The sequence below is a fragment of the Panthera uncia genome (genome assembly GCF_023721935.1).
Source record: "Panthera uncia isolate 11264 chromosome A3 unlocalized genomic scaffold, Puncia_PCG_1.0 HiC_scaffold_11, whole genome shotgun sequence".
In the NCBI taxonomy this organism is placed as follows: domain Eukaryota; kingdom Metazoa; phylum Chordata; class Mammalia; order Carnivora; family Felidae; genus Panthera; species Panthera uncia.
The window spans coordinates 89,948,985-90,021,073 of record NW_026057578.1 but is presented as its reverse complement, the minus strand read 5'-3'; the positions used below and the strand labels follow the sequence as shown (position 1 = coordinate 90,021,073).

The following is a 72,089-nucleotide window of genomic DNA, read 5'->3' as shown; positions in this document are numbered from 1 at the left end:
TCATGTCTGGCTATCGAAGAAAAAAAAAATTACAAGGCATATCAGAAGGCAAAAATCACAATTTGAAGAGACAGAGCAAGCATCAGAACTAGACATGGCAGATGGGATGTTGTGTTTATGTTGTATTTATCAGAAGGGAAATTTAAAACAACTATGATTAATATGCTAAGGGCTATCATGGGTAAAATAGGAAACAAGAACAGAACGGCAATGCAAGCGGAGACAGAAATCCTAAGAAAGAACAAAAAGAAATGCTAGAGATCAAAAACACTGTAACAGAAATGAAGAACACATTTGATGGGCCTATTAATAGACTAGACATGGTTGAGGAAAGAATCTCTGAATTAGAGGATATATCAATAGAACTCTTGAGAACTGAAAAGCAAACAGAACAAAGACTAAAAAAAATAAATAAATAAAACCAGAACAGAGTATTCAAGGACTGGGAGCAACCTCAATATGTATAACACACATGTAACAGGAATCTCAGGAGAGAAAGAGAAAGGAACAGAAGAAATATTTGAAATAATAATGACTGAGGATTTCCCCTAATTAATGTCAGACACAAACCACAGATCCAGGAAGCTCAGGGAATACTGTTCCTGAGGACGGTATTCAGAAATAGGTTCAAAAATCAATGGCAAAAGTAAAACCAATGAATCACTGAAGTGGTAATCAGTCAAAAATTTATTTTGCATATATCAAAATCACTTAAACTAGTTAAACAAGGTATGAGGCTGAGGGGTATGTTGTTATAAAGCAACTTATATAATGAGAAAGCAGTAGCAGCAGTAACTGTTTATTCTTCACAATGATTGGTCATGATATTAGATATGATATTAGAATTCTCTTAAATAGGGAATTGGTCACCACCTCACATTGGTAACCACCTCATATCAACCTTGGAAAATATTTCAAGTTCTGCTTAGAATTTCCAGAGGCATAAATGAGAAATGACCCAGGTCAAGTTAGCCTTGCAAAATAAGCTAAATAAAGTTTAGCTTATATGACTACACTGGTTTTATCTGCTCAGGGAATTTTCAAAACTAGTCTCCATTTGTTTTTTTATTTTAACAATTCCCCCAGTCTGCTGACTGAGAGAATGACCAACCATTATGGCATGATTCTGTTACCACCCTTGACGTAGTCAAGGCTAAAGAATCGCACATTTGCTGTTTTTCATTAGTTGAATCATCAGTCTGGAGAGCCATGTGGTCACCGTCTTCATCTTTTGTATGGTTATTGTTGATTTCACCCATTTGTCTGATCCTGATGGATATCATTTAGCATGTGACTGGGTGCCAACAGGCATTTAAAACCTTTGAGAATACACAAGGCACTAGAGATGTTAATATGAGGACTATAAGGAGAACAGTAATAAAGGTTTAGAAAATTCCCTAGAGCAGAGATTCCCAGAGCCATGATTTAATCAGTTAAATAAATCATATGGGTTTCAATGGGTTTTCTTAAGTTATTTACATAGGCACAACATAATGTATTAACAATCACATATCCTCATAAGTACTTAGGACAGGATGAATATGAGGATGTTTTATTTCAAAAGACAGTGTTAAAGGTGAGTTTTCATCTAAATTAGGTCTCTGTATGATGTGAGCAATCCAGTAATTTAATGAGAGGCATTTCTATGTAAATAAAAGAAAAACAAAGGTTAATCATCTGAGCAAATTATAAATTCAGTTTCTGGGTTAAACTGATAAAATCTCTGGATGTCAGGTTTGAAGCATCTTCAGATGGAATGAAGTCAAGCAGTGGCAATCAAAGAGATTTTCCTTGTTTGCAGTGTGAATGTCTCTAGTGATCTTTCTGAGTGTCTGCAGGCAACAAGTACAAAGATGTCTTTGTTCACACATTAGCATCATGAGTATTTCATCAACATGGATGCAGAAACTCTCCACAAAATATTGGCACACTTAATCCAAAAAATTATAAAAAGAATTAAAGTAGGACTCATCCCTTGCATGCAAGATTGCTTCAAATTTCAAAAACAACTAAAAATATCCATCACATCACAAACTAAAAAAGAAAAGTCATAAGTTCATGTCAATAGATGCAGAAAAAGTATTTGACAAAATCTCACATCCATTCTTGATTTAAAAAAAAAAAAAAAACAACCCTGAATAAACTAGCAATAGATGTGAACGTTCTCAACTTGATAGAGATTATCTACAACCTAAGCTAACATACTTACTGGTGAGAAACTCAAAACCTTCCCACTAAGATCATGTACAAGGCAAGGAAATCTTATCTCATCACTCCTTTCAACATCAGACTGGAAATCCTTGCTAATTCAATAAGGCAAGAAGAAGAAATAAAAAAATAAACAGATTGTGGGGTTCCTGGGTGGCTCAGTCAGTTAAGCTTATAACTTCAGCTCAGGTCATGATCTCACAGTTCATGGGTTCGAGCCCCCGTGTCGGGCTCTGTGCTGATAGCTCAGAGCCTGGAGCCTGCTTCGGATTCTATTTCTCCCTCTGTCTCTGCCCCTGCCCTGCTGGCGCGGGCCCACGTGCACTCTCTCACTCTCTCTCTCTCAAAAATAAATAAACATTAAAAAAATTTTTTTAAGCTACTGGTGTCTTTGATCTCAAAAAGGAAGGGGATTTCCTTTTGAAAAATTTTATTTTTCTTTGTTCTAAGAAAGTTAAATATGCTTAAACCATGCCTTTAAAACTTGTCAGTCTCGGGGCACCTGGGTGGCTCAGTCGGTTGAGCCTCTGACTTGGCTCAGGTCTTGATCTCATGGTTTGTCAGTTTGAGCCCCACGTCGGGCTCTGTGATGACAGCTCGGAGCCTGGAGCCTGCTTTGGATTCTGTCTCCTTCTGTCTCTGCCCCTCCCCCACTTGTGCTCTGTCTCTCTCTGACTCTCAAAAATAAAATAAATGTAAAAAAAAATTTTTTAAGGTAAAAAAAGTAAACAGATTGGGAAAAAAAACCCAAAACTATCTCTGTTTGCAGATGAATTTTTTCTCTATGTAGAAAACCAAAAGGAGTGATAAAGAAAAAAAAAAAAAAAACAGAACTAGAACTAATAAGCAATTATAGCAAGGTTGCAGGATGAAAACTAAATTTTAACAATCAATTGCTTCCTTATACACCAAAACTGAACAAGTGGAATTATAAATTTAAAAACACAATATAATTTACCACCAAAAAAAAGGGAAATACTTAGGTCTAAATCTAACAAAATATATACAAGATCTATAGGAGGAAAACTATAAAAAATTACTGTAATGAATGAAATCAAAGAATAATTAAAGAAATGGAGAAATATTGCATGTTCATAGATAGGAAGACTCTATATTGACAAGATATCAGATCTCCCAAATTTGATCTATAGATTCAATGCAATTCCAAGCAAAATTCCAGCAAGTTATTTTGTGAATATTGAGAAACTGATTCTAAACTTTATGTGGAGAGGCAAAAGACCCAGAATAGCCAAGACAATATTGAGGGAGAAGAACAAAGTTGAAAGATTGACACTATTTCAAGACTTACCATAAAGCTACAGAAATCAAGACAGTGAGGTATTGGTAAAATAATAGACAAATAGATCAATGAGCATTATAGAGAGCCCAGAAATAGACACCTATAAATACAACCAACTAATCTTTGATAAAAGAACAAAGGCAATACAATGGAGCAAAGATAGTCTTCAAGATAGGGTGCCAGAACAACTGGATATCCGCATGCAAAACAAAACAAAACAAAACAAAACAAAAACAAACAAAACAAAACCAAAAACCATGACTCTAAAGATGAACCTTACATCCTTCACAAAAATTAACTCAAAATGGATCATAGACATAAATGTAAAACACAAAACTATAAAACTTCTAGAAGATGACATAGGAGAAAACCCAAATGACTTTGGGTATATGATGCCTTTTTAGAAATATTACCAAAGACATGATGCATGAAAGTAATAATTGATAAGTTGGACTTCATTAAAATTAAAAATTTCTTCTCTGTGAAAGACAATATCAGGAGAATTAAAAAACAAGCTACAGAAGGGGCCAAAATATTTACAAAAGACACCTCTGATAAAAGAACTGTTATCCAAAATACACAAAGAAATCTTAAAACTCAACAAGAAAATAAACTCAATTAAAAAATGGGCCCAAAACATTAACAGATATGTCATCAAAGAAGGAATACAGATGGCAAATAAGCATATGAAAAGAAGTCCCACATCAGCTGCCATCAAGGAAATGTAAACTGAAACACCCGTAAGATATTATTGCACACCTAACAGAATAGTCAAAATCCAGAACACAGACAACACCAAATACAGGCAAGGATGTGGTCAATATCAACTCCCATTCACTAGGGGAATGCAAAATAGTACAGTCAGTTTGGAAGAGGGTTTGGCAATTTCTTATAAAACTAAACATGTTCTTACCCTACAATCTAGTAATTAAACTCTTTGGTATTTACCCAGAAGAGATGAAAACTTCTTTTCCCACAAAAACTTACATGTGGATGTTTACAGACACTTTATTCATAATTACCCAAACTTGGAAGCAACTAAGATGTCTTTCAAATGTAGGTGAATGGATGAATAAACTGTGGTATGCTCAGACTGTGGAATATTATCCAATGTTAAAAAGAAATGAGCTACTAAGCCATAAGAAGATGTGGAGGAAGCTTAAATGCATATTACTAAGTGAAAGAAGCCAATCTGAAAAGCCTTCATACTGCTTATGATTCCAACTATATGACATTCTGGAATAGGCAAATTATGAACACAATAAAAAGATCAGTGGTTGCCAATGGTGGGTTGGGGGGAGGGAGATATGAATATGCAGAACACAGAGGTATGGTTTGGGGCAGTGAAAATACTCTGTATGGTATGATAAAGGTAGATATATAACATTATACATTTGTCCAAACCTATTATATGTACAATATCAAGAGTGAGTCCTTAGGTAAACTATGGACTTTGGGTAATTATGATGTGTCTATGTAGGTTCATTGTTGGTAAAAACATGTACCATTCTGGTGAGTGATATTGATAACAAGGGAGGATATGCATGTGTGAGGGTAAGAGTATGTGAAAAATCTCTATACCTTCCTCTCAATTTTTTTTTTCTTTTTTGGTGAACCTAAAACTTCTGTAAAAACATGAAGTCATTAAAAAATCATAGCATCTTGCATAATGAGAATGCTTCTCTGAATACTTAAACTATATTACTTTGGATAAATGGAACATTTCAGAGAACAGAGGAATTTGATAAAAAGAGAATTAACTTTTGTAAGTCTAAACAAAAAATGTTTTTCTCCTTTAAATATTAATCCAAATTCTACTTTTTGCTCCATGTGAAGATTTAACTTTTTCTTTTTTTTCTTTTTTGGTTATTTTGCTTTCTGTGCCAAGGGAAGAAAACGAAGAGAAAAGAACTAATACAGAGCCTCTCTCTTTTGACTTCTCTACCTTTCTAGAACACAAAATTGTAAGTTAATTGGGAGGCAGAATTAATGAGAACAGAATAAATGTATTTCAAATAGTTCTCTCAGTGAAAATATCACCTTGAGCATAAGTGTTGTTTTCTATTGTCAAAAGCAATTATTGCAAGCGATAATAATCTTTTGAACCTAATTTTTTCATGCATACTTCTGCCTTTTTTTCTTATTCATGACCATTTTTAAATTTTACTTTTAAAACACCAGAATGAACTGTATTCAAGTGCTAATATAATTTTGTATAATATAGGTACATCAAGTTATGAAATTATACTACATGTCCCAAATTCACTCTGTTCACATGCTTTAGAAAAACCACTTTAAAGTGTTTGTTGTTGTTGTTGTTGTTGTTTTGAGGCTTACTTTTACTTTTTTATAATATGTTTATTCCCATATAGCTTAGTTTTTTACAAATAAGTGATATCCATTGACACCATGTTATGAATGATGGGAAATCTATCATTTACACCAGATCCTTTCCTTTTCATTCTTCTCAAATTGTGTTATGTGTATATATATATACACACACACTCTGTATATATAATTGATTTTACATATATGTAAATCTCTGTTTCTTGATCCAACAACTTTAGACACTATTGTATTTTCCACTATGCATGATGAAGAAAGGCAGTATTAGATTTCCCTCCATAACTTTTCCTGTTCTTTCTCACTCTTAAAATCTCTTTCAAATAGATTTGATTTTTTTCTTTTGCCAAGTTTATATTTGTGTGTGTGTGTGTGTGTGTGTGTGTGTGTGTGTGTTTATAACCATAATTTTTGTCTGCTCTTCTTGATTTTAAAATTGAAAACGACTAGGCTATATTTTCAATCTTATGATAATGAAAATATTTTCACAAGACCAGGAAGTGTGAATGAATTCATAGATAAGATATTATCATCTTAAGTCACCAGCTTTCTGGAACTAAAAGGAGAACATTCCAAGCATCAAGACCAAATACAATCCTTTAAACGCTCAGAACTGGGGTGCCTGGGTGGCTCAATTGATTTAGCGTCTGACTTTGGCTCAGGTCATGATCTCATGGTTCACAACTTGAGCCCTGCATTGGGCTCTGTGCTGACAGCTCAGAGCCTGGAGCCTGCTTCAGATTCTGTGTATCCCTCTCTCTCTGCCCCTCCCCAACTCATGCTCTGTCTCTCTCTCAAAAATAAATAAACATTAAAAAAATACTTTAAATAAATAAATAAATTCTCAGAACCAAATCACATTTTCCTTGTCTCCTATTTAGACTGTGAGCTTTCTGTCATGTGTTTCTTCACCAAAAACATATACTTGAATACACTTGTCCTTTCTTATCTATAGGTTTTATTATGCTATTATTTGTTAAACAATTTATACATGGACATTTCCTCATAAGCCATCTACACAACTGTGATTTGGATTTCTTTCCTTTAGATTTTTTGCTGTTTTTGTTCTTTTCCTTGTTCCCTGGATTAACCCTACTTGTTCTTGAATTTTCTGACCTCTTCCTTAGTGGATTCCTTTTTAGTTTGGTTTTGCTGTGAGCTAACAATTATATAGTTCCTTTTATTTTTGTTTTTCCAGTAAGAATAAAGGGAGATAACATTTCTGTTAATTCTGAGTGTCTGACAATGTGTTTATTTTGCTCTTGCAATTTGAGGCTCTTGCAATTTTAAGGCTTTCACCCTTTGACTTCTTTTTAATTTTTGTTGTTGGTGGTGTTGTTTATTCATTTTTTTTTTTTTTGAGAGACAGAGAGAGAGAAATTCTGAAGCAGATTTCTGAAGCAGGCTCCAGGATCTGAGCTGTCAGCATAGAGCCTGATGCCAGGGTCATACCCATGAACTATGAGATTGTGACCTGAGCCAAAGTCAGACATTTAACCAACTGAGCCACCCAGGTGCCCCTCACCCCTTGACTTCTAATTCTTGTCCAATGTCATTCTGATCTTGTTTCTTTCTAGATAATTGGCTTTCTAACTTTGGAATATATATATTTTTTTATTTTTATACTACGTATTATCTTCTGAAAAATTTTCATGACATGTCTGGATATGTATATACAAATTCATCATTGGTGGCCCTCAGAGTCTTTTCTCAATTTCGGGAAATTTTATTTTCTCATTTCCTCAATTATTTTTCCCAGTTCACATAATCTTTTTCTAGAATTTATTTTGAAAAATGTTGATGTTATTTGGGTAATTCTCTCAATTTTTTTTTCTTTCTTAAAATGTTTTAAAAAATTCTTTCAATTGCAGTTAACATAAAATCTACCATTTTAACCATTTTTATGTGTACAGTTCTGTGGCATTAAGAACATTCACACTGTGCAGCCATCACCACCATCCACATCCAGAACTTCTTCATCTTCCCAAACTGAAACTCCACATCCATTAAATAATAACCCTCCATTGCCCACCTGCTGCCAGGCCCTGGCAACCACCATTCTAATTTCCATCTCCATGAATTTCACTATTCTAAGTATTAGTGAATTTGAATGTATCTAATAACATGGCCACAACATATTGAAACAATCCTCATTTTGCATGGCTTGCATATGCACAAATTTCAGTTACCATAGTTTAATTAAATAACACCATATTCCCAACATTGCAGTTCAAATTTCGGTTACCATGGCATATTAACTGTGAATAATTACATAAAGTACAAACTTTGCTTCTATAGCTCTTTAGTCCACAAATCACTACTTAAATAACAAATGCACATGATGATCAGTGACAAATCATATCACTTCTTGGAAAGTCTGTCTGCGATTGGTCATTGTGCATCTGTTTTTCAGTTTGTGTACAGAGAGCGAAGTGTGCAGTGTATTGCCTCCTTGTCCCCAAGTGATAAACCCAAGTGACATTTTACAAAAATACAGAATTAAAGGAAGAAATTGACCCACAAGGAAAAGGAGAGCAAAGAAATATAAAGTAATAAAGACTGGAAGTGATATAAGGATGGAATGTAAACGGAGTTATAGAAAAAAATAGCTGACCATGGGAATGTTGACGGTGCTCTGTTTGATTGCAGATATTCTGCTAGAGGAACTAGGTGAATGCAAATGTATTGATATAAATGGGAAACATGGTCATGATGGAAAAGAATGAAAACATCCCAGAGGAAGTGACGTTGGCAACAAAAATTCCCATTAAGAGAACCCTCAAAAATATTTAGAGATATTGAAAGTGCAAAGGATAAAATGTTAGAAACTCATCTAAGCTTAGAAAGGAGTATGATAATTCACCAGGACATAGAAAAGAGGTTTATTCTATATCACAAAACATACAGTGAAAAGAAGAAGGAAAACAGTGTTCACATCTCAATGCACTCCTAAATCATTTTCTTACAAAGATATAAAACTTTAATTAATCAATGTTTTTAATGTTTTAAGTTACACTGTACTACAGAAACATGAATGTTGTTTTTATGTCCATCCCCTTATACATTTATAATTTACAATAAGAGTTTTAATTAATGTTTTGACCAAATTGTCTAAAAGTCACAGAACAATCATCATTTATGATTGATTATTCAAATCATTTTGTGTTATTCAGCTTTCATGAATGCTTCTGTGAACCTGCATTATCATAAAAAGGGAGGGGTGCCACAAATACAAAATCAACATAATTAAAAGGGAAATCAGAAAAAAGTCACAATATCAGTGGGAGATTTTAGAATTTTACTCAGTAACAAATAGAACAAGACAACAAAATTAGGAAATATATAGATTTGAACTACTTATAGATATTGACAAACTGAACCTCATTGATTGGCAGATGTCTGTCTATCTATCTATCTATCTATCTATCTATCTATCCATCCTCTTTCCAACGTGAAGAATAGCACTCTATTCAAGCACTCTATTCGAGTTTGCATAGAACATTTACCAAAAGTGACTAAATGATGGCCCATATAGCAATTCTCAGTATATTTCAGATAATTTAAATGGTTTGGAGTATGATCTCTAGATAGAGTTGAATTCAACTAGCAATGAATAAGAAAAAGATGAAAAGGAAATCTTCAATTTTGGACACTTGAGCAATATACTTTTAGGGTTAAATCATAGCAAACTGAGTATCCCAAGAAGAATTAGAAAAAACTTTGGACTCTTTATCAAGGGAAATCCTACATATTGAAATGAGTGACATGCAGCTAAAGTCACGCTCAGAAGAAAATGTAAATCCGTATAAAGATTTATTTCAAAAGCTACATTTCAATAGAAGGTAGACTGAAAAATAAGTGCCCATTTCAAAACTTTAGAAGAAGGTTATCAAATTAAATACAAACACAGCAGAAGAAAACAAATAATAAAAATCAGGGCAGAATTTAATGGAAATGAAAATGAATATACTGTGTATGAGAAAAAGTCAGCAAAGAAAAAATAGTAGTCCTTTAAAAACTCCAATGTAAAACTCATGTCAAGTTCAATCAAGAAAAAAAAAAAAAGAGAGGGGTGCCTGAGTGGCTCGGTTTGTTGAGCTACCAGCTCTTAATTTCAGCTCAGGTCATGATCTCACTGTTTGTGGGATCAAGCTCCATGTTGGGCTCTCCACTAGCAGTACAGAGCCGCCTTCTCTCTCTCCTCTCTCTCTGCCTCTACCCATGCTGGCACACACGCGTGTGCACACACACACACTCCCTCTCTCTTTCTCTCTCTTTCTCTCTTTGTCTCTCAAAATAAATAAACATTTAAAAAAAGAGAAAAAACACAAATAACCAATATCAGAAACAAATGGAGATATCACTATAGATTCTACAAATATTAAAAAATCAAACAAAATGATATTACAAATTAGGCCAGTAAATCTAAAATTTTAAATTAAACGGACACAACTTAACCAATTTTGATATAATAAATAAAACACTAAAAATCTGTATAAGACTATATCTGTGGGGAATAAGGTTAGGAATTCCCTGAGCCTGCACTGATGCCTTAACAGGGCATAAAGAATTAGAAAGTCATAGGATGCTCACACCCAAGTTGGGGTAAACAAGATAAGGTAAATAGATATAGGGAGGGTGGGGCAAAGGCCCCAATATAGACAATATAGAAAAAAGGTATATGAGGTAAACAAGATTAGGTATTCAGTGTGGATACACCCCTCAATTTAGTACAATAGCAGAAAGCTGCTTTCACTGGAAAGGAGCAAATTAGGTAAACAGGTAAATAGGGCTATAGACTGCTGAGGGAAGAGGTTGCCCAGAGTGGAGCTAATTAGCAAAAGAAAGGTGCCTTGTTGACCCTGAGGTAGCCTGCTCTGTCTTTCTTTTCCCCTAGGCCAGTTTAGGTAAACAGAGGTGGTGCCTCAGGTCTGCTGTAAACAACCTTCCACCAGGGGCCAGGATTTTTGTTTTGTATTAACCCAAACCCCTAACTCCGCTTATCTTCAAAACCCCCTTTCCCTCACATCCATGAGTTAATGTTCACAGTTCCGTTGTCTCTTTGTGCACGTCCATCACCATGTTTGTAATCCTTCTGATCCTAATAAAAACAGAGCAAGGAGCCTTAATCGGAGCTCTTGTCTTCTCCCAGACATTAGCCATCTCTCACATTTTAATCCTGCCTGCAGCTTTCTTGCTGGACAAGAAAGAACTCCAGACCCAAAGTCTAGGACATATATGCACTTTAAAAACTTCATCTATATTTAGAAATTTTCTCAAAAAGAAAATTCAAGGCTTATATGGCTTCACTGAATTTCACATCATGATAGATAAAATACTGGGTTGCCTGGGTAGGTCAGTTGGTTAAGCGATTGACTCTTGATTTCAGCTCAGGTCATGATTTCATGGTCCTGAGATCAAGCCCTGCTTTGAGCCCAAGGTTCCCATGTGGGCTCCACGCTGAGCATGGAGCCTGCTTAAGATACCTTCTCTCCCTTTCTTCCTTCCCCTCCCCCACTTGCATGCACGTGCGCACTCTTTCTTTTAAAAAAAAAAAGGTATTATACGGGGGCCAGGGGCTTGGGGGGTGGGGTGCGCCTGGGTGGCTCAGTTGGTTGAGCCTCCAACTTCAGCATAGGTCATGATCCGGTTTGTAAGGGTTAAATAGTAGTGTAGGGCTAACGTGTAGCCTTGAGAAATAACAGCTTTGTTTTAACACTGTAGGTTAAGAGATAACAGCCTTGTCCTATCAGTCAAGGGAACAAAAGTTTAAGGAAAATCAACTGGATTAGTGTTTGATTGGATTGGGGCAAGGGCATGTCTGAACTGTTTCCACCCGCATCTGGGAACTATTTCCTTGTTCTGTTCCCAGGTGATGGTAAGACGATGTGGTCAGCTATAAAAACTCTGTACCCCGGCTGTTCGAGGCCGCACTCTGGTCAAGAGTGTCAGTCCCAATCGGTCAGCCTTGCCTCCCATTGCAATAAACTTTGTTGTGACTGTCACTGGTGCCTGTAGCATTCTGTTTCAGGAGTCATGTGGATGCAACAGGTTTGTAAGTTCGAGCCCTGCCTCAGGATCTGTGCTGACAGCTCAGAGCCTGGAGCCTGCTTCAAATTCTGTCTCTCTCTCTCTGCCCCCCCTCACTCACACTGTCTCTCTCTCCTTCAAAAATAAATAAACATTAAAAAAAAAAGATACAATACCAAATTAATTCCCACTCTGTCAGTGAACAAAAAAATAGTAAATATTTGCTAATTTCTTTTATAAATTCAATATAGTATTGATAATAAAACCTGACAGTTGTATAACAAAAAAGTAAAATTAAATACCAATTTATCTATTAACCATAGAAACAAAAACCCATTACAAGTCAAATCTAGTATATACAAAAAAATAGTTTGATTCCAAGACTAATTTAATATAATATCAATCAACACACCTCATCACATTCACAGAATAAAGGAGAAAGATCAGTTACTTCAGAAAAATCATCTGATAAAAGTAAACATGACTGTAAACAAAATTGTCAGAAATAATTTACTCAGAATAAAATTTTAACAAACTGAAGATAGAAGAGAAGCTCTTTAAAATGATGAAAACTATCTACAAATAAAACACAATATAATATTGATTAGGAAATGAGAAAAGACACAATGATGCTTGCTGTCACTACTTCTATTTAATATACTGGAAATTTTAATTTTATTAACGTTTACCATTTTATTTTAAAATGGATTTTTAATGCAAAAAGGTAAGAAAAGAAATTCATGGTATAAGGACTGAAAAAGAAATATTAAAAAAGCATTATTTGCAGGTAATATAATCATGTAATCTATATAAAAATCTATATAAAATAAAGAAAAATCTAGAAGAAAGTATTAGACAGTATTTTTAACAATATTACTATATTCAAGTAATTAGAATATAAAATTTAAAGCTTAATACAATTTTAAGTAGCATCAAAGATTTAAAAAATCTTTTTTTTTAATGTTTAAATGTTCAAATGTTTACATTCACTACGTGAAGAATTACAAAACATTATTGAGAGAAATTAAAGAACACATAAAGAAATGGAAGGATATAGTAATTTATGAACTGGACAATTTAATGTTATAAAAATGAAACTTATCTCCAAATTGATTTATACTTAATAAAATATTAATCACAATTCCAGCAAGATCTTGTTGTTGCTATTTGATTAATTTTTCTTCACCATTGTATAAAACAATAAACTAATAATAATATTTAAATGCAAAATTTTAAGAATAGTCAGGAAATTTTGGAAGAAAAATTGGATGGAAGAAAATCTCTATAATATGTATAACCAAAAGTGGACTATTATCCAGAATACTAAAAACAAAAAGCTACAGGCTCCTGGGTGGCTCAGTTGGTTATGTGTCTGACTTCAGCCCAGGTCACAATCTAAGGTTTGTGAGTTCAAGCCCCGAGGTGGGCTTTGTGATGACAGCTCAGAGTCTGGAGCCTGTTTTGGATTCTGTGTCTCCATCTCTCTCTGTCCCTCCCCTGCTTTCATGCACATGTGCACTCTCTCTTTTTTAAAAAAAATATATAATATGGGGGGGGCGCCTGGGTGGCTCAGTTGGTTGAGCCTCCGACTTTGGCTCAGGTCATGATCCGGTTTGTGAGTTCGAGCCCCACCTCAGGATCTGTGCTGACAGTTCAGCCCTAGAGCCTGCTTCAGATTCTGTGTGTGTGTGTGTGTGTGTGTGTGTGTGTGTGTCTGCCCCTCCCCCACTCACAGTCTGTGTCTCTCTCCTTCAAAAATAAACATTAAATTTTTTTTTAATTAAAAGAAATAAAAAGCTACAACTTTATAGGACAATCCCATAGGAAGATAAGCAAAATATTTGAACAGGAGTCCCACACAAGAATATATCCAAATGGACAAGAGTCAAATGAAAAGGTGCTCAATCTCATTAGTCATCAAGAAAATACAAATTAAAACCACATTGAGATATTATTAAACACATCTCACAATGGCTAAAATGGAAAAGATTGACAATTTAACATTGACAAAGACGTGGATTTACCAGAGTCTCGAATCATCCTGGAGAGGTTAAATTGGTAAAACCATTTTAGAAAATAGTTTGGTAGTTTTTACTAAGTTGATGGCATTCAGTCATTATAACCAAGCAATCCTGGCAAAATGACCCAAAAGTATACACATATATAATATTATTAATAGTAGCTTTGTTTATAATAGCCAGTTGCTAAAAACAACTGAAATCTACTAGTGGAAATAATTGAAGTGCTCATCAACTGTAAGATGCATAAATAAACTGCTATAGTATAAGAATTAGAACATTATATAGCAAGAAAAATGAATTAGCTATTACTATATTAAAAATAATGTAAAAAAATTGTATGCTTTCCTTCAAGTTCAAAACCAGAGGGTGCATATAAGGGTGTGGGGTTAGTTACTGGAAGTTAGCATAAGGGATGTTGCTGGAGTGTTGCAATTATTCTATTTTTTACCTGCATCATGGTTATATGAGTATATTTATTTTGCTGTAATTTTTTTGAGTTGTATACTTAAGATTAGTGCACTTTTTTATGTTTATGTTACGTTCAGACTAGTATTAACTGGCAGGTTAAACCTACCTCTCCACATCTCCAGTCTACTAGAATGAAAACTCATGAGGAAATTTATAAAATTCATGAAGATATTAAGAATAAGTTAAGCAAAATCTTAACATACATTAGACTTAGGTGCATAGAATTGTAATACCTATTTTATAATATTCTGTTGTTATGCTACCTCTCCTATTATCACAACTTATATTAATGCATATTAATTTTTCCTTTTTTTCTCTCATTTTGAGAGATTCTTATTAAGGAAGGAAGGTAAATATAAGTATTTACCTCCATCTAGGACACCAGTTACAACCATAATTCTCCTCTAACTCTGCATGTCATTTATATTGAGACTAAATCTGAATGACTTTCTATTACCTAATGAATGCGATCTTGCCATCTAAACTATATCTGTGTCTAATTTAACAACATTGCTTTTTTTTTTTTTTTCTTTAACTTTGAAAATTTGGTAAGCTCCCTCCTGTTCTGGACTTTCATGCTAGAACATGTGCTATTCTCTATCTGGAATGTTCCCCACTCCCTCTCTGCCCACCTGGGTACTTGTCAGCTTGCAGGTTTCAATGTGCATTTAACTTTTCTGTAATAGGATCTCTTTGTGTCCACATATCCTTAGAGAAAAGTTTCATATTAACGTGCACTCTCTTAAGCACTCCTTAAATGAAGACTAAGTTCTATTAATGATTTCCACAAACACAGGGAAAAGCAAAATGCCATGCTTTTAGTAGATGCTCAAATATTTATTGAATAAATGAATGTTAAGGAAGGATACCAATTGAGACAGTATTTAGATTAAGTAATAAAAACCAATGAATTGTGACTTAAGTAGGAGTTTACCATTGTCACATAAAAGAGTCTGGGGGTAAGCTGTGCTGTCAGTGGCTCAGTGTCTCAGCAATGCTCTCAGGGGTTTAGGTTTTTACTCTCTTTCCTCTCTATTATCCTATGCTTTATGGATTTTATTTCGCATGTATGCCCCTTTATATGAGATTTCAATAGGATGATGTCTGGCTACCACAGACCCAGACATCATTCTATTTCCACACCTGGATGGAGGGTGTATATAACTAGGAAGAAAAAGATTTTCTAGAAACTCCTGGTAAATGTCATTGTCTAGAACTGTGTCATATTATGACCGGTGGCTACAAAAGAGGATGAGAAACTCAGTATATCACCGTTCATACTGTTTAGTGAGAGATGGACAAGGGGTATAAGAACTGGGAATGACAACAAACCTTGTATTCTACCAAAGTCCAAACATAGATTTCCATATATCCACGTGGGCATATAGTAGAATTTTAAGTACTTATTGGTGGACTGATGGATTTTCAGCTTGTATATGAATATATACTCAAAATAGCATCAAACCTGCTAAATTTCCCTAAAGACAAGATCATCACCGGACAATATTCCAATCTTTTTCATATTCAGTCATGAATATGTCTGAAATAATAAACCATGCAAAAAGGATAACAAGTTTCTCTGAAAATAAAATAAAGGACAAAAGAGTAAAAGCACAGTATAGCAAATACATTACATGATTTCTGTCTGGCTTTCATCAAACTTGATAATTCCTTTTTGCTCTGGCACATGTATCATTCATTTTTCATTCTGCACAGACAAATTGAGCTATGGGACATTAGATAACAGCTATAATTTTAAATCATCTCACAGTTCACAACCTCAAGGGGTAATGTTATGACAGAATCAAATTAATCTAACTGATTTTTTTTTAAATAATAAAACAATTCACTCTTACCTTTGTCTATTGTCTTTGTCATGTACCCTTTGATACTGACAATATCCAGACACCAGAAATGTAGTCTTACATGGAGTTATGTCTATCATTGTGGAATTCAAGGTTAGACAAATCATTAAATAATTTGAGAAATTTCTGAATATTATGCCACAGGAATCCAATATGATTTCTTTTGACATTGGAAGACCTAATTCACTTAGAATCATTGTAACTAATGCATTAGTTTAATAATTCAAAATTACACTATTGAATGACTCACTAATTTTAGCCTTCTCATCATCACTTTTCCATAAAAATGGAGTATCAAAAAATCAAGTTTTTGTATAGAATAAATTCACTGCATAGATAGTTCTAGATTGCTAATGAGTAGTGACCTTGCCTACCTGAGCAGATATGACTATCTTTTCAACACACAAACAGTAAATCAAGGGAAAACAATGAAAATAGGTTTTTCAACTTTCCTCATTCTTTACGCAAGGCTTATTGAAGAAAAAATATATATAGGGTATACAGTCAATAAACAAAAAATCCATAATCCCACCAGTGGCAAGTAGGCAATCACAGATTGTGCTTTGTCACGAACATAATGCATTGAGTCCTTCCAAAACCATTTTCTTGTTCTGGATCTCTAACTATGTGTGATTAGATATAATTACGGAGTAGTTGTGTTTCTGTCTTTCTCCATTTATGGTCACAGGAAAAAAGCTGTTGACGTTGCTGTTCTGTGAAATTGTTTATGATCAGCAGAAGGACACGGCAGCTTAGTGGTGAGTGCCAGGCCAGCTTCCACTGTCATGGGAGCCCCCATTGTGGAGGTTGTCTGCCTCACTCCTTCAATCTCCATATTTCAGCTGTACTGAAATTCTTGCTGGCCTTTCTAGCATCAAGAGTTTATTTGATACCATCACCTCTGTCCTTGCTGCCATGCCCGCTGTGGATACAGACCTTCAGACCTTCACATGATTGCTGTCTCCCTACTCAATCTCAAGCAAATACCACTTCTTCAGAGATACTTTCAATGACTACCTTAGCTAAAGCAGCCCCCTCCTTAACCATTTCTAACTCAATACCACAGCGTATCTTCTCCATTACTCTTAATTCAGAATGTAGCCCTTTCCTTTTTTAAAATAAACATTGTAGGGTGCCTGGGTGGCTCAGTTATTTAAGCGTCCAACTCTTGATTTTGGCTCAGATCATGATCTCACGGTTTGTGGGTTTGAGCCCCACATCGGGCTCATGCTGCCAGTGCAGAGCCTGCTTGGAATTCTCTGTCTCTCCCTCTCCGTCTGTTCCACCTCCCGTAAGTACCCTTGAGTTCTCTCTCACTTTCTCTAAAAATAAATAAATTAATTAAAAAAAAACAAAACATAGGGGAAGAACCAAGATGGCAAAACAGCATGGAAGTTTTCTGTGCGTCTCGCATCCATGAAATACAGCCAGACCAACAATAAACCATCCTGCACACCTAGAAAACTGATCTGAGGATTAACACAATAATTTGCACATCCCAAACCACAGAATTCAGCAAGTACGCAGAGCAGCTCAGAGAGGGGAACTGGAGGAGAGAGAAGCCATGGAGGGCAGGGAGCTGCTTTGGTGGGGGGAGAGAGGATGGACATGGGGGGTAGGCAGGGGGAGAATTTGGGAAAAGCACCCCCCAAAAGCAGCTGGAGAGAAAGTGGAAAAGTGGAAACAGCCACAGGGACTGAACTAAAGAGGGAGAAAGGAGAAAGGACAGGGTTTAAATTCCATTAAGACTATAAACAGAGGGAGCACAGAGTCTGAAACTCCGCAGCTCAATACCTGGTGGTGCTCTGGTGGGAAAGGCGAGTCCCCAGGAGCAGAGTGGAGTCCGGAGTTCTTCAGGCTACACGGGGAGTCAGTTCTCCTGATGGAAGGACACCTGGTAGATGCTGTGTGGGTCCCCCAAAGGCACGGCCCCAGTGGACCCGGAAGAACAACCACATTTGCTGGTGCTAGAATAAGGTTGTTAAGGGTGAAGCCTGGTGCCAGATGTGTGTTGTGATTTTCCATAGTCCCTGAAACGCTGCTGCTACACTATTTTGCAAACCTTTCCGGGGTGGGCTGGCACCTGGCTATAGTCTCTGGGCATCAGCAGCAACACAGGTCCAGCAAACGTTCCTGGGTGTGGCCGGCACCCGGCCATTGCATGGTGAGACCCTCTGCAGAGGGGCAGAACGAGTCAAAGCCACAGTCCCTCAGAACTAAGGGGTCAGGAAAAACAGCTGCATCTGAAACAAAACTCAGGAGGGAGGTGCTGCCTGGAGCTTGGTCACAGGCTGTGTAAAAGCTGGGAGTGGACGGAAGCTGAAGACAAAGGACGGGTGTGCAATTGCTGATGGGGGAGAGCAGAGTTCCGATACTAGAGACTGGGTAGGTGGGTGACGCCATTTTCACCGCTCCCGTGCATGCGCATAGGCACCTACAAGCTCCACAACAATCCACCCCAGTCAGCTAAGCAGTGCCATATAGTGGAGAACAGAGCCATTACACTAAGCCTTCCCCCACTGGGCCAACTTTGCTCTTCAAGAACAGAAGTTTCTCCGCCTGCTTAGTTTATGGACTATAAAGTGCTTCATAGTTTGACTTCTAGGGGAAAACGAAGTAATTTCAGTAGTATTTCAGTCTGTTCACCAGGCCATCCATTCAATTTTCTTTCTTATATTTTTTTCTTCTTTCTTTTTTCTCTTTTTCATTTCTTTTCTTTTTCTTGAATACAGAAAGAGAAAAATTCATTTTTATTTTCAATTCTTATTAAAAATATTTTAATTTTTTTCTACTATACTTTCTATGTTTGTGTAAATTTTCTCAAATTCTATTTTACTTCCATCATTTCATTTTAGTCGACTTTAGTGTATTCATTTTTTCAAATTTCCAAACGATTTCCTTTGTTTTTTCTTTCCTTTTTTTTTCTATAATCTATCAAGCTCCTTTGAACACCAAGACCAAAACACACCTAGGATCTAGCATCATTTATTCGATTTTTTGTGTATACGTGTGAGTTTTTAATTTTTTAATTTTAATATTTTTCTAATTTTAATTTTTTTTTACCTCAATTCATTTTCTCTCTTCAAAATGATGAAATGAAGGAATTCACCCCAAAAGAAAGAGCAGGAAGAAACAACAGCCAGGGACTTAACCAACACACATACTAGCAATGTCTGAACCAGAATTTAGAATCATGATAATAACAATACTAGCTGGAGTCAAATATAGACTAGAATCCTTTCTACAGAGATAAAAGAAGTAAAAGCTAGACAGGATGAAATAAAAAATGCTATAACTGAGCTGCAATCTCAAATGGCGGCCACGGCGGCAAGGATGGATGAGGCAGAACAAAGAATCAATGATACAGGACAAACGTATGAAGAATAATAAAGCATAAAAAAAAAGAGGGAGATTAAGGCAAAAGAGCACGATTCAAGAATTAGAGAAATCAGTGACTCATTAAAAAGGCACAACATCAGAATCATAGGGGTCCCAGAAGAGGAAGAGAGAGAAATAGTGGTAGAAGGGTTATGTGAGCAAATCACAACAGAAAACTTTCCTAACCTGGGGAAAGACTCAGACATCAAAATTCAGGAAGCACAGAGGACTCCCATTAGAATCAACAAAAACCAACCATCAACAAGGCATATCATAGTTAAATTCACAACATACTCAGGCAAGGAGAGAATCATGGAAGCAGCAAGGGAAAAAAAGTCCTTAACCTACAAGGGAAGACAGATCAGGCTTGTAGCAGACCAATCCACAGAAACCTGGCAGGCCAGAAAGGAGTGGCAGGATATATTTAGTGTGCTGAATCAGAAAAATATGCAGCCAAGAATTCTTTATCCAGAAAGGCTGTCATTCAAAATAGAAGGAGAGATAAAGAGTTACCCAGACAAACAAAAATTAAAGGAATTTGTGACAACTAAACCAGCCCTGAAAGAAATTTTAAGGGGGATTCTCTGAGGGGAGAAAAGATTAAAAAAAAAAAAAAAAAAAAGACCAAAAGCAACAAAGACTAGAAAGGACCCGAGAACACCACCAGAAACTCCAAGTCTACAAGAAACATAATGACAATAAATTCATATCTTTCAGTACTCACTCTAAATCAATGAGTCAATGGGCTCAATGCTCCAATCAAAAGACAGGGTAACAGAATGGATAAGAAAACAAGATCCAGCTATGTGCTGTTTACAAGAGACGCACTTTAGACCTAAAGACACCTTCAGATTGAAAATAAGGGGATGGAGAACCATAGATCATGCTAATGGTCACCAAAAGAAAGCCAGAGTAGCCATACTTATATCAGACAATCTAGACTTTAAAATAAAGACCGTATCAAGAGATACAGAAGGGCATTATATCATAATCAAGGGTCTATCCACAAAGAAGACCTAACAGTTGTAAACATTTATGCACCAAATGTCGAGGCAACCAAATATATCAATCAATTAATAACAAACATAAAGAAACTCATTGATAGTAATACCATAACAGTAGGAGACTTCAACACCCCACTCACAGCAATGGACAGATCATTGAAACAGAATATCAACAAGGAAACAATGGCTTTGAATGGACACACTGGACCAGATGGACATAACAGATGTATTCAGAACATTTCATCCTAAAGCAGTGGAATATACATTCTTCACCAGGGCATATGGAATGTTCTCCTGAATAGACCACATACTAGGACACAAATCAGCCCTCAAAAAGTACAATAAGATTGAGATCATAGTGTACATATTTCCACCACAACACTATGAAACTTGAAATCAACCACAAGAAAAAATTTAGAAAGGTAACAAATATTTGGAGACTAGAGAACATCCTACTAAAGAGAAAATCCTACTAAACAAGAAGTTAAAGAGGAAATTAAAAAGTTCACAGAAGCCAATGAAAATGATAACACCACAACCCAAAACCTCTGACACACAGGAAAGGCGGTCATAAGAGGAAAGTATATAGCAATCCAGGCCTTCCTAATGAAAGAAGAAAGATCTCAGATACACAACCTAACCTTATGCCTTAAAGAGCTGGAAAAAGAACAGCAAATAAAACACAAAACCAGAAGAAGACAGGAAATAACAAAGATTAGAACAGAAATTAATGCTAATGAAACCAAAAAAAACCCAGTAGAACAGATCAATGAAACCAGAAGCTGGGTCTTTGAAAGAATTAACAAAATTGATAAACCACTAGACAGTATCATCAAAAAGAAATAGGAAATGACCCAAATAAATAAAATCAAGAATGAAAGAGGAGAGATCACAACCAACACAGCAGAAATAAAAACAATAATAAGAGAATATTATGAGCAATTATACACCAATAAAATGGTCCATCTGGAAGAAATGGACAAATTCCTAGAAGAATATACACTACCAAAACTGAAACAGGAAGAAATAGAAAATTTGAACAGACCCATAACCAGTAAAGAAATCGAATTAGCAATCAAAAATCTGCCAATAAACAAGAGTCCAGGGCCAGATGGCTTTCCAGGGGAATTTTACCAAACATTTAAGGAAGAGTTAACACCTATTCCCTTGAAGCTGTTCCAAAAAATAGAAATGGAAGGAAAACTTCCAAACTCTTTCTATGAAGCCAGCATTACCTTGATTCCAAAACCAGACAGAGACCCCACTAAAAAGAACTATAGATCAATTTCCCTGATGAACATAGATGCAAAAATCCTCAAAAAGATATTAACCAACTGTATCCAACAATACATTAAAAAATAATTCACCACAACCAAGCAGGATTTCTACCTGGGATGCAGGGCTGGTTCAATATCTGCAAAACAATTCACGTGATTCATCACATCAATAAAAGAAAGGACAAGAACCATATGATCCTCTCAATAGATGCAGAGAAGGCATTTGACAAAATACAGCATCCTTTCTTGATCAAAACCCACAATAAAGTAGGGATAGAAGGATCATACCTCAAGATCACAAAAGCCATATATGAAAGATCCAAAACTAATATCATCCTCAATGGGGAAAAACTGAGAGCTTTCCCCCTAAGGTCAGGAACAAGACAGGGATGTCCACTCTCACCACTGTTATTCAACATAGTATTGGAAGTCTTAGCCTCTGCAATCAGACAACACAAAGAAATAAAAGGCATCCAAATCTGCCAGGAGAAGGTCAAATTTTCACTCTTTGCAGAGACATGATACTCTATATGGAAAACCCAAAAGATTCCACCAATAACTGCTAGAATTGATTCATGAATTCAGCAAAGTGGTAGGATATAAAATCAACACTCAGAAATCAGTTGCATTCCTATACACCAACAATGATGCACAGAAAGAGAAATCAAGGAATTGATCCCATTTACAATTGCACCAAACCCCATAAAATACCTAAGAATAGATCTAACCAAAGAGATGAAAAATCTATACACTGAAGACTATAGAAAGCTCATGGAAGAAATTGAAGAAGACACAAAAAGATGGAAAAAGATTCCATGCTCCTGGATGGTAAGAACAAATATTGTTATAACGTTGATACTACCCAAAGCAATCTACATAGTCAATGCAATACCTATCAAAATAATACCAGCATTCTTCACAAGGCTAGAACAAATAATGCTAAAATTTGTATGGAACCAGAAAAGACCCTGAATAGCCAAGGCAATCTTGAAAAAGAAAACCAAAGAAGGAAGCATCACAATCCCAGACTAAAGGTATACTACAAAGCTGTAATTATCAAGACAGTATGGTAGACACTCAGATCAATAGAACAGAATAGAGAACCCAGAAATGGACCCACAAACGTATGGCCAACTAATCTTTGACAAAGCAGGAAAGGATATCCAAAGGAATAAAGACAGTCTCTTCAGCAAGTGGTGCTGGGAAAACGACAGAGGCATGCAAAAGAATGAACCTGAACCACTTTCTTACACCATACACAAAAATAAACCCAAAAGGGATGAAAGACCTGAATGTAAAACAGGAAGCCATCAAAATCCTCAAGAAGAAAGCAGGCAAAAACCTCTTTGATCTTGGCCACAGCAACTTCTTACTCAACACGTCTCTGGAGGCAAGGGAAACAAAATCAAACATGAACTATTGGGACCTCATTAAAATAAAAACCTTCTGCACAGCGAAGGAAACAATCAGCAAAACTAAAAGGTAACCGACAGAATTGTCGGAGAAGGTATTTGCAAATGACAAATCAGATAAAGGGTTAGTATCCAAACTCTATAAAGAACTTATCAAACTCAACACCCAAAAAACAAATAATCCAGTGAAGAAATGGGCAAAAGACATGAATAGACACTTCTCCAAAGAAGACATCCAGATGGCCAACCAACACATGAAATACAAATCAAAACCACAATGAGATGCCACCTCAGACCTATCAGAATGGCTAACATCAACAGCTCAGGCAACAATAGATATTGGCAAGGATGCGGAGAAAGAGGATCTCTTTTGCATTGCTGGTGGGAATGCAATCTGGTGCAGCCACTCTGGAAAATAGCTTGGAGGTTCCTCAAAAAACTAAAAATAGGGGGCGCCTGGGTGGCTCATTCAGTTAAGCGTCTGACTTTGCCTCAGGTCTTGATCTCACAGCTTGTGAGTTCGAGCCCCACATCAGGCTCTGTGCTGACAGCTCAGAGCCTGGAGCCTGCTTCGGATTCTGTGTCTCCCTTTCTCTCTCTGCCCCTCCCCCGCTCACACTCTGTCCCTCTTTCTCTCAAAAAATAAATAAACATTAAAAAAAATTTAAATAAAAAACCTAAAAATAGAACTACCGTAGGACCCAGCAACTGCACTACTAGGCATTTATCCAAGGGATACAGGTATGCTGTTCTAAGGGGCACATGCACCCCAATGTTTATAGCAGCACTATCAACAATAGCCAAAGTACGGAAAGAGCCCAAATGTCCATCGATGGATGAATGGATAAAGAAGATGTGGTATATATATATATATATATATATATATATATATATATTTATACACACACACACACACACACACACACACACACACAATGGAGTATTACTCGGCAGTCAAAAAGAATGAAATCTTGCCATTTGCAACTATGTGGATGAAACTAGAGGGTATTACGCTAAGTGAAATTAGCCAGTCAGAGAAAGACAAACCTTATATGACTTCGCTCATTTGAGGACTCACTCATATGAGACACAGAACAGATGAACATAAGGGAAGGGAAGCAAAAATAATATAAAAACAGGGAGGGGAACTAAACAGAAGAGACTCTTAAATATGGAGAACAGAGGGTTACTGGAGGGGTTGTGGGGGGGGATGGGATAAATGGGTAATGAGCATTAAGGAATCTACTCCTGAAATCACTGTTGTACTGTATGCTATATAATCCCCATATGCTAACTAGTTTGGATGTAAATTTAAAAAATAAAACATAAAACATAAAACAATAAGACAATAAGACAATAAAACAATAAATAAGTAAATAAATAAATGAGTAAATAAATAAATAAATAAATAACATTGTAGGGGTGTCTGGCTGGCTCAGTTAGTAGAGCATGTGACTCACCACCATTCAAGGTGGTGAGTTCTCAAGCCATGCTGGATATGGAGCCTACTTAAAATCAAAGTTTAAAAATTTTTAAATAAAATAAAAATTATACATATTTAAAGTATACAACATGACAATTTGATGCACATATACATAGGGAAATCATTACTACGGTCAAGCTAATTAGCATATCTATCTCTTCATGTATTTACCATTTTTGGTGTGTGTAGTAGAAGTCCCTGAAATCTATTCTTTTAGAAAATTTTCAGTTTTTAACACAATATTGTTAATTATAGTCATCATACTATACATTAGGCCTCTAGACTTATTCATCCTATATAACTCCAACTCTATACCCTCTGGTCAACATCTCCCTATTTCCCACACATGATATTTCCCATAACTATTGATATATAATAGTTCACTATCATTATTTATAAATTATCTGTTAATGTAATAGATTTCACCTTTAATTCTTGAGTTATTTCAGACAGATTTGGCATGAATCACCAGAACCAGTCCCATTGAATCTCTTGCCTCTGACCAGGGTACTTGTCCAAGGTGAAACCAGAGAGAACACAATATTCTAACTAGTTTAAGCCTGGGCCATGTACCTTACAGTGTGTTCTCCCTCCCAGCTCAGGAGACAGTAATGCTACAGAATTACATGCAGGAAGAATGGGGGAAAGATGGAGATAATTTAGGTAATCACAGATTTTGATTAGAAGTTGATGGGATCTGTTGTATTTTTGCTTTTAGTAAAAAATATTTTAAAATACCACCCAAACTAGATATAAATAATGTTTTTACATAATTGACAATAGGATAGACATAGTGCCATCACTATGGTTGGTTGGTTACTTGGTTGCACAGATGCTTTTCTGCTTTCAGTGAGATTGAGTCTCTGAAAGTTCAAAAACTGCTTTTCCTTCTCTTTTGCAGCCTCTCACACTCTTTCTTATTAACATGCTGGTGTGGATCTTTTCACATCTGATGGGCATTTCCCATTTCCTCTTTTCCTTCATGCTTTGAAGTAGGCCCTGAATATCAATAAAATCATGCATTCCCAATTGTTCTCGTGGCACAAGTAACAAGTACCTCAACACTGTACAAATTATAAGGTCTTGATAAGCGGGTATTTTTAGGTCAGGACAAAAGTATTCATGACAAAAATAAAATAAAATAAAATAAAACCAAAAGTAAGGAAAGAAAGTTTCTAGTCAAACAGTTATCTTCTGCCAAACACTCATTTCCCCCCAAATTTGCTGATATTCACCAGACATTATCAAGTAGAAGAATCATTCTTTAAAAAAAAAAAAAGTATTCTTTCTGAGGTTGTAGAGAAGAGAAGCCAATCACTACCCACAATCCACATCTTCACTAATATGTCTAAATATGGGTAATGTGGATTTGAAGCACAAAGAGATATCTGTATGCAGGTATGGTTCCATCTACAAAGATGGCACAGCTTAATGGATAATGACCATGAGCCCAGGCTCTGGAGCAAGATGTCAGTGTCTGAGCCCAGGCTCCACCATTCACAAACTCCATTCCCTGATTTGTAAAAGAGCAATGAAAATATTCATATTTAATATTTCATTAAATATTTAGTCCAACCTTATAGGATTACTGTACGGTTTAAATGGACCTATCCATATAGAAACATTTTGAATATGTAGTTATTACATCTTAGACATATTATCACAAGTTGTGATATCCATCATTGTGACAGGATAATGTACAAAGTATTGCATGTTTTCATATATTTAATTTTAAGATCTACCCCATTTAATGTTAGGGATATGAATTTGACTTTACCTCATGGTGGACAATCACCATGCATATACATAGCTTTAAAGTTCCAAAATCTCAGGTCCAAATGCAAGACAGACTTTGTCTCTTTCTTGTAATTTAATCAAAATGTAGATAAATAGGCCATGTATAGTTTCCAATATAAACTAAAGCATAGTGTGTGAAGAGCAAGTCACTGTAGATGTTAATGAAGATATCAGAAAGTGCAAACCCTATATCCTATTCCCACTTAAAAATTTGAGGAAGGAAGAAGCAGTGTAACCCAGGGGACCTTGGGAAATCCCATACCTATGACATGCATCTTAGAGTGTAGTTCTGGAAGCATCCAGCAAGGGACCTCACAGTCCAAGCATCACTGCATCAGGTATCTAGGCAAAGTGACCTGAGTGTATCCCATTTAGCCCAGAGTTCATGAAAGGGCATGCATTTTAAACAAATGAGAGAAAGGGATCAAGAGACCTTAGAAGTTTCAAGAGTAGAAAAAGAACACCAGAAAAAAGAATGTAATGTGGAACTTGAGCTGGAAAAAGGATGAGAAGATGGTTACATCTTAATCAAGGTCATCACAGTGGGGAAAACTATCCCAGAACGAAAGCAATGAATCCTCTCAAGAAATGTGCAGAATGACCATATGTAAGGATGAAATAAGATGAGTCACATTTCAACAAAAGGCAGATTAAGTAACCAACTATTAAGAAGAAAGACTTATTCATATAATTCCAGACAGGAAATAACTCATGTAACCTTCAGCTGGTGAAAGGATAAACAAATTGTAAGATAAGTAAAAATACTTAGCCTAAAAAAGAATGAACTACTGATACACACAACACATTAATACATTTCTTTCAGGGCCAGAAAAGCCCTGGGGTCTTCAGATTTTACAACATAGAGACTTTGTCTCTTTGTTTCTCATAGAGACATTTTCCCTCAAAATGCAAACATTTACCTCCAGAGTTAGGTAAATCTCCCTGGTGCTCTCACTCTCTATATAATTAAAAATTAACTTCCTAAGACTTGCTTTTAGCCCAGAATCCAAGTTTTCAGCAAAATTTATTCAGAAAGTCCCAATTCTGCATAAACACAAATATGTGTTTTTTTATACCACAAAACTACACACTATTATTTCTCATGGATCTAGGCACAAAAATTTCCAAGAAACTATTTGAAAATCAAATCTAGCAGTGCAGAAAAAGAATAATATACCATAACTAAGAGAATCTTATCTGAGTAATGCAAGGCTGGTTGAATATATGAAAATTAATCAATCCACTATATTGCCAGTTTAAAGAAAAACTACATCATCATATCCAGTGGTACAGAAAAAGAATTTGATGAAATTCAACATCATTCATGATTAAAACTCTGAGCAAATGGAATGGAAGGTAAATTTCTCAACCTGATAAAGGATATCTCTACTGAAATACTACTCAGTGATAAAAAGCTACTAATGCACACAACAACTTGAATCTCAGATGCATTGACCTGAGTATAAGATGGCAGTCCCAAAAAGTTACATACTGTATGATTCCTTTTATACATCATTCTCAAAAATACAAAATTACAATTTGAGAATGTAGATCAGTGGTTAGAGACAGAGAAGGGTGTAAGTGTGGAGGGATACCTTGAAGGAGTTCTTCTGGGGTGATGTAACTATTCTGATTGTGGTGTTAGCTACACTAATATTTTTATATATTAAAAGCAGAGAAACATACACTGAAAACAATAGTAAAAAAAAAGTTCACTTAAATTCCTCTTACTTTTTAAAAAAACAGTTCTCAAGGCATTATTGACTCATGCCTTTAATGTCAATGTTTTGTGACTTCCCACATATTTTCTGCCCCCTTAAAAATATTTTCAATTTGTCAGTCTATTAAAAACATTACTAAATAGTCACTGTGTGGCAAGCACTTTTCTTTTTTTTTTTTTTAATTTTTTTTAATGTTTATTTATTTTTGACAGAGAGAGACAGAGCATGAGCAGGGGAGGGGCAGAGAGAGAGGGAGACACAGAATCGAAAGCAGGCTCCAGGCTCTGAGCTGCCAGCACAGAGCCCGATGCGGGGCTTGAACTCACAGACCGCGAGATCACGACCTGAGCCGAAGTCGGACGCAAGCACTTTTCTAGATTCTTGACGGTATTTAAAAGAAACAAAAATTATGGTCTCTGTGGGTGTTTTTTCCTCTTGCTACTTTGGAATATCATCGTTATTACTTTATCCTCTGACACTTCACAATGTTTAACTGGGTGTTGTTTTGTTTCAAGACGTTTACCCAGTTACTGACATACTGACAACATATGAATTTGTATATATCTTCCTTCCATGGACTCCATATTCCCATGGACTTTTGTGACCGTCTATGGTTTCATCCAATTAAACTCAATAGCTATTGGTAACCACTGTTTTCCAAGAACTAACAGGGTTAAAAATGTTTCCACACAGTTGGGAAATAAACCTTTCTTTCATGAAATGAGGAGTCACAACTATATAACAAAAGGTTGAGTTTTTATTATTATAAGTGTGAGTATTTATTATCCCTCTGTTGACACAGAGACATAAAGCTTAGAAGGTCACTGAGGAAGAAAATCTTTGTTTCTAAATTTCTGTGAGCTCTGCATCAGATAGAATCTCCTCCTTATATTTAAAACCATGTTAAAACCATAATTAACACTTCCTGACATAAGAAATTAATGTTAATATATTTAGGTGGATCAATAGTATTGTGATTTTTTTAAAAAATAAGTCTTACCTTTAAGATATACTGCTGAAATGTTTACTGATGAAATACAATGGTATTTAGCATTTGCTTCAAAATTATTTGTAAAGAGGAGGGATGTTGGTCAGGGTACAAATGAAATAAGAGTGAGTATCCTTTAACCTAGGAAATGAATAGAGAAGACTTCATTATATTTCTCCACTTTTATATACAATTGATATTATCAATAAACATGTTTTTAAATGAGAAAAAAGAAGAGTTAAAATTTTTCTACTGCAAGAAACTTTTCATGTGTTATCAGAGCTAGAGTCTGCTTATCATAAAAATACCCAATTTTAATGCAGTTTGACAAATATTCAATATGTGATTTTTGGCAGCCACCAAAGGGACACCACAATGTGAGCAAGGACACACAAATAGCCTTGATCTCAGAATTGTGTTTAAACAGAGACAACAGCTTATGCATACAATGTTTGAAACAAGGCATGTGGTTATTGCCACCATTTTTAAATCAAGCCAGTAGTAAAGCCAGTCTACACCTAGGCCCTTCCAATACCCGGCCTGACCCAGAAAGAGAAGAGAGATGTCCTCACCCACACAGTGTCAAAGTGTCAGAGGGGTCTAGCCTGCTGGTGGAGATGGTTCTGTGGGCAGCCTGTCTCCAAGGAGTCTCTGGTCCCTTCTGTGTGGTTTAACCTCCACACAGAATATCCCCTCAGCAACCACAGAAGACAGGCACATGGCTATAACGATTTCCAAAATATTTGGGCATAGAAGATACTTAATAGGATACAAACACAAGAAGTTTTGAATAATAGGTGCTTTATTTGCATCCGAAATGTAAATAAAACTTACAGGTACTTGGACCCCTTTAGGTTAAGTATGGGACCTTCCCCTTTATTTTATTTATTTATTTATTTATTTAAAAAAAATTTTTTTTAACGTTTATTTATTTTTGGGACAGAGAGATACAGAGCATGAACGGGGGAGGGGCAGAGAGAGAGGGAGACACAGAATCAGAAGCAGGCTCCAGGCTCTGAGCCATCAGCCCAGAGCCCGACGCGGGGCTCGAACTCACGGGCCGTGAGATCGAGACCTGAGCTGAAGTCGGACGCTCAACCGACTGAGCCACCCAGGCGCCCCGGGACCTTCCCCTTTAAAGAATTTTGCAGTTAAACATTTGGCAAGTGACTTCTACAAGATGCATCTTGAACCTCTTCTTTTAAGCCTCAAGACACCCAATAGTAGGTCCTTCAATATTCTTCCACTTAGCTGCAGCTCTCAGCATTAGTTAGTAAATGTTTTGCCTGGCATTTTAAGCACAAAGTAATTCATATTGAAGTAAATAAAACAAGTACAAAGCCACTTCTGTTGTTTTCATATTTAGCTTCGCGTTTCTAGCTGTTATTGTATCTGCAGAAGTTTTGTTGGCACGATTCCTTCTAAAATGGAAATTGGTGGCTTCCTAATTCATTCAACAAGTATTTATGGGGCAGCTCCTTTGTCAAGGTCTGTTTTATACCCCTGTATATAGAACAGAGGAGTTTCTTTGCTCATGAAGTTTATATCAGGAGAAACAGATTATATATAAATTAATAATTAAGATAATTGCAGACTTGCATAAATGTCTTGCAGGGGAAAAGCGGAAAAATATGATAGAGAAAAACTGTGTGTATGGCATGAGAGATGCCAACCTTAACAAAGAAATGCCCTCTCCAAAAGATGATGTTTTTAATTGAGACCTGAAGTGTGAGAAGAAGTCAGCCATGAGAAACATCAAAGGATGAGCGCACAGAGTAGAGGAAACAACATATCCCAAAGTCCTAAGACAATAAAGAACTTAGTTGTTCAAGAATCAGAAAGGAGGCCTATGTGGATGAAACAGACACAATAAACCAGAACATGTAAGCTTCTTAAGCTAGTGTAGAGAGCCTGGGTTTTACCTTTGGTGCAGTGAGAAGCTGTTGAAAAGTTTTACATAGGGTTATAAAATGATAAATAGTATTGTGTAAGAGCACTTAGCAATATTGTGTAAAGTGTATTACAGGGGTGTCATAGGGGAAGCATAGGTATGAAGCTATTGAATCCCTACAGGACAAATATAAGAGGGACTTACATTAGAGAATGTAGAGAAACATGGACAGATTGAAGATATATTTTAGAGAAAGGATTGCTGATTTATTGGATATGAACAACCAAGAACTGGGAGAAATAAAGATACCTTTTTGTTTTCTGCTTGTTGGATGGCAGTTGTTGTTACTGAAAGAATAAGAGCACCCCAAGGTTGGAGAAGTACCATGAAAGATTATGACATCTATGGAAATTTGCAACTGGATATGTTCGTGACAGTTGTATACACGAATAATTTGTAGCGAGGTGAATCCAAGTGTAATTATACAAAATAGTGAATCTTTAGCATGTATATAATTTTAAAATTTTGTTTCTATCATTTTAAATCTTAGAAATGAGTAGAAAGAGTAGAGCAAGGAAGAAAAAATAATAATAGACAGAGAATTAGAACAGGGTGAATACTCAGGAGACTAAGAATGTGGCACCAGGGAGGTGGGAAGAAACCCAGAAAAGTGATGGGAAAATCAGAAGGAAATGTCAAATGTCACTTCACTTGTACTGGATCAATGATATCTCCACTTAGTCCCCTTTAATTCACAGTCTACACAGAATAAAATGAATTGTTCATCTTTATCACTCTGATGTTAATTCCAATCAGTGGATTTCTATTGGCCTAAAAATACATTTCCAGTCCTTGGGTTGCCTATTTAATATCCTATTGGCAGGATTCCCTTTCAAGTCTGAGCTAGCTTCACTGTCTTTCTTTGCACCAGATGATCTCATCCTCCATGGCTTTTTCCTTATGTTTTTCCCTATACTTGAAATCCCATTCCTACAACTTTTTATATTTGATTATATTCCAATAATCTATCAATCAGTATTGGTTGACAAATTGGAGTGATTGACTTGAAAAAATCTGGCTGTGCAATACAATTTTTTGAAAGAGTAAACATGTCCAGTGAGCTTGTATTTCATTGCCTTCTGCTTTTGCATCATTCTGAACCTGTTGGGATGGCACCAGCATTCCAGAGGGTTACTGAGGCTGGCAGTGCACACAGGTGAGCACCCAGACCTCAGTGTTCCTCTCCAATACACCAGTGCATCTCCGCTTAACTATCAATCGCATTTTCCCTCCTGTATGAGGTTAACCTTGGTTACTCTTATCAACACTGAATCCCACCTAGGTCCCTGCCTCTTGTCCCCTCATCATTACCATCACAAATAATATCAGTGTCACATCCAAATCGTCTCCCTACACACACGCTAAGATCATGACCTTCCACTTTTTCCAGACTGCATCCTGTGCCCTGTTTCCTTCTCTGTGATTTCTAAGGTCCCTTCCAGCTCTGACATTCTGTGTGTAATTAGAGCGCTGCACGTGATCCATCTATAAATACAGCAGGAGTTCAGAGGTTAGAGTAAGTGAAGAAAAGTTTCCTAGAGGAAATGTGGAGATTGAATAGGGTCTTGAGTAATGGGAAGAATTTAAACTGGCAAAAAAGATTGTCCCAGCCTGGAGAAACTGCATGACTCAAAGCAGGGAGGTGGGAAGAAAAGATGTGTGCAGAGTGACTGATGAGAGAGAAACTTGACTGGTATAGTGTGTGCAGATCCTGGATTCTGAAAAATAAGCCTGAATCAAAAACAAATAATAATAAATAGGAAATAAACAAGCACCTGTGGGTGACTGAAATGAAATCTGAGTTTAGGAATGGCAACAATATTCTGCCCTAGCATTTTAAAAAGTGCTTGGAAGCCAAAGGAAAGTCTGAATTGAGAAATTTAAGATGAATTCATAACTCTACTATAAACTCACTTTCTGGTGGTGAAGAATCACTTTAGTGGGTTTCAATATATCTAACTATGCAGGCTGGATGGAATGATCTATATGAATTGTTTTTAGGGCCTGACCCATACCTCGAGAGAGGTCCTTAGCTGAGTAATGTTATGCCACCAAAAACAGAAAGGTGGCTTCATCGGTCAATCTTCTCTGTAGTTAGGTAAGAGAGTGGGAAACAAGAAGGCTTATATCACAGTTCAAATCTCTATTTAGACCAGTTAATAGGAAAGAAGGATGGACAAAGGAAGGAAAGAAGGAGAACAAGAAGGAAGGACGGACTGAGAGAAGGAAAGAGGGAGGAAGGAAAAGGAAAGGACAGAAGAGGAAAGGAAAGGTCTTTTTCAGTCCTGCCCTAGCCTAAACCTTAGCCATTGATATCACAAAAATTAGACATTCTTCTCATTGCAAAACAAGTAAGAGTTACTGCTGACAGCAAAGGACAAATCCTTACTTTTCCACAACTTGAAATTTATGGCTAACTATAAAAAAATAAAATATTTTTTAATGTAGATACTATCTGCAGAAGGTTTAAGAATGCATATGCAGTCTTTAAGAGAAACTGAAAAAGGAAGGAAGTGACATCTAATGTGCACTCTATGCTTGGCACAGTTCCAGGTGCCCAATAAACATTATATCTTTAATCAATACAGCAAATATCAGGAATAATAATTTTTTAATAATAATGATAATAATAATAATAATAATATTTTCCCATGAAAAAGGAAATTGATATTCAAAGTTTAAATGATTTACAAATTTATCCAAACTTAAAAATGGCAGAGCTGTGATATGAATTCAGTGAGTGCCATACTCCCTAGCTTTCATGACCACCACTCACACATGCACACTTTCCACCCCAACAGGTCAAATTCAAGTTTGGTCAGAAAGCCAGCTGCATCCAAATCACTGGGAAGACTTGTTAAAAACCAACATCTCAGCACCTACTGCAGACCACCATCATTGTAACATGTTCTCCAAGTGATTCTGGTATGCATCAAAAGTTTGAAGCAATGCAAAAATCAAACTACTTCCCGTAAGTCACATGGTATAAGTGCCACATGATCTTTTTAAGTGAATTCTTGCAAATCACATCTTGGGTACATGAGTCTCTATTTTCATCAGAATCTAATATCTCAAAATTTGAACTGAAGCCATTGGCCACCATATTTGACTTTCCAAAGTGAGGCTTTTAAAGACAAGCCAGAACTGAACTGAGTTGAAAAACTGAAGAATGATCAGTGACTGCAGACAGAAATAAATCAAAGTTTCAAAGATGGAAATGTATTGAAGAATCTGAGAGATTATTAGAACATGCATAAGTCAGAAACAGAAAAGGGGTGACAGAAGATTAAGACTGGTGAAGACCGGTCAAGACTGGTCAAGATTAAGACTGATCTCAGGGACTCAAGACATGTACATATTTTAAAATCAAATTTATTGAGGTATAATTGGTATAAACATAAAATGAATCTATGTAAATGTAGGGTTTGATAAGGTTTTTTCCCCCCAAAATCAATATAACTTTCATTGCTTTAAATTCTTTAAATTATCACAAATTAGCCTGAAAAATCATCTGGCACCTTGCTATCTCTGTAGCTGGACAACTTAGATCTTATTCATCAGCGTGCTGAACTGTTGCTTTTTCAAAAACATAGATACCATCCCAAAATTTCCTGATATCCTTATTTTTAACTGTTGTACTTGCTGAATCAAAGTTGCTCAGTTTGATACAAGGTCAGTATCATGTCCTTCAAGAATTAACTCATGTTGGAGTGCCTGGGTGGCTGTCAGTTAAGCATCCAACTTCAGCTCAGGTCATGATCTTGCAGTTCGTGAGTTTGAGTCCCGCATCAGGCTCTGTGCTAACTACTCAGAGCCTGGAACCTGCTTTGGATTCTGTGTCTCCCTCTCTCTCTGCCCCTCCCCTGCTCACACTCTGTCTCTCTCTCTCACTCTCTCTCTCTCTCTCTCTCTCTCTCAAAAATAAATAAATAAAGATTAAAAAATAATTAACTCATCTTTCTGGGCTTGAGATAATGAACAAGCAACACCTGACTTCATTCAAACCCTGCAGATTTGTTTTTCACCCATGAAATTTTGGATTTCAACAAGAAAACCACTCTCTTGAACAACAATGTTGATGGTGAAGTGAGCATACACAGACCTCATCTTATACTGAAAACTCAGTATAACAACGTTGGTCATATTTTTGTTGTTGTTGTTTAATGTTTGTTTTTTGTTGTTGTTTTTGTTTTGTTTTGTTTTGTTTTTTTGAGAAAGAAGAGAGAGACCAGGGAAGGGACAGAGAGAGAGAGGGAGAGAGAGAATCCTGAGCAGGCTCGGTGCTGTCAGCACAGAGCTCAATGTGGGGCTCGATCCCACAAACTGTCAGATCATGACCTGAGCTGAAAACAACAGTCAGACGCTCAACTAACTGAGCCACCCGGGTGCCCCAATCACATTTTGTACATGACCACAGACAGTGTGAACAGTAGCCAGTTCTTTTCAATCTTCCCACCGTTTGTTAACTCGAAGCCTCTTCTTTTTCTTTCCAAAGAGACTGAGTTCTACATTGATGTGATTGAAGTCCCTTTGCAGGGTTCCTCTGGGGAACTTCATAATAACAGCACATCCCTTCAGTGATGTCGACACTTTCTGGAAAGTCGACAACCTAATTACTAAGAATGGTCTTCATTCTCGCAGTAGATGAAGCTAGGAAAGAGCTGATGAGTTTTGACAAATGCATCCCAAACATTTGGGATTTGACAAATCCCAAACATAAACACAATATAGAATTCTTCTATCACCCTGCAAAGTTCCCTTGTGCTCTTTTACAGGAAACTTTCTTCATCTTTAGTCCCAAGCAACCACCAATTGTCTTAATTGTTCTGCTTCTAAAATATCATATAAATAGAATCATACACTATGTGAAATTTTTTGGGTTCATTATATTGATTAGAACCAGTAGTCTGTTCCCTTTAGTTGATGTGGTATTCCATTATATAGATATACCACAATGTATTCATCAGTTCAATTCTTGATGATTATCAAGATGGTAATCATCAAAATTGATGATGGTTTATTTCTAGTTCCTAGTTATTATGAATAAAGCATCTACGAACATTCCATTGAGTCTTTGTTTGAACATATATTTTCCTTTCTGTTGGATAAATTCATGAAATTGCTGTTACATAATAGATGTAGTGTAACTTTACTTAAAAAAAAAAAAAACTGTCAAACTGCTTTCCAGAATGGTTGGACAGTTTAACAATCCTACCGGCAATGAATGAAAACTCTATTTGCTACGCATCCTCACCAACAGTTGGCATTGTCAGTGTTTAATTACTTTAGACAGCGTGTAGAGATATCTCAAAGTATTTTAGTTTACATTTCTTGGATGATCAATGATGTTGAGTATTTTTATGTGCTCAATGGCCATTTATATATCTTTTTTGAAGTTTCCATTCAAAATATTTTGCTGTTTTTAAAAATTCTATCTTTTGGGGTGCCTGGGTGGCTCAGTTGGTTGGGCATCTGACTGGCTCATGTCACGATCTCACAGTTCATGAGTTCGAGCTCCATGTGGGACTCTGTGCTGACAGCTCAGAGCCTGGAGCCTGCTTCAGATTCTGTGTCTCCCTCTCTCTTTGCCCTTCCTCTGCTTGTGCTCTCTTTCAAAACTAAATATTAAAAATTATTTAAATTCTTTTAATTATTGAAATTTTTAAAAATTAAATCTATATATAATATCTTTGTCAAATAAGTGTGTTGCAAATATTTCTTACTAGTCTGTGGCTTATCATTTCATTTTCTTAATGGTATTTTTGAAAGAACTAAAGTTTAAATTGTGATAAATTACAATTTACTAATTTTTCATGGTTCATACTTTTCGCATATTACCTAAGAAATTTTTGCCTATGCTAAGTGGCAAAGATTTTCTACTAAGTTTTCTTCCAAAAGGTTTGTTTGTTTATTTATTATTTATTTTGGTTTTTATGTTTAGGTCTATGATTCATTTTAAGTTTTATGCATGGTATTAAGAGTTGAAGTTATTTTGTTCTATATTCACAGCCAAGTTTTCAACACCATATTTTGAAATTACTCACCAAGTTGTTTTTACACATATCTATGAACAAATTTATGTGTAGGACTAACTCGGGACATTTTTCTCTTCCATTGGTGTACATATCTACCCTTTGCTAAAATCACATTGCCTTGCTTAACATAGATTTATAGTATACCTTTAAATGAGTTAATGTTAAGTGTCTGATTTTGTTCTTCTTTCTCAAAACTGTTTTAGCTATTCTAAATTGTATCCATCCATAAAATGTTAGTAAGACCTTGGCAATTTAAATGGAAAATCTCCATGAGGATTGTGATTGAGCTTGCATCATATATATAGATCTGTTTGGAAAGACATCTTAGCAATAACAAAAAAATAACACCTTAACAAGAGTCTTCCAATAAATAAATATCATATGTCTTTCCATTTATTTGTGTCTTCTTTAATTTAGTTCAGCAAACTTTTGTGATATTCAGCATAAATATATTATACATATTTAAAAGAATTATTCTTAAGTATTTCATATTTTAGATGTTATTACAATTGCATTGTTTCTTTAAGCTTTATTTCTAATTGCTTATTACTAGTATATAGAAATACAATGGATTTTTGTGTGTTGTACACATACTATATTCACTTAATTCTGATAATTTTTTGGACCCTTAGGATTTTCTACGTGGTCATAGAGTCTGCAAATATAGACAGTTTGTTCTTCTTTCTCCAATTTGTATGCCTTTTTGCCTTTGCTTTATCACCTAGAGACTTCAGCACAATATTAATTGGAAGTGGTAAGAGTGTGTTTGCCACGTCCTTGATCCTAAGTGTAAGCTTCCAGTATTTTAGGAAGTAAGTATCATGTTTGCTGTATATTTCATACAGATTCTCTTGACCAGGTTGATGCTATTCATATTTTTCTGAGAGTATTTATCATGGATACTGAGTTTTGTCAAATCCTTTATCTGCATCTATGTTGATATCCATATGGTCTTCTTTTACTCCTTTTTTTTTTTCCTTGTAATGTCTTTGATTTTTAAAAGTTAAATTAGCTTCATATTCCTGGGACGAATGCCTCTTGTTCATGGTATATTATCCCTTTTATATATTATTAAATGTGCTACCAATTTGTTAAGGATTACTGTGTCTTTATTCATGAGGAGTATCAGTCTGTGATTTCTTTACTTACAAAGTATTTGTCAGGTTTTGTTATAAAATGAGTCAGAAAGTGCTTTTTATTTTATTTTTCAACTTATTTGCAAATGATTTGATTTACTATTTACTTAAATATTTGATTGTAGTTTTAATTTGCATTTCCATGACAACTAATAATATCTCTATGCTTTTGAGGTCCATTCAAGTCTTTTGGATTGTTTTCCATAATATGCTGATTTCTAGGAATTCTTTTTCTTAATGTTTATTTATTTCTCAGAGACAAAGAGACAGACACAGACAGAGTTTGAGCTGGGGAAGGGCAGAGAGAGAAGACACAGAGTCTGTAGCAGGCTCCAGGCTCTGAGCTGTCAGCACAGAGCCTGTCCTGGAGCTGGAACTCAGGAACTGTGAGATCATGACCTGAGCGTAAGTCAGATGCTTAACAGACTGAGCCACCCAGGTTCCCCTAAGAATTCTTTATATGATCTGGATTTGAGTTCTTTGTCAAATAACTATTGAGAAGATTTTTTTAAGTCTTGTGGCTTCCTGATTCATTTTTTGAAAAATAAAGCATTTTGGTGAAGTATAATTTATTAATTCCTTTCTTTCATGGTTATTTGAGAAATCTTTGCTTCCTTACCCCTGAATGACAAACATAGTGTTCTATGTTTTCATCTAGAAGTTTTACAACTCTGGCTTACATTTAGGTCTATTACCCATCTCACATTAACTTTTGTGTCTGTGAGGAAAGAATTGAATTTTATTTTTTAATCTGTTTTTTTTGTGCATTATTTAGTAAAAACATTTAATCTTCTCTCATTATATTAACTCCACGCCTTAGTTAGAAATCAGTGCCTATTTCTGCATTCTCTTTTCTTTGTCATTAAACCTTGTAATCTTTACTCAAACACCACATTGCTTTTATTTACTATAGCAAATTTTGAGGTCAGGTAGTATAAGTTCTCAAACTTTGTTCTTTCTCAAGATCTTTTTGATTATTCAAGATCTTTTAAATATCCATTCTAAAATCAGCTCTCACTTACTGGAAAAAAAGAAAAACCACTGGGATTTTGGTTGGGATTGTGTTGAATCTATAGCTTACTTCTATAAAGTAGTCTTTGGTTCCCTGAAATAAATTATATTATGTTTAAATTCCACTTTAAACTTTTTTTCTAGCTAGTTTATAGAAAGACAGTACATTTTTGTGTATTGATATTGAATCCTGTGAAACTATAATTTTCTTGTTAGTTCTTGTAATTATTTATAGGTTGTATAGGGTTTTCTACATAAATAATCATGGTGTCCACAAATATTAACAGTTTTACTTCATCCTTTATAATATTCCTGCCCTTTTTTACCTGTCTTATTGCAATAGCTAGGATAAACAGAACAATATTAAATAAGAGCAATGCAGTCCTTCTTGTGTTGTTCTTGATTTTAAGGGGAAAATATTCAATGTATTTCATTAATCATATTAGCTTTAGATTTTTTGTAGAAATCCTTCGTAGAAAATGTTTCCTTCTATTTGTAGTTTTGAGAATTTTTACCATGGCTGTTGAATTCTTTTAAAGGCATTTTTCTGCACCTATTAAAATTATCATTTGGATTTTTTTTACTCATTAATGTAATGAAATACACTGTCAAGAGTTTTGAATGGTTAAATCAAACTTGCATTACTGGCATAAACCCTGCTTTGCCACAGTATATTATTTTTTTACACATCCTATTTTTAATACTTTCTATGTCTACATTTATAAGAGATACTTGTCTGCATTTTCCTTTTCTTATAAAGTCTTTGCTCAGTTTCAGTTTCAGAGTAAAAATAATCTCATAAAAATGAATAAGGAAGTCCTTCCTTATTCCTTCCTACTTTATTTTCTCAAATAATACATGGTGAATTGCCTTTGTTTGTTTATTTGATTGATTTTGTTTTGTTTTGTTTTTCCTTTGACTTTTGGTAGAATTCACCATTTAAGAAATCAGGGCCTGTAGTTTTCTTTGTGGAAAGATTTTTAACTGTGAATTAATTTTTTAAACTAATAGAGGTCTACTGGGGTTCCTGGGTGACTCAGTTGGTTAAGCGTCTGACTCTTCATTTCAGCTCAGGTCATGATCTCCTGGTTTGTGAGTTTGAGCCCTGACTTAGGCTCTGAACTAACAGTGCAGATCCTGCTTATAATTCTTTCTGTCCCTCCCCTGTGCTCTCTCTCTGTCTCTCTCTCTCAAAATAAATAAACTTAAAAAAATTGATAGAGGACTATTGAATTTTTCTATTTCTTCTAGAGTTATTTCTGATAATATATGTCCTTCAGGAAATCTATGCTGTAAATTTATTACCACAGTATTTTTCATAATATTTCCTTATTATCTTTTAATATTTATAAACTCTTTAGTCAGATCCATTCTTAGATTACTATTATCAGTAATTTGTAATTTTCCTTGATCATTAAGCCAGGGGTTTGTTGTCACTATTAAATGATTTTTTGAAGAACCAGTTTTGGCTTTCATCACTCATCCTGACCCTCCCTCAGTCTTTGTAGGCTGTGGCCTTGCAGCCAGTCAAGGACTGAAGTATTTCAGAACTGAAGTATTTCTGAACAATTCAGAGGAATTGTTCTTAGACCTGGCTTTCTACCCCATGAATTTGGTGCAGGCCAGTGGAAAGACCTGAAAGGAAGGTGCAGACTTTTGTGGCTGGGGGAGGCTTGGATTCTAAATCATCACACAAGTCAACAAGAAGCCATCTAAAGTATGTTAAAATCTGGTAGATATCTCTGTGCTTCCATATCTGGAGGTCTTTCTGCTTTCTGCTACTCTTCTAAGGATGAAATAAGTCATCATAGGTCTCTTTCCTTTATGAAATATTTATCATTTTCTGTATTTTAGCTTTATTTGAATCCTCAGTTCTCTGATAGGTTTTTAAAAGTGTATATAGTATGAGTACATTTCTTTTGTTCCCTTTGTTACCAGAGACTTTTGTTTGTTTGTGTTAATTTTTTTAATGTGTGTTTGTTTGTTTGTTTGTTTTGAAAGAGAGAGAGAGAGAGAGAGAGAGAGAGAGAGAACGAGCTGGGGAAGGGTAGAGAGGGAGGAGGAGAGAGAATCCCAAGCAGGATTCACACTGTCAGTGCAGAGCTTGATGCAGGGCTCAGTCTCATGAAATGTGAGATTGTGACTTCAGCCAAGATCAAGAGCTGGATGCTTAACCGACTGAGCCATCCAGGTGCCCTTATTTTGTTTTTTAATAATGTCTATGTGATTGGGGTCAGAAAGAAGATCATTGGTAAACCATATACACAGATCATCCAGGAAACTTTCCCAAACTTCTCAGTTCTATGCCTATTGTTCAATAACAATCACCATTAGGAAAACTGCAACACACTCTCTGCTTCTTTGTTGCCATTAGATTTATAATCCTTACAAATCTAATATCTATTTCACATTAAATGACACCTGAATTTAATGGGTTTTTTGATACAGGTGTAACCCGTTCCATACTTAGACCTAAAGAATTCCTCAAAATTTCTCTGTCTTATGTGGCTGGTTGTATCTAGCAATTTCCAAGATGATACAATTCATCCTGACTGTTACTGTTTGAGAGTATTTCTATAGTTGTGGTTTCATTGTAACATGTATTTCTACTAAGTTGTCATTCTTTTATTAATTTGTTAGGACATGATCTTCTTTACGCAGAAGAGTATATATGCAATATATTTACATTTCCTATCTACACAGGAATTCTCTGAATTTGTTGCCTTTACTAAATGTACATGCCTGAAATTGACTGTCTAAATAATTGAACAACAAATCTCTACTTCTTGTTTCTTTATTACTTCATTTCAACATGCTATTGAGGTAAGACCTATTTAGTCAATCCTGCCAAGTTTGATAAATGTGGACCCTAATGGGTGCTTTCTAAAATTGCTTCATTATTCTTTGCAAGTACAGGAAGAGAAAGATTTCTTCCTCATCCACCTCTTCACAAGTACTTGTAGTTCCAAATAAGAAACACTGTAGCATATTGAGTTTTATTAATTACAAGATCTAGTAAAAACACATTGATTTTTAGGAGATCTCTGTGCAATACTCATAGATGTGTTATTGCCTTTGTTTGCAATTATTCAGAAACCAGCTACTATTCTACCATATTTGACCTGTTTCTAAATATTTTATAGTACCAGATTTACACTCTGCCTTCTCTTCTATTTTAATCGAACTTGATAGCCAATCCTTATTTTCTTTTTCATACAAAAGCTTCTAGTTACTTGAGCTATAATTTCCCAATTCTACATTAAAAGTCTATTTTAGTCCATCAGATTATGTATTTCTAGGTCATATATTGATTATATTTTCTGTTATTTTTTTTCATTTCAGACCTGGAAATGGTTTCTTTAATTTTACTTTCTTCTTTAGTCCTCAAGATTCACATTAAAAAAAAAAGAAAAACAAAATGAAGCCATATGTATGTCTACATAGATTTTCTTTTTAAAGATATGACGATTCTATAAGAGGATTTTTGTGCTCTTCCCAAGTAGAAGCTATCCTTAAAGTCTTCAGGTTAAGTTTCTTATTCCTAAACAGGATTGTCTATTCTCATTGATGGATAGGAAAACATACTTGAATTGCTACTTCCCTATTACATTTCACTGAGGTGACACCGTAAAACCATTACTCAGAAATGGAAGATACATTTCATTCCTCAGGGCTGCTTTGTATGTGGTTTTTTTTCCTTTACCTTGTGAAGAAATGGATTGCTTTAGGAAGAAGTGTCAGGATAGGCTTGGCCCTGCTACAGTAACCAACAATCCACATTTCAATAGATTGACCAAGTAAAGTTTCACTTCATGTTCATGATATATATTCAACATAGATAATCAGAACAGCTTTATTTATTATTGCCACTCAGGGAATCAAACTGATGAATCCATCAATATTTTTGCTTCCATGATCTCTTAAGGCAGGGAGATGAGGACCTAGTGAATTATGTCTAACTCTTAAAGAACTATGTCTGGCTGCTGGTCACATTTCATTGGACAAATCAAGTCCTAAGCCCGTAAAAAACAAACAGAAAACTTTCAGAAGGAAAAGAAAAGTAGAACTCTGTTGTATACCTAGAAGGAAAAGAACCAGAATACTTTTGAATGGTCCTAGTGATTGCCACAAAGTAACAAAATTCATGGGGCATATAATAAAACTTGCTTATTATATCTGAATCCTAGGCTCAGTTAATATCCTGATCTGGTAATAAAATGCAAAATCCTAATTCGACATTAGTAAATAAAGTAAGTATAAAATCACAAGTTTAAAGTCAACTACTATTTGAATTCTTCTTGGATAGCCATCTTTTATCTCATTTATACTTATCCCTTATATATAAACATAGTTGTTATAGCACTGAAAAAACATCTATTATATGTCTTTGCATATTCTTTGCCAAAAATATATTTTTTTATCTCTTTAACCAAGTTGTAAATTCTTTGAGCCTATTTTTGCATCTACAATTTTCATGAAAGCATACCATGGATAAGTTTAGGGAAAGTAATGCACTTAATGAAATTCATTGTATTACTTTTCCTACTAATTCTACCCTATGTTTACTTAATTTAGCCTTGTCTTCCTGGATACAAATTTTTTAACTTATATCATTGTTGATAAGTTTATCAAAAGGGATGGATGGTCCCAATGGGAAAGAAGCTTGTTCTTCTAAGCAGGGATTAAAAAGTATATCAAAGCTTAGTCAAAAACATTTAGGATAGTATATTCTCTCCAAAGAAACAGGTACAGTGATGAGCAAGATAGACACTCCAAGGGTTACTGGCAATAAGTGAATAATTTCACAGTCAGTGATCTAATTACTGCCAAAGATGAAATTAAGTCCAAGGCAAAAATTAATAAAGTCCATTTATTCATGAACTTGTGGAAAGTACTCCATCTGCTATCACTTTCATTTTAGCATGACTCAAAGGTGTGAGAAAGAGTAAAGCAAAAACAAAAACAAAAACAAAAAAAACTGGCATTCTTAGACCGGCTCTGATTGGCAAATATTCTATTAAGGTAGGATTTTTAAAGTGGCAAACCTTTTTATTTGTCTTCAGGCACATTTGGAGGTCCTTCCTTGGCTGTAGGGATCAATCAACAGTTTGAGATATTTCAAGAGAAGAAGGATCATTCAATGTTAGGAGCAGAAGGTTTTCTGAAAGCAGTCATTTCCTGAAACAAGAAGGGTTAAATGGAGTTTTTTATCATCAGATTGTCATAATGGTCCTTATGAGGGAGAGTGGCTGCCATGACATGCTATTTCTCATTACCTTTCTAGTGAACACTATCACAAGCAAGTATATGGTACTCAGGAATCATCTAATAGGTTCTGTGTCCTAGGCCAGGGTCAACAAAGGAAAGTTTCCTTGGGTAAGTCAGATAACATATAAATTTGGGTCCATGTATGTCTTTTCATTTTGGCCTTGAATATATGAATTGTATAAAAGTTATTGGTATAGTTTTATTTACATTTATACTTTAGAAACATAAATATTTTTATGGAGAAAAGGCAAGTGAACGGGTTATCTTCTTCTAGACCTTATACCACAATTTTTCAACATCAGCACTATTTATACTTTGGACTGGATAGTTCTTTATTGTGATGGGTTGTCTTGTAGTTGTATGACGTTTAGTAGCATCATTTCCCTCTACCATCAGATACTCACCAGATACCCATAACCCCTATAGTCATAAAAATTTTTAAATGACACCGGACATTGTCAAAATGTCCCAGGGTACAGGGGAGGTAAAATAATTTCCAGTTTAGAACTACTGACTTAGCTTCAGTTGACTATGGCTTGGCAATGAGCTTCATTACAAGAATTAGACCACTCAAAGCAACTGCATCTTTCAACCCTATCATGTAGAAGTGATACTGACCTCATTAGTTACTTTACTCAACTTAGTGAAATGTGTATTATTTTTCAATAAATATTGCTTTAAATTTTTTAAATGAATTCATTTATGGAAGTTGATAGGGATTAATTCGACCCATCATCATTTTTTCTTATAAAAAAGGAGTTTTGATAAAAATTAATACTGTTAAGTAAAGAATTCTGTAACCTTCCCCTTTAAGACACATGATAGTACTGTACTTTCTGGTCCTCACTGTGTTTGTTCAGGGCCAAATGACTTGTCCTAGCTATAGAAAAGTGGGCAGAAGTGACATGTGCCAATTCTTTTTTGGAGCAGTGAAATGCCAGCCTGAGACCCATCTGAGGATTCTTTTCTTTGTATTGGGATTTAATAGTCACCTTAATAATTTTTATCATAAACATGCACAAGAGATATTCTAGATTAAAGGCAGATGATCTGTTTTAACTTAAAAAGCAAAAAATTAACTGGATTCTTACATCTCAGTTTTTACCCCTGGAGCAACACAATGACAGCAAGACCAAATGTACTATGCATACAAAGTCAGTATCTCAGATGAGAAACAGGAAAAAAAAAGATTTTCTTTGCTTAAATACAGGAGAAAGAGGTATCTATCTTACAAATAGAAGGGAAAACAAACCTTATTCTCTGAAGGTGGAATGAAATGGATCCTGTATTCTCACTCTAACCTTTTAGAATGTGAATACAACTGGCCAAAGGCCAGATATGCCTCTCTGCCCACTCTCTCCATCCCTACCTTATCTTTGGTTTCTATGATCTAGAAGGTATCTTCAAGGTCCTGAGTTTCATAAATCTCTCCAGTCACCTCCCTATCTATACAGTTGTGAATTAATTACCCAAGAGTTGCTTATAGCCCAGCATCCTAACCCACAGGGAAAAAAAAAATGTTCAGAAAGCTCTAACTCCATAGAAACACAAAAGTTCTTAACCCTCCACAAGTTTTACAAATTTTTGTCTGGTTTTGGTATCAGGTAATGCTAACCTTATAAACTAAGTTGGGAAGTATTCCCTCCACTTCTGTTGACTAGAAGTGATACCAAGAATTGGTGTTATTACTTCTTGAAATGTTTGTAGAATTTTTGAGTGTAATCCTCTGGGCTTGGAGATGTCTTTTTTTGAAAAGTTTTAACTACTATTTAATATCTTTACATGTTTTAGGACTATTCAAAATATTTCCTTCATCTAGAGTGAGTTTTATTTATGGTTTTTGAGGAATTGGACCATTTCAAATAAATTTTCAAATTTATGTGTGAAGAGATTTTGTTGTATATGCTTATTTTTTTAACATCCTCCAAGTCCCTAGTATACATTCTATATATATGTATCTATCTATATAGAGAGATATATACATTCTATAGATAGAGATATATAGGTAGATGATAGATAGATAGATAGATAGATAGATAGATAGATAATAGATAGATAGAGGAATATCATTCAGGCATAAAAAAGAACGAAGAAAACCCTGCTATTTGCTACAATATGGATAGGCTTTGAGATCATTATGTTATATGAAATAAGCTAGAGAGAGTATGAAAATATTCTTTGTTATTATTAATATATGATGATGTAAAATTTCCTTTAACACTGTTTCAGCTTCATCCCCCAAATTTTGATATATATGTTTTTATTCAATTCAAAAAATTTTCTAATTTCCCTTGAGACTATCTCCTTGACCTGCGTATTTTGTGGAAATGTGTGATATGAATTCCAAATGTTTGGAGAATGTGCTTTTATCTCTCTCTTATTGATTCCAAGCTTAATTCCATTATGATCATGCATGATTTGAAATATTTTATTTTTATGTTTTTAATTTTTTTTTTTTAATTAAAGCATGAGTAGGAGAGGGGTAGAGAGGGAGAGAAAGGATCCCAAGCATGCACTGCACTGTCAGCACTGAGCCAGACATGGGGCTCGAACTCATGAAACTGTGAGACCATGACCTGAGTCGAAACCAAGAGTTGGACACTCAACCACTGAGCCACCCAGGTGCCCCGATTTCAAATCTTTTAAACATGTTTGTAGTATTACCCAAAATATGGTCTTAGTGTCTGTTCCACTGCATACTTGAATATGCATTTTGCTGTTCTTGAATGGAGTACTCTATAAATGCCAATCAGACCTAGTTGGTTCATGTTGTATTTTAGTTGTAATATATTCTTCTTGATTTTATATCTGTCTATTACTGAAAGCAGTCTTGCATCTCCAATTGTAATTATGGATTTGTCTATTGATTGTTTAAATTCTGTCAGTTTTTGCTTCATATATTTTGAAACTTTCATGTCAGGTACATACACTTTTAGGATTGCTATGTCTCCTTGGTAAATTTGCCCTTTCCTGATTATGCAAAATCCCTCTTTATTTCGGGTAAATGTTTGTTCTTAAGTCAAATTTTGTTGATATGAATCTAAGACTTCAAATTTTCTTTTGATATGTGTTTATTCAGTATGTCTTTTCCTATTCTTTTACTTTTAATCTAGTTAGCATTATATTTGAAGTGAGCTTCGTTTCAGAAGTATATAGTTGATTTGAGCTTCGTTTCAGAAGTATATAGTTGATTCACAGCAGTTTAACCATTCTTAAAATCCCTGGGTTTTTGTTGGTGGTGTTTTTGTTTAATTGATGTAGCTTGACTTATATTACTTAACGTACTTGCAGTTAAGTTTCAGTTTAAGTTTGTTGTTTTAGTATATCTTTTCTATTTATTGACACTGTTTTTCATTTGTATGCCTTTCCTTTCCTGCCTTCTTTTAGATATTATAAACATTTTAAAAATTATTTTATCAGTTGTGTTATTGACTTCAACCCCTTTTATAGTATTTTGAGTGGTTTTCTTCAGCATTAAATCCACTCCTTGACTTTTAGCAGTCTACTTATTTTACCACTTCAAGTATAATGTAGAAATCTTACCACAATATAAGTCCCTTTCCTTCTCTGCTTATGTTATTGTTTTAGGTATTATAGCCACATGCAGTGAAAATTCATCGGGTGATTTCAAAACTGTTTCAACTGAAAGAGATATTTAAAAAGTTAAAAAATATATTAATAGTCTGTTTTATTTACATCAATATTTATATCTTTTCTTGCTCTTCGATCATCCTGATATCCCCAGTTTCTCTCTGGTATCATTTTCCTTGTGTCAAAAGAACTTTTTCATAGTAAAATTTCACAGCAGTTATGCTGACCCCATATACTCTAGTTTTGAGAGGTCTTTATATCATTTTTGTTGTTGAAGGATATTTTCACTGGATGTAATTAATTTGGACTGATAGTAGTTTTCTTCCAGCACCTTACAAATATGGAGACTTCCTCCTGGACTCCATGAGAAATCTGTTGCCACCAAATCATTATTCCCCTATAGGTAATACATTATTTCTCTCGTTCCTTTTTTTCTTTTTTTTTTTTAAGTAGGCTCCATGCCCAGCATAGAGCTCAACACAGGGCTTGAACTCAAGCCCTGAGAGCAACACCTGAACTGAGATTGAGTAAATGCTTAATGGACGGAGCCACCCAGGCTCCCCTCTCTTGCTGTCTTGTTCCTTTTAAGACAGTAGTTTGATTATCATGGAAATCAGTACGGATTTCTTTGTGTTTATTCTATTAGTGGTTCAATGAGAATACTCAACCTAAGAGTTTATGGATTTATCTACATTTGGAGTTTTCTGCCATTATCTCTTCATTTTTCTCCCTGCATTTCACTCTTTTTCCTTTCCTTCTGGACCTCCAATGACACATACATTAGTTCTTTTCATATGTTCCTATGGGTCCATGGGTTAATAGGGTTTTTTTCTTCATTGTTCATATTAGATAATTTCTACTGATCCATTTTTAAGTTTATTAACTCTTCCCTATGTTGTCTCCATTCTGCTATTAAGCTTATCCTAATACTGGGCTCATCCCATGAGTTGTTGTTGTTGTTGTTGTTTTTAAATGAACACATGTCCAAGATTTTATTGAGGTCATTAATTACTGAGGGAACCAGTAAGATTTCAAGACCGATTCAAAGAGATTTGATGAGCTATGTATTTATTTGGAATTTACAAAGGGAACGTTTAGGATAAGATTTTTGGGTTAGATACAAACTAATTATTGTCCTCCAGGACAATGGCTTGTAAACTTTGAGGTTATCTTTTTCCTGCCAGGCAGATTTTTACTTTATTCATATCTACCAAACAAAAAGCCACAATTTAAATGTAACTTCAAAGTTCAGGCATTTTGAGGAACAAGCAATGCATTGAAGAAAGTTCATTCACCTAGACAATCCTTAAGAAGGCTTTTGCCCCTAAATAACATTGAAAAGACACGCTGCCCACATATTATTACCAGCATTATTTCCAGTTTTTTGAGAAGGTTTCTTAACAGTAGGAAAGAGGTAATGAGATTACTGGCTCAAGAAGAAACACTTTAGAACCATTGTATGGTTCTAAAGAAAGACCAGAGTCTACACAATTAGAAACCTATGAAAGTATTGGTGCTGTCCAGGTATACTGAGCAACTACACTGAGGTGTCATCCACTTATCAGCTGTGGCCACCAGAGCCTTATGATTCCTGGAAGATGGATGTGACTCTTTACAAATATTGGAAAGCCCACGGCCTTCCACCAGACTTTGAGAACCCCAAGAAGGTTTACATTCCCATGTGCTTCTCTGGCTCTGAGCTCTTTATGCTGGATTAGTTCAATTTAAGAATCCTCTCATTTCCTTGCTATCATTGTCATTGATAGAAGATGTGTCTCTTTCCTTAACTTGCACAACCTCAAAATAAAATAAAACCCACTTACATAGGCATTTACAGGACATCACTATAAGGTTTAGGAAGATGGAAAGATTTACTTTTCAAGTGCAAACAGCTTAAATTTTAGCAATTCTTATTCCCCAAATGATGCCCCCAGCTTCTGCTCTCTTCTCAGAGAGTTTCCCCTCTATTCTCCTTTCTCTATGACCAAACAACCTGTTTAATTCTCATTTTTTTAAAAAATCATCACAGTTGCTAATTAACTCGGATGCTCAGAGTTTTAATGTCTCTTTAAGCAGTTTATTTAAAAATGATCTTAAGGGATGGTTGATTCCTCCTCAGAAAATTTCTGGTGCCAGCTGATAAATCACAATCCCCATCCATTTTTTTTTTTTTTTTTAATAATAAAGCATTACATTTGCCCCCTCTGGAGAGGAGTAGTGGTTTACTTCAACCTCCTCTGGGGACCACAGCTCCACAAACTGGAAAGGAAGTTTGCAAGTTTGCCTCATTTTGAGTTACTGGTGCCTGAAAGCCACCTTGTTTCCACTGTTGCGTCACCACCATTCCTGCAAGTGGATTTGCCTGGGGGCTGGGATGAGAAAGAGGAGAAAAAGGAAAAAAAGAAAAAGAAAAAAGAAAATATGGGGATTTCTCCTACTGTCTCTGAATATTGGGAGACCCCTTGCCTGTTCCTCAAGTCAGAACCAGAGGGAATGTCCTGGAGTGCTCTCAGCAGCACACGCTTCCAGATTTGGGGATCTGCAAGTCTGGGCAAGTGAATACTAAAGTGGGGAACAAGATAAAGCCACTTCTCTGTGCTACTTCAGATTCTGTTCTTCCCCAATCTGCTTGCTACAAATTACTTCTGAGAGTCCTCAAATAGCTTCACCATGCATTCTGTTCAGGCTCATAGCTCTACCAATGGGAGAGACGGAAGAAATGCTCTATCTTACCCATAACTAGAACCCGTTTATTAAGTTTAAGTGCTTTTGACTAAGAACTGATTAGAGTGGCTCTACTCAAATGTTTACATCTTTTTCAAATGGTTATTTTTGTCAAAATAAATTTTAATAGAAAGCTGACATAACCACTACTCTATCAGGTGTTTGACCGATTTAGTCATCACGATGGCTATATATGTCATATGCCATATCTACTGCTATTTATTTAACTATAAAAAGAAATATAAAACATATTGAATACATACTCCAAGTTACGTACTTTCTAAGCACTTTACATGTATTAGCCTTTAATCTAAAAACAAGCTTATGAATTAAATACTACCCTAAATTTATAGATATAGACCCTGAAGCATAGGAAAACTTGCTCTGAGTAACGCAGCTAAGAGGTAGTCAGATCCAAGATCCAAATATTGGCAGAAGTGTTCCACAGTCTTTGTTCTTAACCAATATACTAAGCTGTCTTTCCCAGATAAAATAATTAATATGTAGCGTGTGATGAGCTTAATTGTGTCTGTTTCAAATTTCATATGATGAAGTCCTAATCCCTAGTACCTCAGAATTTGACTGTATTTGAAGATAGCATCTTTATAGAGGTGATTAAATCTCAGTCTTAAAGTTAAAATGAGGCCATATGGCTGGGTCCGAATCCAGTATGACTAGTGTCCATATAAGAAGAAGAAATTGGGACATGGACATATATGCACAGAGGGAGATAGTGTGAAGACACAGGGAAAAGATGGCCATCTAAAAGTCAAAGAGAGAGCTGGAGCAGGATCTTCCTTCCTGGACTCTCAGAGAGAACTAACTCTAATAACACCTTGGTCTCAAACTTCTGGCCTCCAGAGCTATGAGAAAAATAAATTTCTGTGATTTATGCTTCCCAGTCTATACTGCTTTGGTACAGCAGCACTAGTAAACTAATATGGTAGGATAAACTTGATTCTCAAAATACCTAAGAAAATGATTCAAATATTAAAAAAACTCAGGGGGGTGTATGGGTAACTCAGTTAGTTAAACCTTGGACTTTTGATTTTGGCTCAGGTCATGATCTCATGAATCATGAGTCTGAGCCCTACATCAGGCTCTGTGCTGAAAGCACAGAGCCTGCTTGAGGTTCTGTCTCTCCCTCTCTTTTCCCCTCCCCCACTCATGAACTCTGTCTCTTTCTCTCTCTCAAAATAAATAAACTTTTTAAAAAACATTTTAAAAAGTACTCAGTAAATATATGTTGATCTATTAAGATTTGAATCATTTAAATAAGTTGAGGTAGGTAAATAGTTAATTAGATTTTTACCTTAAAACAGATATTTGTCAATGTAATTTTCATATCTCAAAGTAGGAGCTGGTTCTGTAGAGTCAGAGCCTGGCAACAGGAGAACATGGGAGTGGAGAGAATAGGCCCTCTCAGGATAGGCAATAGGGTACAGGCTAAAGAGCGATAGGGACGGTAGACAAGATTCTTCACAAGGGGATGGGCCATGGGAATGGGATAAGGCAATCATTTTTTTCTTCTCTCTTTCTTCTTTTTCCTCTTAAACCTCATGTACTGAAAATCCAAGTGCATGTTACAATATGCAGATTTTCTTTTTTGCACAGTTTAAATATACTGGCATTTCTTCAGCACTTTTTAAATAGTTTAAGATCTACTTCATTTGTCATTTAAAATTTAACTCTCTTCTATAAAACTAAATGCTTCTTCTAGTAACACTTTGGTGTGGTTGCTTACTCCTAAAAGATATGGTTAGGGGAAATGGGACATAAGATTGTGGGTGTTAGAATAAATCTCGGAACATGTGGGTTTGTTCCAGAGACTGACTAAGGCTCAAGGGGAATGTTGGCTACAAATTATGAAGATTAGATCTGGTTGCTTGCTCTAACATGATGGCCAGAAGCAAACCTCACCAACTCTATGCACTTTTTTCTTTTTTTTCTCTGTGGGAATTAACAATTATGCAGGGAGACAATAAAAAATAAAAGACAAGCGACCTCTGTAAACGATGGAAACTTGAGCACATTCACCCCCATCACTATTATAGATACAGACTAAGATCAACAAAGACAGATAAGCAGAGAGAAAAAGCATAATAAACAGAAACAGGAAATGGTGCCATCAATGTGTACTAAATGTCAAAGAATTGTTATTGAATATGACATATATGAGGCCATATTAGAAGAGAAGCCAGATAATAAATCTCGAAATAGAGGAAATTTTGCTGTCCCGAGAGAAAGAAAAGAGTACTGTGATGTTGCAAGAAGTGATCTAGAAGGGAACCCAGAAAGATTCCAAAATCCAGAGGTCAAAGGGATGTAAGGAAGAAGGAGGATCATGAAAGAAATAAAGAGCATATAACATTGAGGGTTTTTGTTTTGTTTTGTTTTGTTTTGTTTTTGTTTTTGTCTGCCTCGGATCAAGTGAAAACTAAGCCAGCGGCTCCAAACTGGCAATGCACAGGTGAGGTCACAGCAATGGGATAGCAGGTGCACAGCAGTGCCTCTCCCTGGTATAGCAGGGTTCTTCTCAGCTGTAGTGGACAGGGATACAAGCAAAAATGACATAGCTGTAGCTGATGCCAAGAGTTTGAAGCCCAGGCAAACAAATTGAGTGTTTGCATTGAGTAGAAAAATAACATGGAAGAGAGAAGAAAATGTGTCAAAAATGAATTCTTCTTGCAGTAGGACTCAGTACTTGGGCTTCCCTCCAATGCATCCCACTTGACTCCAAATACACTGACATATCAACATATTGGTGATGCAAAATTTTGTCTACAAATCCTTTCATTTAATAACAGAGAGGAAGATTCCAAGAGCATCTGGGAGGAAAAATAGTAGATAAATTAAAAATCATTTCACTCTATTTGGGAAGAACATGCCAGTCATTAAAAGGGTCTTTATTCAAAGAAAAGTTATTAGAAAAAAAAAAAGATCCCAATGAGTGGTCTGTTAATATATTTTACAATACACAGACACATACACACACACACACACACAAATCAGCCACATAGACGAAAAGCAAGGATATATTTAAATTTTTTTTAATGTTTATTCATTTTTTGAGAGAGAGAGAGAGAGAGAGAGAGAGAGAGAGAGAAACAGCGTGAGTGGAGGAAGGGAAGAGAGAGAGACACACACACAGAATCTGAAGCAGGCTTCAGGCTCTGAGCTATCAGTACAGAGCCAGACATGGGGCTTGAACTCATGAATCATGAGATCATGACCTGGCCGAAGTCAGATACTTAACCTCCTGAGCCACCCAGGTGCCCCATGGATACATTTTTAAAACAAAAATATGGTTAAGGAAATAAAAATGAAGTTTATATACTATCTACTTTATAATCTTATTCAAATATATTGACTTTAAGAAACTTGGGGAAAAATAGGTGATAAGATTATAGAATATAATAGGTGGTTACTATGTAAATCAGGGAAGGTAAAGAAATTTATAATTCAATAAAGTTTTAAAATATTATAGTAGAGTCAGTAAAATTCCCTTCAAAAATTTGTGAAACTATGATCAGGACACAGTGACCAGTGAAAAAAGGTATAGAATATGAATAATTGATTTTGCTAACGAAATGTTCAGAACAGAAACAAATGGTTAAAAAAAATCATGAAACCAATCATTGTGAGCTGAAGAATGACCTAACAATGATCAAGAGAATAATACAATCCAGAAAATAAAGGAAAAGGAAAACCATTTAACTTTATTTAGCAACTTTGATTAAAAAACAAAACAAAACAAAACAAACAAGATAGGGTGTGACGGCGATCTGGCTGGTCAGGCAGGGGTCCCCTTCCTCCCTCAAGACTCCATGTGCCTCCCTCCCGAAGGTGTGTGCATGCTCATTCAGAGAGGACGACCTTTCCTGGTAGAGGTGGACCATTTTTCCATCAAAGGTATATGAGTAGCTGCTCTCCCTTGCTAAAACTTCCAAAAGAGCTCTCAAGGTCAATGTGTAGGAGAACATAGGGTAATCGAACTGCCAAGACTCCAGACACATCCAAATGAGGCACTGCATGTGGCAGTCTGCCTTTCTTACACAAAGAAAGGAAAAACAAATAAAAAGATAAAGAAATAATTCACTATAGAAATAAGAGTCTAGGAGCACCTGGGTGGCTCAGTCGGTGAAGCGTCTGACTTTTGATTTCTGTTCCCGTCATGATCTCGTGGTTCCTGAGTCTGAGCCCTGAGTCAGGCTCTTCAGCTGCCAGTGCAGAGCCTGCTTGGGATTCTTTCCTTCCTGTTTTCTCTGCCCACCACCCACCCACCTGCTCCTACTCTCTCTCTTTCAAAATAAATAAATAAACTTTTAAAGTAAATAAGAAGTTAAAATGAAAAGAAAGCAGAGTCTGAACTAATTAAATTGGCCTATCAATAAAAAGGTCAGTATTTTGTCTTCCAGGTGTCCTTACATTGGCTGACCCGTTAAACATAAAGGATACTGTCCTGAGGCAGAAACCTAATGTAGGTAACAAAACCTGGTATTGAAGGAGCGCTTAATTTTAGGGTGCTACAACAAACACAGAGAATAACAGAAACAACAAGCCCCATTATGTCCCAGCAATTAATTGCTCTGAATTTCCTATCCCCATTAATTCATTTGTTTTCACTGAGAATGTAACACTTACATGTATATAGGTAGCACTATAAGCAATGTAGCAGACGCTGGAAAAGCATGCATACTAGGGAACAGCCGATGATAAGTAAATCAAAGAACATAAAGAACCACACCAGACCCCATCAATTAGAGAAGGAGCCTCTGGATTCAGCCCAAGTCCGAATTTGGCAGAAATATGATAGCAGCGGTACTAAACTTAGGACTGGCAGTATTCCACTTTCCTGGAGAAGGACCTTTGCCTGACATTTGCTCCTGCTCTTTAAACTCCAAAGAGAAGTTTGACTACTAACCCAAGCAAAACTTTCTATTCCTGTTCTTTATGGGCCCCTGTAGTAATTTCTCACCCTTAGAATAAGGGAGGAAAAGAGAATTTCCCCTGAAAATAAAATGATGTCCTGGGTAATTTTTATATAGTACACACAGCTAGTAATTTTTAAGAATTTTGACCACTGGATGTATCTGCAACTGAGTCAGTTGAATGGCAGCACCCTCAGAAGAAGAAATGCAGACACTTCCACTGCTGATGAACCCAGAGATGCCCAGGATCCTGGTGCATTATACCTTTGATTTCATGAACTCCTGCAATGACATTGCACAAATTCTCTCTTGTCTAAATCAGTCAGCACCAGTTTCTGTGGGTTCCTGTGAAACTGTCAATACCTTGAATAAAAGATGTTGATATAGGGCACACTAGTGTAGGTGGTTCAGTTAGGTGCTAGCCAATAATGATAGCCAATAATGAAGCTTTGCAGAAACATGTAGGTGTTTAGAACCATCGGAAATACCTTCCTTAGATTTTTACAGTATGGATTAGCAATTCTCTGGAATTTCCTATGAATAGGTAGAATCTGCTCTTTCCAACTTTGATTTTGCGCTTCAGCTTCTAGATTATTTTAAATTTGAACCCTGCACCCTGACTAAGGGGTGATGAGAAGTGGAAAATAGAACTGTTCAGGCTTATGAACAATGATAAAATAAGAAATCATTGAAGTCACAACTAAAAACTCTTAGCTCAAGATGAAGAAAACTCAAGGAATTTATGTGGCTCAGCTGAATAAACAACTTTACTCAGTACAACTGTTGGGTTAATACTATAGAAATTAAATTCTCTGGGATTCTTATATGAACATTTTTGAGGAAAGATTTGGATTCTTAAAAATAAATAAAATCAAAATAAGAGAAGGGCCAGAAAATTTGAAGAATCATATCTTTCCAGTAGCAGCTTAAAAATATGGCCCTCAGGGTGCCTGGGTGGCTCAGTCTGTTGAGCATCCGACCTCGGCTCAGGTCATGATCTCACAGTCCGTGAGCTTGAGCTCCACGTTGGGCTCTGTGCTGACAGCTCGGAGCCTGGAGCCTGTTTCAGATTCTGTGTCTCCCTCTCTCTGACCCTCCCCCATTCATGCTCTGTCTCAAAAATAAACATTAAAAAAATTAAAAAAAAAAATATGGCCCTCAAACTCCTTGACATTCCTACCATTGAGACATGGGGTCCATATCCTATCCCACCAAATCTGGACTATGCTGGGCTCAAACCCTCAGCCTTAGGAAAGCTGCAGCTTCCACTTCCTCTCTCTTGAGATACTTGCTTTCAGAACTTGCTACTATGTCACAAGGAAGCCCAAACTATAGAAAGTGGCAAGATCATATGGAACAGCCTCGTGTAGAAGTTCTGGTCCACAACTATCATCAACCTCTCAACAGGTGAGTGGAGATGCATCCCGATGATTTCAGCTTCCATATTTAAATCACATTCAGCCTTTGAAATCTGCCCTTCTGAGGCTTCAGAGCTCAGAGTTGAGATATTCTGTCTTCAGCATGACTCTTTACAAATTTCTAACCCATAGAATCCGTATAATTAAGTGATTGTTTTATGCCACAATACCTTGTAGTGTTTCTTCATGTAGCAATATTAACTGAAACACACCTACAAAAATCTTTACATGGCCTCTTCTTGCAATCTTATATTGAACTCTCTTGCCACAATTGAATAGCAATCCATAAGAAAATGTATTTTTTTCTCATATGTTGTTCAACATCTACAGACAATTTGGAAGGTGTTGAAGAAGAAGAAAAAGTCTGAAATTTGCATCAGACAGAATATATTACAATAGACACAATAACCCACCTGAGATACTATATTCTGTGCTCAACAAACAGCTACAGTTCCATGCTAGACTGAGTTCCATGCTACTCATGGGTAAGGTTAACTGACCCTGAAAGGCCAAAAGTAAAGGAAGGAATTTAAAAACATTAAGAGGAATAAATTTTATGAATTCTGTACTATAAATATGATATTTTGCCCATCTCATTCTTGTACACTATTAAACTCCAGTAGATTTCCACCCCCCCCCCCCCCCTTCTTAAGAGAATCTTTCAAAAGTGCTTTACCTTTCCTCGTTTCTTCAACAGCAATGATGCATTTTCTGATTTGACCTGAAGGGAAGTCTGATGGGTCTAAGTTAATAAATCTTCTTATCATTAATTTAAGCAGGGAATGACTTTAATTGTGACTCTTGCTCCACATATGCCCTTTGGTACTTAGCATACAGTTATTGACTTAGCAAACACATTTTTCTTTTTTTCCAATACATAGAGACTACACAAAGCCAAGCTCTCTCACCTGCTGTGGGAACACTATGCCAATAAGGTTTTGCCACTTTATTACTGCCACAATCTAAGCTATAGAAAGGTTAATCTCTTGGAGCCTTCCAAGACATTAGACTAGTTTATTATGTTAATGATGAAATCCTGACTGAACTAAGTAAACAAGAGTAGTAAATTCCCGACGGACTTTTCAAAAATTTGTGGATAATGGTAGACAGGAGAAAAATCTCACAACAAATATAGGACACAGTAACCTCAGCAAAGTTCCTGGAGGTATATTGATCTGGGCTGGTCTGAGATATGCACTACAAAGGAAAGACACAGCCTATGTCTTCTTTGATGAAAAAGAACACTTAATATCTCTTGTGCTTAGTTGGATGATAACCATATCTGGATGCCCTTCTTCCACTTGTCAGATGAACAAAAATGTCTTATGATTTAATGGAGGTCATTCATCTATGGTAGACACCTTCTAGAATGGTTCCCAATGATCCCTGCCTCCTGGTTTTTTAAGTCCTTTTTAATCCCATCCCCTTGAGTCTGTACTGGATCTAGTGACATGCTTCTAACAAATAGAATATTGCAAAATTGAAGGCATATCACTCCCATGATTAAGTTACAGAAAATGTTTCTGATTTTCTTCTTCCTCTCTCATCTTTTCACTCTCATAAAGCCAGATACACTGTTGCAAACTGCTGTTGGAAGAGATCCACCTGTCAAGGAACTAAAGAAGGCTTCTGGCCAACATCCAGAAAATAACTAATACCCATAGTCCAACAGCTTTCAATTAACTGACTCTTAGAAACAACTACATGAGTGACCATGGAAGCAGATTCTCCCTCCATTCAAACCTTCAGATGAGACTGTAACCCTGAACAACAGCTTGATTCAGTCTTACAAAAGGCATTGAACTAACAGACACAATTAAGCTGTTTCCAGGTTCCTGACCTACAGAAACTGTGAGATAAGTGGTAGTTGTTTTAATCCACTACATTTTCGGGTGATTTTTTAAAATGTAGAAACAGTTAACTAATATTCCACCTAAGATAGGCTACTGATCTGGTTTTTCTGCCCCAAGTACTGTATTAGTACGTTCATATTCGATATATCTGCAACAGACTAGAATACTACGTGGCACGTGATCTGAACTTAGAGCAGGGTAGTAAAACAGAACGCTGAGGTCAGGAATTATTTAACAAGGACCTGTGTTTGCTTGTTTGTTTGTTTTTGTTTTGTTTGTTTTCCTTAAGAAAGAGCTCCTGGTCCTAAGGGAGCATGTGACCATTGGACTTAAAGGGCAACACAGACCAGATGTTTTCTGAACCTTCTGACTAAGCACACCCAAAAGCATTCCATTCAGAAATAGCTCCAAAAAGAACCTAAAGCCTCAAACAGTTACTCAAACACAACCCCAGTGCACCTCTTATTCGTTATGACTTCATGGTATAATGACCAGTTGAAGAAGATGAAAAATCTGAGCCTGCTTTAGGCATCACACAGTATGGTAGCCCTAACCATATGTGTTTTGCAGCAGTGTTAAGTCCCTTCTCAGGGGTTATCAAATGAGGGAGAAAAAAAATCTTTCCATTGGTAGATCTTCAAAAACTGCACCTTGTTTTTCACTTTGTCTGAGATGGCCTCAGGTCAAGATATATACTGATTCTTAGACAGTGACTGATAGTTCAGTCAGATATCTAATAAAGGACTTTGAATAGCTATATTAGAGGATTTTGTGAGATGGAGTTTTGGTGAAAGAGCATGTGCCTGAAGATCTAAGAATGGACTTATAGCAGTGCTACAAAATTATTGGCTTGCAATGATAAGACTTAAAAACAGAACCAAAGTTTTTCAGTGAAGATGTCTTGAAAAGTACTGACAGAGTTTTAAAATATTTGTATCTTTAGCCAAAAGACTACTATTGCAAAATAGCCTCTCCAAATTCAGAAGGACAGAATGAGCCTCTGTGGATGTCCATAAGCCTTCTTTCCCAACCAGGCCAGTGTTGGTACATTAAGCTCAAGAAACAAAGTGGGTAAAGGAGGAGAGATGGGATAGATCTGTAGGTTTAACCATATGGAATTGCATCTCACCAGGCTTGGCTTGGCCATCCCTCTTGCTGAGACCAAGTCTGAATCCATAATATGACATCATGCATTAGGAGCCCAGGCAGCTCTCTGGTAGTAGGTTGATTACATGTGACCTTTTCTGTCATGAAAGGAGCAAAGATTTGTCCTCACCAAATAGACACCTAATCTAGATTTGAAGTTACTTTCCCTGCCGCTGTCAATATCATTCATCCATGAAATTACTCAATGCTTTATACTCTGCATCCAACCAAGAAACCAATTCAAAATAAAGGAAGTAAACAAGGGGCTGTTGCTTCTGAGATTCACTGGTCTTATTTTCTATCCATCAGCTGTAAGCAACTGGTACTCAAAATAATAGAAAAGCCTATTGGAAGCTGGGGGACAATACATTTGGGTGATAGGGTGCTGTTTTTCTCATAGAGATAATCTATTTCTATACCCTAGAGATAAACCCAGTGTTATGAACAAAGGAGCAGTGGTAGAGGGGATCAAAGTATCTATCAGTATTATAGCTAATAGTCCACCTTGAAAATTTTAAATTCCTTGGGTTGTACCAGACTAAAGGTTTTATTATGCAAAAGAATTATGGTTTCTCTGAATTGGAGTAACTGAAAGTGTGACTTGGCTTTATGTAACTCCTTTATTATTATTATTTATTTACTTTGAGAGAAAGAGAAAGAGCACACAAATGGGAGAGGGACAAAGAGGGAGAGAGAGAGACAATCCCAAGCAGGCTCCACACTGTTCAGCACAAAGACTGACCTGAGGCTCAAACCCATGAACTGTGAGATCATGACCTGAGCTGAAATCAAGAGCTGGATGCTTAACTGACTGAGCCACTCAGGCGCCCCTATGCAACTCCTAATGTAAATGGAGAAATCATGAAAAAGGAATATTTGTTGAGGTTACTGAATCTGACCACCCAGAGTAAATATGATGGGTATTGTACAATAATATCCAGAAGAAGAGTGGTTCCTGTTGGCTGTCTCCTGTTCTACCATCTCAATAGTCAAGACTTCATATTCTTCATATTAAGGTCTTCCCTGGCTTCTCCATGCAAGTAAAGTTGCCACGTGAATCCATGTGTAATATAGAAAGGGTAGTGGAGGTATTAAATCACATCCGTACCTCAGGTTGCAAATTCAAGGACACTGTAATTTCAGGGTTGCCATAAAAAAACAGATTACGTATGTTAATATGCATGTTTCTTGTATTCCTCTATCATCTGTAGGGTATATTTATAAAAGGAAAATATTATTTTCTTCATAGATCCAGAAAATGTAAATTTGATCAAGACAGAGAGAGGAAGAAAAAGCATTACTAAAATATTTTGGAGTCAGAAATAGAGTACAAATTAGAATCTGCTCAGCTGCAAGTCACATAAAATGATTTTAAGTAAATCACATAATGGAAAGTTTGAAGTAGAGCAGGCTTTGCTTCATTTCCCTTGGGTCATCTTGCTTCTCTCACCTCTCTACATCAGCTTTCTACTCAGGTGGAAGCCAATGGCTTTCACCACATTGAACCTCACATCTAGGCACTGGAACACTCAGAGTAAAAGATAAAATAACTTACTCACTGTATCTAAAGGCAGGATACTTTTCCAAGGAACCTCTGGGACTTGTCTTCTCACCCCTCACTAGCCACAATTAAGACATAGATCTAATCCTAATTCACCTCTGACAAAGAAGATGCATTACACATAGGTCAGTAAAGCTGGGGGTATGGTCACCCTGGGAGCATATGTGTTTATGTATGAAGAAAAATAAAATACACGAATTAAAACTGCAGCGGTGCTGAAAAGGATGAAAAGGAGACAGATCTGAAATGGTTTATCAGCAATGTAGACGACAACAGAGACTACAGAACATCAAATGTGAATTCAGGAACTGGGAGTAAAAAATGGCTTGTCTCCAGTAGAAGGGATGTGAGTGCATGTATGGTTGTACATGATGATGGATCATACTAGAATCATGTTAATTTAGGAATCTTTAAGTGTAGGGAAGAATAGTTTATTTGGGTTCTCACAGGGCTGGACCACGATCCTGTACCTTTGGTCATAGCTGACTCAATTAATGGTAGACTATTGACCTACGGAGGCCATTTAGATTCTCATTCTCTAGAATTTGAAGTCTGAATGGAATAAACCAAAAACTGAAGATGCCTGAGGCTGTCATCCTATTTGCAGCGAGTTGGGGAAAAAATATCCATAAACTCCAGCTAGTGAGAATCTCAGAGCTGCTCTTATTCATGTGCCTCCCGTGGTTTGTTTGTGTATCTTTTGCAGCAATGTTGATCAACTCTAATATTCACCCAGTAAATCTTATTTTTTGCAGAAGTTTTGATTTCTGCTGTTGACGACATGATATAATGTTAACTAATACTAGTATGCTGTCAAATTAGAAATCAATGATATAGTTTAAACTTTTAAATGTCTTAATAAAGTAAGATAACTCTAGAATGTGTAAATTGGTTTGAACAAGGATGCTCAGCTTCTTGGAAATTAATCTGTAATTAGAATCCACATCCCCCTAACTCTGTAGAGTGAGTTTTTCAGAAATAGGTATAAGAATGCTGAGAGCCTGGCAAAGCAGCTAGAATTCTAGTTTCTAACTTTTCTTTAGAAAGTTTCTACCAGTGTTTTGCAGACACCCTGGGAGATTGCTGACCCCACTGAAAGTGCTATGACCCACTTCTTGATATTTTCCGGGATTTAGTAACCTTTCCTTCTTCTACTAGATGCATTTTATTTTGAACCCTCCACCCTTCCACCACTGTAAGCTTTTCCCATTTTAACCTTAAGACATTTGAGGAATAAAAAGAGTTCCTGATCGTAAACCATGTGAGTGCCCCTCTTTTCCAGTACAGTCTTGTAATACTAAATAACAACAACTGTCTGTTTTCTCAGATAGAGTGATGAGGGGAGAAGTCTACAAGTGCCCTTAAAGGAGAGTATAATACAACAAAAAGGGCAAATGAAAAGCAAACCATGGGGATAAAAATTTTAAAAACTTGTTTGGTAAAATAATCAGACCAATACATCCTAAACTGTGGGTTCAGCCTGAATTTATCTGGGTTCTGACAACATGTTGACCTTCAATCAATTTGTTTTATTTCCTTGAAATAACATTCTCTGATCTTTGTCAGTTCTCATTCAATTCTATCCACCTTGGCCCTGAAGTATGTCAAACTTCTAGGAAATGTAGCAAGAATGTTTACGTCTATTATTTTTTCTAGATTGTGGAATCCAAAGAAAAGTTGATGCTTTTAATCTATAAATCCTTCATTTTCAGACAAAATGAGCAAAGACCAACTCAATCTTTGCAGGAGCACTGACCTACTCTTAGATCCTTAAATTGTAGAAGCAAACAAGACAAACACTTGTCTGTCTTGTGTCCTTCAGGAAAGAATGAGTTGTGATTTCTGAGAAATAAACCAAAAAGATTTTGTAGAAAATAACGGCGTTTTATCAATGTGGTTGACTATAGACTGGAAGTGGGACTGAGCCTGGTCAGCAAAATAGAGCGATCTGTTTTCTGGCTACTGGTCAGAGAGAATGGTCTAGACTTTGCACCTGTTAGTCCTCTTAGTGCAGCCTCTGGAGCAGATCATGTCTTCATGGGAATTTAAAGAGTTCGATTCAATAACTCTGACAACCCACAATAAAGGTAGTTTCTTAAATCACTCTGATTTGTACCACTGCTCAGGTAATTAGGATCATGTGTTCATTTAATCAAGCCCTGTTTTAAATTCCAGTTCCAGTGACAAAGTTCTTGTCCTGTTTTCTCTGTTATTATCCCAATTAATTACTACCCTTAATTACCTTTGTCTTTACAGACCAGGGGCTAATAAACCACAACCCGGTAATGAAATCCAGCCCACTTATTATTTTTGTAAGTAAAGTTTTATTAAACAGTTATGTCCATTTTTTAAGTTTATTCATTTATTTTGAGAGAGAGAGAGAGAGAGAGAGAGCGCAAGCCTGAATGGGGGAGGACAGAGAGAGAGGGAGAGAGAGAATCCCCAGTAGGCACCATGCAATCAGCACAGAGCCCAATGCGGGGCTTGAACTCACAAACCGTGAGAGTGAGAACATGACCTGAGCCAAAATCAAGAGTTGAACGCTTAACCAACAGAACCATCCAGGCATCCCATGCCCATTTGTTTATGAATTGTATGAGGCTACTATTATGTTACTAACGGCAGAGTTCCGTAGATGTGAAGGACACTATGTGCTCTGCAAAGCTGAAAGTATTGTCTGGCCCATTGCTGAAAAAAGGTTCCTGTCCTCTAACCAAAACCCTTGCTCAACCTTATGCCAACTGCCCTAACATTCAGCCCAATGTTCTTATCTTTGTTCTGTGATCTGTGCATCTGATATCTATTTGAATATTTTTCTCAATTTCCTCTGCATTTTTCAACTCGACATAATTTTTAATTTTTAAAAAAATTTGGGGATAATTAAAGGTTTATGGAAAAGTTGCACCAATATTACAGAGAGTTTCTGCGTTTTTGCATTCACTTTTCCCCTGATACATTTATCATGACTAATGAAGAAATATTGACACATTATTATTAACTAAAACCTATAATTAATTCAGATTGATTTCCTTAGTCTTTGTCTAATGTTCTTTCTCTGTTCCAGGATTCCATCCAAAATACCACATTATATTTGGTCTTCATCTCTCCTTTGGATCCTTTACCCTATGATAGTTTCTTATTCTTTTTGTTTTTTGGGTTTTTTTGATAACTTTGTAAGTTTTGAGGAATACTGGTCACATATTTTATAGAATGTTCAATTTGTGTTTGTGTGATGTTTTTCTCATGGTTACACAGGGGTTACAAATTTTGAGGAGAGGGGTGCCTGGTTGGCTCATTCGGTGAAGCATCCAACTCTTGATTTCAGCTCAGGTCATGATCTCACAGTTTGTGGGTTCAAGCCCCGTGTTGGGCTCTACACTGACAGTGAGGAGAACTGCTTGGAATTCTCTCTCCCTCTCTCCCTCTCTCCCTCTCTCTCTGCCCCTCCCCCACTCATTTGTGTGAGCACTCTTTCTCTGTCTTTCAAAATAAATAAACATTAAAAAAAAGAGTCTTGAGGAGAAAAAGCACAAACATCAAGGGTACATAAATCAAAACAACTTATTACTGTTGACCTTCATCAAATGGCTAATGCAGTGTTTGTCAGTTATCTCCACTAGAAAATCATCCTCCCTCCCACTTCTCATACTATATTCTTTAGAAGGAAGTCTATATGCAGTGTTTTTGGCATTTTTCTTATCAGGCTCTCTATAGCCAATTACTATCTTTATCCTTTGGCATCTCCATATGATTCCCTAGCAAGTTTTGCTGATGCCTGCATGGATTCATGCTTATTTTCTGCCACCAGACACTCTGGAATACCACATACTACCATCTCTTAGACCTCCTTCTCACCCCTAGTTGTTTGTGTTCAAGTGTCTGTCCCATCCTGGCAGACCTATCTACTTTCCATATTGTCTTTCTCTGCTTTGAATTGTGACCTTGCCAATCAAGGTCACTTATAGCAAAACAGACATGATTTGTCGTAGATTGAGATATGAACATTGAAAGAAATGAAACAATCTATAATTATTAGGAACATTTAATGACATGATGGAATCCAACAATGATTCCAAATATGATGAGTTGGCAGTGATGGGGGGACATTAAAATGACTCTATTTAGTAAGCACTTGGGTGTATGTGAGCAAAAGCTGTTGTGTTGAGAGTAGATTTGCAGACTTCTTGAGGACAGATAGGCTCTGGGGTGCAATAATGGATATTAACAGCATCCAATTATATATGAAAATAGCACATTGATGTAATTATCTATTTTTAGAGAAGGCAAAAATTTTACCAAGCTTATAATGCATTGATCCAGGAGAAGTCATGAGGATTCATAAAGCAATGAATCAGGAGATGTCTCAGAAAAACGTTTTAACCAATTCAAAATTGCAGAAGGTTTACAGAAAAAAATTAAAAATGAGGAAGCAGTGGAGAATCTACTCAAACAGGAAACCTATTGCTCCTGGCCAAATTAGAATAGAAGATAAGCTTTGTGAAAATCATGCTGGCGGTAGAGAGAATACTTTTAAGAATTGGAGATCATTATAATGCAGGAAAGCATTTAAGGTGCTACTTAGCTGAAGGTTGGAATTAAAAGTACAGCCTGCCCTTGGATCTATTCATAGAAGCTGTAATGTTTATTAGCATGTGAGAGACAGTCATTAAGGTGTTACTGCCTTAATTTGTATCAGGACATATAAGAAATAATTTAATTAAGTATTAAACAGTTTTTCCATTTTTAAAACAATTTTTTTTTCATATTTAATCTCTGACCAATTTGGGATTCACTAACAATTTCTTTCCAGGTATCTTAGGTCCAGAACTCAAACATCCAGCATACAAATCATCTAAATTTTAGTGACTATGTGGTTTTCCTTTTTTCTGAGTTCAACCATTAGTTTTGAGTGAATTTCGATTAAGAAAAGCAGCAAATTACATTGATAAACACTGCCCTTAAGTGCCAGTTTCTGAGGTACAAACTCCAGCTGTGTGTTTTCTCATCAATGGAGGGAGAGTTTTAGGAGGGGAAGTTAACCTTGTTCTTCCTGCCCTTTGTAAAGTGAAGCTCTCCCCTTTGAGATAAGTGATAATTAGAACAAGGAGTGTGTCATTTAACCAAAACATTTGACTCCATAATTAGATGGCCTTAGTTTTATTCAGATCGCACAAAGAAGCTGCAGGCTTCCTAAAAGCCATGGGCAGGCTCCCCAAACCTCCCTTGGAGATGCTCCTCTGTAGGAACCTTGCCTGAAAAAGGGCTCTGGAGTGGGCTCCATTGATGCTGGCTTTACAATGCCTGGGAAGGCAGGATTTGGCTCACTATACTGTCAGACCTTGTTTTCATCCTCTTGCTTTGTCTCTAAATACATCCAGATTTTTTTTTTTCCTATGAAGCACACTGTTCCCAATGGGAGTTCTGAGTGAAAAGCTAAAGCTATAATTTGTTTTAGTGAAATATAGAAAATAAATGCATAAAGTATTTCTCCAGAGGCAGATCTGAATTCTACTGCCTTAAATATTAGGAAAAATGATTTGTACATGTTACTTACTCATCTGATCCAATTTTACTCAAAAAGGCACATTGATACATGTGTTTAAATATTTTATATTAGCCATATATTCACAACCTTTGCTTACTGTTAGTATTTATTATTACCTTTTGCTGCCTTTTAAATCTGGACCTCCACTGCCTTTAACTTTTGAATTATTGACACACTTTATAGCTTTGGCTTTAGGGTCATGATGTTCTCATAATTACCTGTGTCATCAATTCTTTATTGACTCAGTGATAAGGGTATTGAACCACTGGTCAGGCTTGTAAACAGCATGTTTCTTAGATCAATTTGAACTGGTCTTTCTTCAGACTTCTATGGAAACTGTACAAGACTGAACTAAAGGTAACAACTCTCAGGCCCAATAACATTTGCAAGAAACATTTGCATATGTTTCTTTCCTCCCCACCAGTAGGTTAATAGTGCCATAACATGTGTCTTTACCCAGAATGGTATTACAAAGGATGGACACGTAGATGCAGTACATAGATTCCAGCTTGAAGGAACTACTTATTGTCTCAACTACTGAGAGCTTTATCAGACCCTTCAGAGATTGCCCTGGCTATAGCAAGCCACCTCACCCAATGGTGGTCCATATGCGATGCCTGACAGAGGCTAGGTTATAAAGGCCTGGTCATGTTGGCCCAATATGAGATAACACCAATGAGACATTCCTTCTCAAGCACTCCCTATGGAACAGGCCAAAGTGTTGTCTGGCCTGTATCATAGCTCAACTTGTCCCTTTGCCCAATCTTTCCTTTCTCCTTCCTCTCTTTTCCATATCCCACCACTACACTCTGTCACAGGGTCTGCTTTCAGAAGAAGCTACCACAAGTGCCTTGCCGGTATCCAGCCTGATGTGAATTGTAGTTTGGGGTGATAGGCCTTTCCACACAAGCCACTCAGTGCTAGCTGCTAGCTGCACCCTAAGAAATGGCAACAATTCTAACATCCCCTTAAGATATATGGCATTTAAAGGATGACAGCAAAGCCAGACATTGTGGCTGTATTATAAGATGGCAGAAACAATAAGTAATGATACAATATAAAAAGAAAATCTTGGGGCACCTAGGTGGCCCAGTTGGTTAAGCATCTGACTTTGGCTCAGGTCATGATCTCACTGTTCATGGGTTCGAGCCCCATGTCAGGCTCTGATCAGAGCCTGGAGCCTGCTTTGGATTCTATGTCTCCCTCTCTCTCTGTCCTTTCCCCACTTGCACTCCGTCTCTCTCTCTCTCTCAAAAGTGAATAAAACAGGACCACCTGGATGGCTCAGTCAGTTAAGCGTTTGACTTCAGCTCAGGTCATGATCTCACGGTTTGTGGGTTTGAGCCCCACATCAGGCTCTGTGCTGACAGCTCAGAGCCTGGAGCCTGCTCAGATTCTGTGTCTCCCTCTCTCTCTGCTCCTTCTGGGCTCGTACTCTGTGTCTCTCTCAAAAATGAATAAACACACAAAAAAGTTTTTTAAATAAGTTATTTAAAAGTGAATAAAACATCACAAATTTTTTTAAATAAAAGAAAAGAAAAAGAAAAGAATCAAAACTGGAATAATTCTTTCTTTTGGGGTGATAAACATAATGTAGCAAATCTGACACAAGCAAAAAGGATCCTAAGTACAACAGAGTTCCTAGAGGGCAGATGGGGTCAGTGAGGCCCTCTTTAGAGATGGAGATTTAACAGGATGAAATAGAAATAATATGCCAACCAATAGAAAACACCAACCAACTAATTTCCTCAGTATTAGAGAATCAACACTTAGCAGATGATCATATAACGATCTGGAGAAGGGGCTTCCTGTCTAACCCTAGAATCACCTGAATCTGAAACCAACACTCAAAGATTTTGCTATATTGAACAAGGCCTCAGAAATTCCTCTGGAATAAAAGGTGAAGCAAATAATTTTTTGAGGAGGTTACACCTGCTTTGGGTTTCTTTCTAATGAGAAGATTAAAGTGAGATTTACTACCAGGAATGCAGAATGAAGTGATGTATGACTTAATACAATCCTGCCATTCCAGAACAGTCTTCTCTGAGGTATGGTTGGCCCACAAGCATAGGGCAATTATCTCAGTGCATGGAGTGAGCTAGAGAGATGCAGAAATATAAACAAAATCCTATAACTTCACCAGAAAGCAGCTTCATAAAGGAAATTAGAATTCTTTCATAATTTTTTAAAATTCATATTAATGGGGAATCTTTTGCAGATGTATATGCTTATCATAGCAATAATGAATCATCTCATCTGAGGCTGATAACGATAGTGTATGTGAAAGTATTTTGTAAATTTAAAAAGACATATAAAATGTTACTTGTCACTGACACAGTGCCTGGAAAAGTGGGCAAGTCAATAATTGCATGGTGAGTGAAACTACTGGAACATGATTCTCTTTATTAGTAGCAGTATGAAAGAATCTATTTGCTTTTGTTATACATCAGTTTTTACAAGTAGTAATTAATATGCAATTAAATATAGAAAAATACACTTTTGTATGATTTCAGAGTCAACATTCCATGGACAATGTAGGCACAATCTTATCTTTATCTTTTTTTTTTTAATTTAAATTCCGGTTAGTTAACATACAAGGTACAATCTTACTATTAAATAATCCACCCAAAAGTAATAGTTCTTTTTCATCTCCATTGTGAGAAGTCCAAGAAGCCCTCTTGGTTTGTTTTGTCGTCTAATATTTTATGGAAGGCTATTGACTAACCTGATCCTATAGTTGCTGAAACATGAGAGATCACTGATCACTTATGAATTCAGAATTCCTCACTTTATGTTCTCTTCGGAGAAGATGATCTCAGATGATATGCTATCACACTTTTATCCAAAAACCAGACAAGAGAAAGAATATTTATGGAAATTTGACAGATTTATAGTCCATTTATTTTATCCTTAAACGAAAATGAGCTCCCTGAGGGAAATATGCAAAGATCATACTATTTGATTTTCTTGTCTAATTACAAGGCTCTTTCAAAGAAAGAATAATATTTAAAAATCAGTAATGAAAGATATCCTATTAGGTCTTTTTTTTTCTTTCATCTTTAAACACTTTTGGCTTTGGATCTATTAGAGAATCTGGTTAAGAGATATGAACCTACACCCCAGAAAAATGCAAATCTACAAAAACTGTATATGTATATGCACTTACTTTATATTTACTTTCACCAATACACAGACTCTTTGATGCTCATTCATGGACTTTAGGGACCTATAGACAAGAAGTTGAAATTTCCCTCTAGTAGACATCCACCCTAATTCTAGCATTTACCTTTAAGCATCCCGCTGGTTATTGGCTTCAGCTAATGTTTTACTGTTAGCTTATTAAAGAATTTTGTACACTATACTGAATTTCCTCAAAGGACTTTTTATGATTTACTGAGATAATTTTCTCATTTGACCTATTAATATGATGATTTAAATTAATAGGTTTTTCTGCTTTGAGAACATTTTGGCATCCCTGAACTAAATTAACTTGGTCTTGTTGTATTTCCTGGTGGATTTGGGAACTATTTACTATAGTCACTTTCAATAAAAAGATGCTTTTCATCACAGTATTCAACATTATTCTGGAGGTATGATAATTAAAACTTTAAAAACACTACCAAGAGGATAATTTTGTTATATATCTAGCTATATCCATATCTACATCTATAACTATATACCTATATAGCTATCCAAATACCTTTAATGAGCTAATGTTATACTGTTCTGTTATTCACATCTTGGTCATATGTACCTAAATTCAAAATCTTGAGGTTAATTGCATTTTTAAATATTTTCTGTAATAAATATTTTAGTAATTGTATAGCAAAAGGAAAAAAAAAAGAAATAAAAGGTGCTTGCCAACCTCCCCAGTAGGAACTTGAAATCAAGGCTTAACATACCCTTGAATTTTGAGTCTATAGATTGCTCTCCAAATCTGATCGGAATCCTCAGAATTTGTTCCTGAGTTTTGAAATCATAACACTGTCAGTAAGCTTCCTTCAAACCACCATGATGGCTGGTCAAATTATTGTTCAGAGCTGTGCCATGATCCCCAGTGAAGGGAGCAATGAAGGATGATAAGAAATTTTGTTTTCAAGAAAAACACCTAAACCAAAAACACAGTTCTACTTCTAAGAATCTTTGGAATTAAACTAAGCATGCTGCTGCATATTGAGAATAATAGATGCTTTAGATGCTTCAGCAGTGAAAGGCAAAGGAACCACAGTCTGACAGAAGAGTTAACTAGTTGGATATGGCCAAATGGCTTGGAGATCTACAAGGGAAGATACTGTAGTTAATGAACCAGCAGGAGAAAATACATATTTTTATGGAATTTTCAAAAGCAGATGGGGCCTCTTGTGGTTGGAATTGTTCATTCATACATCCACTAAAAACAAAGAAATAGAGTAGATCTGAATGGTAGATCATGAAAAAGTATTGATATTATTTTGTATTCATTTACTCATTTATTTACATGTTTGTCCATTGAATATGTGTAAAGACACTGCTCCAGCCACTGTAAAAATTAAACAAAATTCCTAAAAATTGCTTCTGAAAAACCAAAGCATTGCTCAATATTACTGTATCAAATTTCATTCATGATCATTAATACTAATGATTC

General features: G+C 36.0%; 1 pseudogene; it reads right to left on the bottom strand.

Moving 5' to 3' along the window:
- Positions 1 to 34,771: 34,771 nt before the first annotated feature.
- LOC125936334 (60S ribosomal protein L9-like) lies at positions 34,772 to 35,879 on the bottom strand (annotated as a pseudogene).
- Positions 35,880 to 72,089: the final 36,210 nt, after the last annotated feature.